Source organism: Lynx canadensis, chromosome B1 (genome assembly GCF_007474595.2).
Source record: "Lynx canadensis isolate LIC74 chromosome B1, mLynCan4.pri.v2, whole genome shotgun sequence".
NCBI classification, from domain to species: domain Eukaryota; kingdom Metazoa; phylum Chordata; class Mammalia; order Carnivora; family Felidae; genus Lynx; species Lynx canadensis.
This window is the reverse complement of record NC_044306.2, coordinates 100485180-100557268: the sequence shown is the minus strand read 5'-3', so window position 1 is coordinate 100557268 and position 72089 is coordinate 100485180. Positions and strand designations below refer to the sequence as shown.

Below are 72089 nucleotides of genomic sequence, written 5' to 3'. Positions count from 1 at the left end.
CAAGTTTTCATGAACTTGTGGCTTAACAACAACAAGAATTTTTGGCGCCTGCGTGGCTAAGTCAGTTAAGGGTCTGCCTCTTGGTGTTGGCTTAGGTCATGATCTCACAGTTTGTGAGTTCAAGACCTGCATTAAGCTTTATGCTGATAGCACAGAGCCTGTTTGGGATTCTATCTCATCCTCTCTCTGCCCCTCCCCTGCTAACTGTCACACACACACTCTCTCTCTCAAAATAAATAAGTAAACTTAAAAATAAATAAATAAATAAATAAATAAATAAATAAATAAATAAAGACATAAATAAATGAATAAATAAATAAATAGCAGGAATTTATTTTTTTCACAATTCTACAGGCCAGAAGTCTGAAATCAAGGTGCTGGCAGGGGCACACTCCCTCTGAAGTCTCAGAGAAAATCCTTCCTTGCTTCTTCTAGCTTCTGGTAGCTCCAAGCATTGTTTACTCATGGTTGCATAATTCCAGTCTCTGCTTCCATCTTTGCATGGCCTTTTTCTCTTCTCTGTATGTTTCTGTGTTTCTCTTATAAAGATTTTTGTCATTGGATTTAGGGACTACCTGGATAATCCAAGATTATGTCATCTCAAGATCCTTAATTACATTTGCAAAGAATCTTTTTTCCTAAATAATGTTACATTCATGGGTTCTGGGATGTAGTCATATCTCTTGCAGGACCTACCGTTCAACACACCATAGGACATATAATAGGCAGTTCAACCTGACCACAATGTGTAGTTGTCCTATCTGGGTGGTAAGTAATGACAGAGGCCACCAGACTATTGCAAAGTGGTAGGCAGTGATGCTCTGAAATAATTCTGTGACATAAAACAAGATGAAGAAAAGAGACTGACCTCAAGACACATTTATTAAGTAAAAAGCAGCATAATTTGAGGATCCATCCACTTCACAGGTTTTATTTCCTTTGGAATTTTTTTTTTATTTTATAATTGGCACCCACTAATCCTTCACCCTGCTATGAATGGCAGCAATGAGAGCAAACCTGGACAACTGGACGGAATGTAAAAAGTTGAGAAAAGAGTATCAGACAACCAGCACCACCAAAACCAGTCCATATGTTTAGTCATAGAAAAAATGTTTAAGATTGATGTTTCTTCTCTAGTCTACCTTCAGGCTACACGTCCATTAGTATATATTCCTTGCATAAACCCATTGTTTCATTTGTTTTTACATAGCATCACTTTTTGCTGTTATGAAAGCCCCTCGTTTATATTGAAGAAAATTTCATGAATACCAAAAGGTTAAAAAGAAATAGAAGCATTAATATTACAGTCCCCAGAATGAACCAATATTTTTATTTATAAAAGTTAAAAGGAGGGGTATTTGAGTGGCTCAGTTGGTTAAGTGTCTGACTCTTGATTTTGGTTCAGGTCATGACCTAATGGTTCATGAATTTGAACCCCACCTCGGACTCTGCACTGTCAGTTCAGCTTGAAATTCTCTCTTTCCCTTTCTCTCTGTCCCTCCCTGCTCACACTTTCTCTCTTTCTTTCAAAATAAATAAATAAACTTAAAAAAAAAAGTAAGAAGGTAGTCATTCTCTGTTATCTCTATTATCACACCATGGAAAAATGGCTGTAGAAATGGCACCAAACTTTAACTATTAGGGCATGTGTGAAATATATTGTGAGCCCCTCATGGCTAGGCCTCACCCTTCAGAGGCAAAAATTCATATATAATGAGGATGCTACACATTGTCAACCAAGAGAGACACCATTCAGAAGCCATAGAGAGGGGCGCCTGGGTGGCTCAGTTGGTTAAGTGGCCGACTTCAGCCGAGGTCATGATCTCATGGTCCGTGAGTTCGAGCCCTGCATCGGGCTCTGTGCTGATAGCTCAGAGCCTGGAGCCTGCTTCAGATTCCGTGTCTCCCTCTCTCTCTGCCCTTCCCTCACTCACGTTCTGTCTCTATCAAAAAATGAATAAACGTTAAAAAAATTAAAAAAAGAAGCCATAGAGAAAATAAATATTTTATTTTTTTTTAATTTTATTGTAGAGAAAGAATGAGCAGAGAAGGAGGAAAAGAGAGAGAGAGAGAGAGAGAGAATCTTAAGTAGGCTTCACTCTCAGCACAGACCCCAGTGTGGAGCTCAATCCACGGCCCAGGATCATTACCTGAACCAAAATCAAGAGTCCGACAATCAACTGACTGAGCCACACAATCACCCCAAGAAAATAGATGTTTTTAAAACATTGCTTTAAAATATATTCTGCATTTAATTCACCTGCCTTTGAATATGGGCTGGACTTAGTTGCTAATTTCTAATGAATAGAGTGCAGAAAAGGAAAAATAATAACTTTATAGTAGAGAAACCTGAATGCATCACCTTAACCATTGCCAGTAGTAAGTCATGTTGACTCCATATACTCTTTGATATCATGTAGTGAGCAGGGCACTTCTCCTCTGTAGAAGTCTTGCAACAAACAACAAACCTCAAAAACAAACGAAACAAAAAAGTAAATACCCTCAGTCTAATTATAAGGAAATACCACACAAACCTAAATTTAGAAACATTACAAAATGCCAGGACAGTGTTCTTCAAAAGTGTCAAGGTCATGAAAACCAGGAAAACATAGTACTGTCAAGACCGGAGTAGACAGAAGAAATACATTTAAAAAAAAAAATTGCAACTAAGTGCAATATGGTATCCTGGACCAGAAAAAGGACATGGGGGGGGGGGGCGGGGACCTAATGAAATCCAAATAAAATATGTAGTTTATTTAAATAGTGTTTTACCAATAATTTCTTCCTTTTGATAAGCATGCCATCATTACATAAGATGTCCATATTAGGGGGATCTAGGTGTAGGGTATATAAGAATTATTTGTATCTCATCTAAAATTATATCAAAATAAAAAGTTTAAAAAATTACATGTTTTCCACTTCCGTGTACAAAAATAGGACCTCAGACTTGTGAGTGTACATTTTCAGTTGAGCTGTTTTTTTCTAATTGACTACTTAATGAAGTTTATGCCAGGGTGACAAACTGTAGGAATTTTTAAATTTAAAATGTTTCTTGATTCTGTAAGGCAATTCTGGACAGAATAACTTTTTTTAATGTTTTACTTACTTTTGAGAGAGAGAGAGAGTGCACAAATGGCGTGGGGGCCAGAGAGAGAGGGAGACACAGAATCCCAAGCAAGCTCCAGGCTCTGAGCTGTCAGCACAGAGCCTGACACAGGGCTTGAATACATGAACCACAGGATCATGACCTGAGCCAAAGTAAGATGCCTCAGATACCTAACTGACTGGGCCAGCCAGACGCCCGCAGAATATTTATTTTGGATGTATCTCCTTTCATATCTATATTTATGTCTATCGATTTTTATCTTTCCATTGAGCATACTGAAAGTGTTTTCCATGTCATTAAATGTTCATACCATCTTGAGAGCAGAAGAACATTCCACTGTTCATTAGATTATGATTATTTAATTCTGTTAACTTTGATGTATATTCATATTATTTCAGTTTGTGCTTGTCCTGGGAATTAGATGAAGTTTGTTTTTCTTTGTTGTGATTTATTGGGAAGCAACAATTTACAGAGGGGAGTGATGTTGCTGTCTTGGATGTAGAATCTTCAAGGGTTTATCAGCACTCAGACTCTGTAAAAGGAAATAACCAACTAAGTCACACGGGAATAGACATGACATTGTCACAGTTGTTACCATTTACACATTATAGAGCAGAGACGTGATAATTTAGAAAAATAGGTCACAAGGGACTGGTGTATCTGCAGAGCGTCTTTGGCGAAACAGTAAAGGAAAGAATTCACTAATAATGAACCATAGTTTGAAACTCCATAATCTGCAAAGCATCCCTATACCTAATTTTAAAAACAACTATCATTCATATAGCTCTTTAGAATGTCTTCACATATCATTCATTTATTTTAAGTCAATATATATTCTTTAAAGAGAATCTTTAGGTTGAGAGAAAAATTGAATAGAAAGAATAGAAAGGTCCCAAATACCCCCTTCCTCCATTACAAAGTATTACTGACATCCTGTTCAACTAATGTAGTACATTTGTTACAATTTGCGAACCAATGTTGATACATTGTTATTAACTGACATCCATAGTTTACATTAGAATTCACTCTGTGTTGTATAGTTCTATGGGTTTTGAGGAATGTATTGTTCATTATTTGCCCCATAAAATAGAATAGAATAGAATAGAATAGAATAGAATAGAAGTCAAATGTGCTATCCACAAAGATAAAGATGCAGGAGTACAAGACTGAAAAACTCCTTGAGCAGTTATGCAGTAGGATACAAGATAGAATTCTCTTAATTACAGAGCTAAAGAAGATTGAGAATCACAATATTACAGACTTTACCTCTAAAGCAGTATTACTATGGCATCCAGGAAGTCTATGGACTTCATTCTTTATGGAATGACTCCAAAATGTAGATAATCTAGACAAATAATAAAGTAGGAATAACAGCAATTTTTAATTGATGAATCTATGAATTTAATATTACTAAAGAATAACCTTCCAATTCAGTGATTTAAGAACATGATTCCATAAATACTGGTCCAGTTGGTTCCATGTTAGTGTAAACAAAATCTTGGTAAAATGTTAATTTAAAAAAAAAATCAGTTTATTTTGCTACCTCATTCTATACAACCAAATAACTTCTGAATTGGTTAGAGAAGTTAATTATTAGAAGGTAGTTCAATTATAAAATAAGCTAACCAATTCTTTACAAACTCTTCCAAAAATAGAGGAATAGGGAACAGTTAGTTCCCAACTAATTGCATTAGTTGGTCAGTATTACCTTGATACCAAAGCCACATAATGCCATCACAAGAAAATTGAAGACCACTATCTCTTACAAATATTGATATCAAAATCCTCAACAAAATCCAGAAATATTAATACAGGTAGATAGTATAGTACACCATGACCAAATGAGTTTTTCTCTGATAGATTGGTTTAACATCTTGAACATCAATTAATGTGATACACCACATCAATAGAATAAAAGACAAAAATCACATGACAATATCAGGAAACACAAAAAAACACTTGAAAAATTAAGCATCCTTCATGAAAAAAATAAACAGGCTATTATGCCATAAGGGAACTTTCTCACCTGATAAACTGAATTCACAAAGACCCACAGGAGTTAATTTCAAACGAAATGATGAAAGACTGACTGTTTTTTCTCTAAGTGTCTCTCACAACATCTATACCTCAATGTATTAGTAGTTCTAGTCAGGGCAGTTCAGCATAAAAATGAAATAAAAGGCATCCAGATTAGAAAAAAAAACTTTCCTTACTTGCAAGTAATATGATCTTGCATTTTAAAAGTCCAAAGGAATATATTTAAAATTATTAGATATAATGAGGTTAGAAAGGTCACTAGAATATATAGTCAACAAAAACAGGAAAGAATTGCTATCCAGAAGGAACCCACACACTTAATAGTCTGTTGATTTCTATAGGAGTATCCAGACAAATAAATGGAAAAAGAATGCTTTTTCAACAAATGGTATTGGAAAGTAGATATCCACTATTGAAGGAATGATGCTTGAACCTCTACCTCACACCATCTACAAAACAAAACAACAAAAATAGCTTCAAAATGGATCAAAAGCCTAAATGTATAAAACCCTTAGTAGAAAATGTAGGCATAAATTTCCGTAGTTCTAGATTAGACAGTTTCTTAGATAAGACAATAAAAGAACAAGCAACACAAGAAACAATAAAAAGATATCATCAAAATAATTTTTTAATTTTATTTTTAATATTTTATTTATTTATTTATTTATTTATTTGTTTATTTATTTTTAAATATGAAATTTATTGTCAAGTTGGTTTCCATACAACACCCAGTGCTCATCCCAACAGGTGCCCTCCTCAGTACCCATCACCCATCCTCCCTTCCCTCCCCCCCCATCAAACCCTCAGTTTGTTCTCAGTTTTTAGGAGTCTCTTATGTTTTGGCTCCCTCCCTCTCTAACCTTTTTTTTTTTCCTTCCCCTCCCCCATGGTCTTCTGTTAAGTTTCTCAGGATCCACAGAAGAGTGAAAACATATGGTATCTGTCTTTCTCTGTATGACTTATTTCACTTAGCATAACACTCTCTAGTTCCATCCACATTGCTACAAAAGGCCATATTTCATTCTTTCTCATTGCCAAGTAGTATTCCATTGTGTATATAAACCACAATGTCTTTATCCATTCATCAGTTGATGGACATTTAGACTCTTTCCATAATTTGGCTATTGTTGAGAGTGCTGCTATAAAACATTGGGATACAAGTGCCCCTATGCATCAGCACTCCTGTATCCCTTGGGTAAATTCCTATCAGTGCTATTGCTGGGTCATAGGGTAGGTCTTTTTTTAATTTTCTGAGGAACCTCCATGCTGTTTTCCAGAGTGGCTGCACCAATTTGCATTCCCACCAACAGTGCAAGAGGGTTCCCGTTTCTCCACATCCTCGCCAGCATCTATAGTCTCCTGATTTGTTCATTTTGGCCACTCTGACTGGCGTGAGATGGTATCTGAGTGTGGTTTTGATTTGTATTTCCCTGATGAAGAGCGACGTTGAGCATCTTTTCATGTGCCTGTTGGCCATCTGGATGTCTTCTTTAGAGAAGTGTCTAGAGGAGAAAGTAAGAAAAAACCTCTCTGACCTCAGCTGCAGTAATTTCTTACTTGACACATCCCCAAAGGCAAGGGAATTAAAAGCAAAAATGAGCTATTGGGACCTCATGAAGATAAAAAGCTTCTGCACTGCAAAGGAAATAATCAACAAAACTAAAAGGCAACCAACGGAATGGGAAAAGATATTTGCAAATGAAATATTGGACAAAGGGCTAGTATCCAAAATCTATAAAGAGCTCACCAAACTCCACACCCAAAAAACAAATAATCCAGTGAAGAAATGGGCAGAAATCATCAAGATAATTTTTAAAAGGCTTTGTTCTTCAGAAGACAACATCAAGAAAGTGAAAAGACAATGCCCAGAATGGAAGAAAATTTTTGGAAAGTGTCTATCTGATAAGGGACTTGTATCTATAAATAAAGCACTTTCACAAGCCAGTAATAAAGGTAATTAATCTAATAAGAAAGATAAATAAAAAAGGAGCAAGAAGGCATACTATGATTAAAATGTTCATAAAATGAAGTTCAATATCATTAGCTGTAAAGAATGCAAATCAGAATATCACTATGATATACTTTCAGATCCATTAAGGTGGCTATAGTAAAAAATACAGAGAATAAGAAGTGTTGGCAAGAATGTGAAAAAATTGGACCCTTTGCTCACTGATAGTGGGACTATAAAATGGTGCAGGTGCCTTGGAAAAATAGTCTGGATATTGCTTAAATGATTAAACATACAGTTACCATATGACTTAGTAATTCCACTCTGAGGTATGTATCAAAGAGAACTGAAACAAGCCATGTATATTTATAGAACTATAATTGTGCATGGATGTTTATAGAACCGTTATTCATAACAGCTCAAAAAAGAAAACAATTCAGATACTCATCAACTGATGAACGGATAAGTAAAATGTGTGTTATTTATACGCATTGTGAAAAATGCTCTAAGATTTTAAGCATTGAGGTGGGTAGGAGGCTGGTTCATTTAGAACTAACTTTCCAGTATTTTAAATGAAATGGACTTAATGCAGGGAGTTAGGTGCTATATAATGGTTACGAGGACTAGGGAAGCCAAGTGTGAGGCACCTATTACTGGCTTTCAGTCACAGATGCAACTGTGATCCAGAAAATAGTGAAGTTACTGCCACTAGAGGTCAGGAAAATGCAAAAAAATGACTATTAGTGTCTTAACTGCCCCCACATCCCCAAAGTGGGTGATTGAAATGGATTCAGACCGCCCTTGTAAGAACTCCTATCTGTCAGAGCCTTTGTGGCTTTCACCTCTGGCAAAGAAAAATTGGGCTCTATGTTTTATCTTTCAGGTTACATACAAGACCATATTATCGGTAGAATCTAAACCATATCCAGAAACAAGGAAACATGCTATATCCATTAAATAAACACTAGATAGATAGATAGATAGATAGACAGATAGACAGATAGACAGTTAGAGTAAATGAAATAAGGCACTTGTCTAAAGGCCAGGATAGCACAGATGCCAGCAGCACTGTATATGGTAATTTAATTCCAAATTGAACTAAGACTATATTCATTTGAGTTATTCACAGCCTTGTCAGAGGATTACAAGCTAATTTTTCTGGGGCACAAAAGCCCTAGCTGCAATCTGGGAATGTCTTACTCCTGTTTTAGAAGAATGGATTTAAATGTCATTAATTTCCCCTGATGACTCAGAGTTGATTTTATTTAGGTCTCAGTTAGTGCTAAACAAACATCCACACTTTCCTGGAATCTGTTAGTCATGATTTGCATTGCTTTAAGTGGTGTTATCACCTGCAGTAAACTATTCTTTTTACTTCCTTGTGATGCCTGGGGGTGTTGGTGTCCCAGCTGCCATCTGGCAGCCATTGCTAAGCCGGTGGCCCCTTTTACTTTTCTTAGATTAGTCATCATAGGAAAGTGCAGTGTTCATATGAATGTCTGTTCTATAAATGAATGAAGAGGAGCCAGCTATGCTCAAAGTCAAAGATTTGAAAATAAATGAGATTATTTTCAGAAGAATTGAATAGGATTTGAATTGAAGAAGTTCTAGACTTACACATAACTTTCCAAGTTTTACGTAGTCACCAGATTCCATGTGTGCTGTTTTATTTTCATTGCCTTTAGGTAATTCACTGGCTCTGAGTCACTTGATTTCTATTTACTTATTTCCTTTAATCACTTACCCCTCCACCCTCTGACCTCCCTTTTTTTATGTATCTCCTTCCTACTTGGGCACGTTTGGCTTGCCTATGTGGCTCTAATCTTCAGTAAGTGGATGATTTTCTCAATAGGATGCTTTTTAGTATTTCCCTGGCATTGTTTAGCATCCTATCCAGAGTGTCAGCTTGCATCCTCATAGCTCTAATACACAATAGAATATACTCTTGGGCGAAGTGGAAAGGAAACTCTTGTCTGGTAGGCAGAGACATAAATACCAGGGCAGACTTAAGGGTGGTTATGGAAGATAAGTAACTGGTGCGGCTTTTGATCCTACCTGTTTATGTCAGGAGGATCTTAAGACAAAAGAATGAGCAGAAGGAAAGTCAGAGTGAACTTTGTTTGTGAAGAGGTGTTAATTAATGGTTTCCTGAGTAGAGAAGAGGCACGCAAAACTTTTGATCTTGGCAGATCCTAAGAGTGGCACTGTGAATTAAAGTTTCAGTTGTAAGCATCTGAACAACAAGAGCTACATCTGTGCAACTGGCTTTGTACAGCCTTAGTAATGCAGTAAAGGGCTTCTGGTAGACTCTAAGACTGCATCCAATGAGACCAATATCTGTGATGATTAGACAATGTGCTAGGTTTCTCTCTTTCAACCTGGGAGCAGGTGATGCTGTTTATATTTATGTAAAAATTTACTTATAACCTTCAATATACTTAAATAATAATAAAAAATAAATTTAAAAAATTTTATTTATGAGATAACATTAAGAAGATGATTCAAGCTGTTGCCCACATCCCAGTGACTAAAAATATTAATGGTAGTAAAGAAAACCAAGAGGGGTGCCTGGGTGGTTCAGTCGGTTAAGTGTCTGACTTCAGCTCAGGTCATGATCTCACGGTTTGTGGGTTCGAGCCCCACATCAGGCTCTGAGCTGACAGCTCAGAGCCTGCAGCCTGCTTCAGATTCTGTGTCTCCCTCTCTGTCTGCCCCTCCCCCACTTGTGCTCTGTCTCCCTCTGTCTCAAAAATAAATAAACATTAAAAAAAAAAAAAAAAGAAAACCAAGAAATTATTTGGGGATGGAAGTGGACCAAAATATTATGAGAAAAAGATTTTCCACTTGCTTATCCTATTCTTCCAACCCTGATTTATTTGTTCCGTGCCACATACTATTTCTGTTATGTACTTGCCAATCTCCCCTGCAAAACTGGAAACAACTCTACGTTGGAGGAAACTAGATCCAAATGCTATCATAATGACTAGGGCATTTTGACTAGAGTAGACTATTTTAAACATAACCTATGCCTAATACTAGTCGTGGGTCCACAGCAGGGAGCAGAACAGTGACAGGAATTTTGGATAGGACACATAGTTCATGCAGGGATTGGTAAAGAGAAATCCACAGGAAACAGTCCCCTGTCTCTTTATCTTCATTTTTCTTCTGATTCTTACTTGCTTCAACATTATTTCCAACATGCTGAACTCTTGAAGATAGGTCGTGAACAGTAGATAGGATTTTAACAGGCAGAAACAAAGCTGGAATGTTTTTGAGGGAACAGCCTGAATAAAATGAGGATTATGATTGGTGAAGTGGACTCAGTGAAGGAAAATATGCCTCTGACACAAAAATCATTTTGAGCTGAAGACAATAAGAAGGAAAAAAGGCAGGGAAAGCTCTCTCTACCCTCCCCTTCCTGCCTAAAAGCAGAATATAGTTTTTCTTTTTACTGGAGACAAACTCTTAGCAGCACAGAGGTACCAGAGGAATATGCAAACAAACTTTACTCCATTACTACCCTCCCACAATTTGCTCCTCTTGGAAGCATGAAACTTTCTTTTCTGCTTTCTTTTCTTCTTTTCTGCTGTCATTTTCTACAAGTATTTTTTTTTTTAAGATGCTGTATAAGCTGGAGTTCTGACCACCACGCTGAGTTACTTTTGTCAAGATTTCTCCTGTGATTTGCATAGCATATATTAATAAACTGTTTTTCTCTTGTCAATCTTACTTTTTGTTAAAGAGCCCAGCTAAAACCCTAAGATGGGTAAAGTTTTCCCTCCCTTAGAATGGTTGGAGTACAGAATATGTAAGCAAGAAGGGAAAGAGGTATAACCTTGGTAAAAGGTTGTGGCTATGTTATGGGTAGGAAGTAAGTGATAGATTAAATTCTCAGTTGAAGAGTTTAAGCTTAATTCAGTATGCAGTGAGAAATCATTAAAGGTTTTAATTGTAGGGAAGTGACTAGAAAAGAGTTGTGCTTTAAGAAGTTTACTCTGGGGGCACCTGGGTGACTCAATTGGAGTCTTGATTTCAGCTCAGGTCATGATCTCACCATTTGTGGGATCAAGCCCCACATCGGGCTCTGTACTGACAGTGCAGAGCCTGCTTGGGATTCTCTCTTCCTCTCTCTTTGCTCTTCACCCACTCATTCTCTCTCTCTCTCTCTCTCTCTCTCTCTCAAAATAAATAAACTTAATTTTTTTTAAAGTGTACTGTGGTATTGGTGTTCACTCACATATATTTACTAGCCAATTATTTTCATAATAATGAAATATACATTAAATGCCATGAGAAATAAAAAGGATAGCATGATAACCTTCTACTTCAACAAGCATACAATTTAGAGAACCATTAAAATGTACATTGGAGCTGTGCTACCTAACACCAGTAATAAATATCTTAAATGTATGGAAGAAATTGAGAGGAGGGACAAACTGCTTTTGGCCATTGGAAAGATCAATAAGGAGGCTAAAACAAGAGGCCAAGCAAGAGGAATTTAAAATTTTAAACCACCAAATAAACTGCAGTCAGAATAGAGAGTGCATAGAGAAGGAATGCTGTAAAAGTACTCAAGAGACTTGGCCACCATTTTGATTAGTGAGGTAGTGGGAAGAAGAGTTAAAAATGACTGAATTTCTCAAGCTTAGATAAGCAGGATTCATCCATTCATTTTCTCATTCATTAATTTGGCACATATTTATATACCAAGGACCATGTGCCAGCATTTTTTAGTTGTTCGGAGAGAGGGATGAACAAACTAGTCCTCATGGAACTTACTGTTTAGTAGGGGGATGATAACATGAACAGAGAAACAGTGTTGAATGATCAAAACTGGAAACTAGAAGGAGAGGTTGATTTGGAAGGAAATCTCATTTATAATATTTTGAGTTTGAAGAGCTGATGAGGTATGAGTTTAGAAAAAGGGGAGGGCTGGAGAGATAGATGGTTATTGATTTGTTCAGTGGAAATAGTTCACACCTTAAGATAAAAGGACTCATCAAAGCAAATCACAGAAAGCAAAAATAGTGTTTAGCGTAGAACTTGGGAAATACCAATACTTAGGACACTGAACACTTGAATAAGAGTCAATTAAAGAGACAAAAAGAGGGATGGAAATTTTGGCAGCGGCAGCACATGCCACAAATATCAAAGAAGAAATGAATAAACAAACAAAAACAAGGAGCTCACACTGTTCAGTTGAACAGGGAGTGTGAGAATATAGACTGTCTAACATGGCAATTACAATATAGTAGTCAGGGCAGAGGCCAGATGGTAAGTCAGTCTTCTGTGTGAAAGGAAGCAGAGACTGGATAAGAACTTAAGAGAGGAGTAAATTATGAGAAAGTGTTTTATGACTATTGGTCATGCATGGTCACAAATAAAGAATAGGAATTTTTAGAGCCAGAAAGAAGGAGAAAGCAACATGAGGAAACAGGTACCAGTGAAGAAGGAAGTGTGAGAAAGTGAGATTGAGTACGCACACAGGGCCTTGGCAAGGAAGACGGGAACCTCTTCCTTAGAAGTGTGTCAGGCATGCAGAGATGGTAAGTCTAAAGTACGGGTGCACTGAGAGGGGAACTCTGAGGAAACTGCTGTCAAATAGTCCTGATATTCTTTTTTTTTTTTAATTTTTTTTTCAACGTTTATTATTTTTTGGGGGGACAGAGAGAGACAGAGCATGAACGGGGGAGGGGCAGAGAGAGAGGGAGACACAGAATCGGAAACAGGCTCCAGGCTCTGAGCCATCAGCCCAGAGCCCGACGCGGGGCTCGAACTCACGGACCGCGAGATCGTGACCTGGTTTAAGTCGGACGCTTAACCGACTGCGCCACCCAGGCGCCCCTAGTCCTGATATTCTTGATAGCTTCGAGAGAGAGAGTGATTTGGAGGGTGTTGGATTAAGCATCTAAACATGAAAAATAGAGACAGTTTGAAATAACTACAGTAGCAAATGAAATTATGACTCAATGAATGATGGATCAAAGGATTACTCCCTAGCCAAGAGGATCAGTTGAAATTAGAGAGTGTTTGTGTGGAATGGACCAATGTATATGATTTTATGATTTCTTTCAGTAAGCATTGGCTGCCTGGTGGCAGAAAAAAAGGTCTGGGTGATCCTAATTCCCCTTTCTCATATTCTACCAATCTTGCTACTGGCAGGGACTAGGGTGATCCATCTGGTGTCAGATGAGATACAAAGGGTTTTTCTCTTCATGTTCTCCATGGTTTGTTTTACTTCTTTGATGAAAAGACGCTGTATGCCAAAGTGAAGAAAGCAAAGTCACCAAAACATAAGCCCACTCATCTATCACTGACAGTGTTTCAGACTTATTTAGCCCAGTTGTCGTGCTGATGAGTTGGGATAGAATTGCCAGAAACCTGAGGAGAAAAGTTCTCAGAAAGTTAAACCAAGTGGGAGTAATTCATTTTCTCAAACATGGAGGGAAATGTCTCTCCAGTAGCAGTAGGAGATCACACTCCACCTTCAGAAACTCTCTGTATTGCATAGCAGGAACCCCAAGTACTTTCTGTGGCATTTCTAACTCCTCCTGTGGGAGCCTGGAAGACTTGTTGCCAGTCAATGTAGCTGATCCTTATGGACATTTCCACCTCCAGCATTCTGAAAATTTATATAATATAAAGATGTTGAGCTTTAATATGCATAATTGTGACTCACATCTTAAGCTCAACCTCAGAATCCAACTGGGAACAGGGTAAATATAGTTTCTGATCATCACAAGTGAATGAGTCAAAAATATGTAATGCACATAATAATAAAGACAGTAAAATAGCCCGGAAATAGTTTTTTTTTTTTTTTTAACTTTAAAGGAGACCATTTGATAATATAAGCCTGAAGGGAGGCACATATTCATTGTAATCCATCCACTGAAAATTAGGAGAAATCTCTCACCAGAGAATTTTTAAACTACTGTAGTCTCTCTCTTTCACAATTAATTTTGCTAATGGTCAAGTTCTTAAGTGAGGCAATATCATCCAAGTTCAGCTCTATTCTTTCCCAAGCAAAGGGTCTGTTGAAGGATGCCGTAATAGAGCAAAGATAGGGCTTCTTTGTGCCTTTTGATGGAAGTGAGACAGAATGGCATCAGATTGGGGATAACTTTTAAGCACTATCACTGCTACACGAGGAGATAAAACAGAAAGCAGTCAGTGTCTCTGAGTGTTTTGAAGCAGAAGCCCTGTACTTGAGCAAGGGATAGTTGTAACTAGAACCGGCTGTAGTCTGAACTAAGAACTGCTGTTGGCTGTGAGTAATGAATTCTGTGCCTGAGGTCTGTGTTATTACTTCTGTTATCCAATATCTTGCTTCCAAGGTATATGCTATTGGACTTGGGCACATTTATAAAAGAACAGCATAGTATAAATTTCTAGAACTGATGGAGACAAGGAAAAGGAAGGACTGCAGTATAAAGCACTCTCAGCAACTTCCTCGGAAGGGAGGAAAGGAAGCAATCTAATATGTATTAATGTCTTTTTATGTGGCTGGCTCTTTTTAATATATTATATCACCATCACTCAGCAACTTAAGTATATTAAGCTCATTTTTAAAATGACACTAAGGCTAAGTATTTAAGAACCTTGCTCAGTCACACAGCTGAACAGACCAGACCCAGTGATTAGACTTGTCAAATTTATCATTGCTTAGTGTGTCTCAAAGTATGGACTTTGGACCAGCAACATTAGCATCACCTGGAAACTTATTGGAAATGAAAATTCTCAGGCCCCCCCCAAAAACCCAAAAAACAAAAGAAATAAAATAAAATTCTCAGGCCTTATGCCAGACCTACTGAATCAGAAACCCTGAGAGTGGGGCTCAGCAACCTGTGGTTTAACAAGCTCTCTAAGTGATCGGATAAATACTGAAGTTTGGAGCCACTGAACTAGTCAAAAGTCAGAGTTCCCTCCCAGTTTGCCACTCTATCCCCACTATATGAGAATTTTAAAAATTGGGATATTAAACCGGTATGTGTCCATACTATGTGTCCATAGCTCCGTCATCCACTTGGATGCATTTACTTAGGCACTCATTCATTCATTCCTTCCTTCAACAAGTACTATATAAAGTATTCAATACTGATAACAGATAAAGAAGTTAAGACAAATTATGTGGTGTTAGAGAAATATGGCGGGCACACATGAAACAGTTATGTAACAACAAGAGGTAATATCCAGTAGCTGACAGAATGCAGAATTCAGAGAATTCCTCAAGATTTGGGATGAGAAGGATGTGATGGAACTGTCACAAAGGACCTCATGGAGAATATAGGACTGCGGGATGATCTTGGGAGAATGAGAATATTAAAAGATAGTGGTGATGCTAGGGTGGTAGTGGGATATTTCATTGCTTAGAAAAATAATCTCTTTTCCTAGAAAAATATTTTCATAATTCCCAGAGCAATATCCTGTTTTCCTAGATAAGGATAATTGCCACACTGTTTAAAGCATTCACAAGAGGAAGCTGAGGTATAAAGAGTCTTGGAACCTGAATGAAGAGACCTGGGTTCTATCCTCTCACAGCCAATGGCATTTGACAAACCTTCCATTTCCTTATGTGTAAAACAGGAGTTTCTGCACAGCACTTGTTGACAGAATTGTTGTAAAGAGTAGAGGAGATAATACTCATCAGGGTTCCCAGTGTGGGCTTTTATGTATGTACTAGGAAAAAAGTTCAATTTTCAAGTAAGTAATTTTGGAGAACAAGGAGTTAAATTATAAGTTCAAGAGATAATGACTCTCCTAGGGGAGAAATCGGTATGTGCTACACCCCAAACTAATTGTTCTATAGAATTCCTTTATTTGAGGAGAACCTTTTAGCATCTTCTAGGTCAAATATTTCAGAGAGTATAGTCTGAAAAATGGTCACCCTTATGATAGTATCTGGGCACAGAGTGGTGATCCCTGAATGTTAATTTAACTAGATTTTATGCAGACCAGTTATAGTCCATCTTTGATCTCATCGTACAGTAACGGAAATGACGCAGGGATATGAACACATGGCCAGCTGTTCTAAAGTCCCGTGACTATAGGTCAGCATAGACTCTCTGTATCTTAAGACTTTTGCTGACTTAAATTTTACACAGAATATATCGGTATCTGAAAGTGTTCAGCCTTTTAATATTTTGAAGCCTGAAAGATGCGATGACATTGCCAAAAAGTACTTTTCATGGTTGATATAATTTATAAATGTAACCTGAAGGTTTTATATGTAATAAGTATTTACATAGAAAAATTATATGCATATGCAATTATACATATATATGTATACACACATAATATGTTTTATATGGGCAACTATATCCAAGTAAGTGTTGTGATTGGTGTACATAAATAGGACAGAAGTTATATATTGTATTTTATAGTCATCACATATTTTCCATTCCCACTCGGTATGTCAAACAGTGGGCAGGTAAGTTTGAAAAGCATGAAAGAACATTTCCCACAAGATATTCGTGAACTGGTGGATATTCGTGAACACAGCAATGCCCATGTGTACTGTAGTGCTAAGAGAGGGGCAACCATCCGATGGAAGTCAGAAGAGAAAACAATGAATTCTGTTGGGAAGGAGCAACAATGGGAAGTTTCATCAAGAAGGCAATTCTTGACCTGGGCCTCAAAGAATTATTTTAATATGTTCAGGACAGAAAAGGGGGTAGGTTCCAGGGAGAAAAAAAAATGGTAATAATTTGGAGAAAGTACAAGAGTATCAAAGTGCAAGTCCCATTCAGAAATAATAAATAAATTGGTATAATGAGATAATAACATGAGAGTCGGCAGCAGGAGGCTTTGGCTGGGCATCCAGGTCAAAGCAAAATTGTGAGGATTGATAGCGACAAGTTCAGGAATTAAGATTTATTCTGAGAACACAAGGTGGTATCAGAAAGATTTGTAACAAGAAAAATCTTTACTTTTAAAAGATAAGTCAGTTAATTGAGCATCTGACTCTTGATTTCAGCTCAGGTCCTGATCCCAGGGTTGTGGGGTAGAGCCCTGCATCAGCAGCCCAGCCCTGAACGTGGAACCTGCTCAAGATTCTCTCTGTCCTTCACCCCTCTCCCTCACTCGTGTTCTCTCTCTTTCTCTCTCTCCCTATCTCTCTCTCTCTCTCAATAAAAATAAACAAATTAAAAAATAAAAGGTGTTTCTGACTTCTCAGGGAAATATTCTAGGTGAATCCAATATTTAAATGTAAGGGATAATAATAGTAAAATACCTATCTAGAGAGCACTCGTAATATGCTGGGCATATCACATTACTCCATGCCAAGTATTTCATAAATTTCTTTGCTTTAATACTCTCATAACAAAAGGTAGAAATTCTCTTCCTCATTTTAGACATAAAGTAATGTGCTTAAATTCACATGGTTTAAAATTAAAGAGCAGAACTGAAATCCAAATTTGTGCAAATCAGTGTCCTTAACAACTCTTCTATGTCTCGTTAAAAAAATAATAAAATAAGTAGAAGGAAATAGAGTGAAAGTTTTTTTTAACTTCTTGAGTGTAAAAAAAGACTTTCTAAACTTATAACAAAGTCATAAAGATAAGTGATTAAGAAAAAAAATAAGAGATGTGATTATATAAACATTGATTCCTTTTACATAGAATAATTATAAAAAGGTAGAAACATAAGCAACAAACTAGGAAAATGCTTGCAACTTTTATGACAGAAAAATAATTTTATAATATATAAATATCAAGTATTTCTAAAACATAAGTAAGAAAAATATGGGCTCCCCTTACAGAAAAACAGGCAAGGACAAAAACATAAAAAAAGGAATACTATTGGGAATATTTAGAGATAGAATGTGCGGAAATAAGCACATTCATGCAAAATTGATTGGGGTATAACTTTTTCCTCTTTTTGGAATAAGGTTTGACAATGTGCATCATAATGTAAAATGCATATTCTTTGACCTGATAATTTCATTTCAAGATATTTTTCTTAAATAAAGAAGAAGATACAGTTAGATAAATAGAGACAAAATAAACTACTTAGGAGAAAAGAGACTTTGCAGGATTAAATAAAAATCTTATGAATGTGACATAGCAATCCTGTTCCAATTATGTTTTTTTTCTTTTAAATGTACTGAACGGACTCTGTGGACCTCGTTTTTCTTCTGAAATGGAACAAACTTCCAAGGAGAGGTGATGGGTACTATAGAGAACAATGGGCTAATGAGGGACCTTTGTAAAATTTGGCTTGGAGACGGAATTCAAAGTCATGGCCCCCTTTTCATATGGGATATATTCTGCAACCCTCGACTACTCAAAATGTTGAAGACTGCTTGGGACTGTAAAACTGCATGCATTTTTAAAATACCATCCTCGCCTACATTCAATGTTATTAACCCAAGGTCAGAACTTTGAAATTCAGATTTTTGGATGCATTTGTTTTCATTTCACAATTTAAGGTCACAAGCATTAAAACTTTCAGTATGAAACTATTCAATAGCAAATACCAGATACTCGGTACCTGGTTTCCTGAATTTCAGCAACCAACTTGCTACATGAGTAGATATCCATCTAGCCATGTCACCTAGCCATCACTGTGAAATTTCAAAACTCTCTGGTCTTTTCTCAAAGACACAACTAAACAAAAAGTGAAGTCAAGAGATCCAAAGTATTTGAACTTGAAAGGAGTTAGAGTTTACAACCCCTATGGTGAAGGAGGTTGAGGGGCAAAGACATTTAAATAACTGGAAATGTTTCATTCTCTTAAAACGCTATCTCAGTTGTTAAAAAATAAACACAACAAACACTTCTCCATAATTTAACATCCTTTTACTGTATCTCTTAGCATAATGTTCCCACTCTTTTGAATTTCTGCCAGTCACTGTCTTTGGCTCCTTATCTTTTCTATTGAACTGAGAGAAACTTGTAATCTTCACTTTTCTCCAAGAAATACGAATATTGCACGATGGTTGTGTTTCCTCTGTATGGAGGATAGGGAACAAGGAGTCAGCAGTAAATACTTCTAATTAAAGCTTTACTCTGACATATAGGAAGCAGCCCTTTCCTGACTGTGTATCCAGAGTCATTTTTATCCAGACAAGGTTGTAACCAAAATCTCATCAAGAATCTAATACAGATGTCTACTCCCTACCTGAATAAGAGATGGTATTTTGGGTTTGGACATTTTAGATCTGGGCACTGTTGGACTGTGTTTGGAAGGCAAAAACTAAAATGATAAAATATTAATAATATGAATGTACAACATTCCTTTTTGTTTCAGTTTTGTGTTTTTAGTTCTAGAATGTCTCTTTCAAACAAAACAGATTAGTCAGGAATTACTTCATGGAAACATAATTTAACTACTTCTTACTACCGGGAACTAACACAGGACACCAACCCAATTCAGAATCTTAACAGTTAATTCTGAGAAGTGTCAGGGGTGGCTCCTATATTCTCACCGACACGTCTGGTCAGCTGCCATATGGCTTCTACTGTTTCTTTCCTCTTTCTTTTGTCCAGATCACTTTTCCCTGGGAGAAGTTGTCACCACCGAAATGTTGCTACTTTTGCCATCTCTACTGGGCATCATTATTTTTTCGAACAAGATCTGCCATCCAATATTTATTTTCTTTTACTGTATATCAGCTTGTCTTTGAATCTTTACATCTTCTCTTTGAGCTTTTATTTCAAAGAGGAAACAGTTCCTCTCATTTCACAGAGAATGTACAGTCAAAAATTTAATCTATTTCATGAAGAATTTCCTCTTGTTTTCTCCTATTTCCTATGTCTCTCATCGTTGTTGTTTTTCTTTGCTTCTTGTTATATATGGTTTTTTTTTTTGACATGTTTGCTTGTAAGTCCCATTATCAATGTTTCTAGTATTCTGACTGTGACATTTAGGGATTTTATTACAGGAACACCTATTGACTGGCAAAGAGCTAGTCCAGTAGAAAGCTTGGATATAGAGCTTTTGTCTCAGAATACTTCCTCATTAACTTTACTTGGCAATGTGGAGTAAAGATTTCTCAATGTAAGCAGATAGATGGATGCATGGCATATAGTAAAGCCAAGAATGCTACAAGTCCTTCTTGGAGAGATTTAGTGTTTACTTCCTTTTAGAAACTTTGGAAATTGTTCTCATGTACAATCACTCCTTTATCCTGCCTCACTAATAGTCTGCTTGTTGCAAAATGCTTCTCTGAATGAATAAATGAACAATGGTCCCTTGAGGATGGCAGTTTGATATATTCTTCACAGATACGGTTCTCTATTGTATTTCTCCTAATCTTTCAGTATTTATCTTGTCATTTTCTAACCTAAAGAGGCACCATGTTTGGACCCCACCCAGTGTGGAAACTTTTAAACCTCATGTATTGCAAATTTAAAACAAAACATAAAAAGAACATGGAGCCACAGCAGCTTAAAGTAAAGGGGAAATGTTATTTGCCAAGATTTTTACCATTTTGACCATCTTCTATGGTTTAGGTTTTTCCATTAGCTACATGAGACGTTGCTAGGTCCTGTGTTCACATAGTCCATCAATAAGCATATTGAGTAACCTGAAACAAAACCTGAAACTTTGAATTCTAATTCAAATAAGAATCGCTAACATGTACAGAGTTTACTGCATGCCAGGCACCCAGCAAGTGCTTTAGGGGAGTTATCTTAATTTAATTCCCACAACAATTTTACAAATGGATATAATATGGAAAACTAAAGTAAATGTCTAAGCCAGTAAGTGGTGAAGAACATGATTCCAGCTCAAGCAGTTTGATTACAGAGAAGTACCACATGGACCATTATAATATGGTACCTTAAGATGTTAAAAATAAGGACATTGGCCTCGTGCTAAGTAACACATTTTCTAACAATACCTTGCATAGACTTGCAAGTTTTCCATACCTATAGTCAACTTTTCCTGGTTTATTTAGAGGCCTTTGTTTATGCTTACATTCCTTTATTAAATCATTTGTAAAGCATTATTTTAGACACACGTCAGCTAGCTTAATACCTATATTCAGGAGTAAATGTAACCATTAGATAATCTTTACCCAGTGCACATATTTTTACATCAAGAAAGTATAGGCAGATAATACCAAAAAAAAAAAAAAAAGTCCTTTCTGTGTCTAACATTTCAGTTTTGCCTCGTTAATGTAGCCAGGGAATCACATACCTGAGTACATTTGGGCTCAGAATACTGTTTTAGTTAAATACCAGCAGTGTCCAACATTCACTTAAGACTAACTATGTGGAAAACGATGTATGAGGTATTATGAGAGAAGGAACTGTACTATGACTTGCCTTGTCATGCTCATATTCAGTCAAGAAAGACAGGCACATAGACAGACACAATACTACCTCATGTGATGTAGCCCTGTGACTCTTAAGTGTACTCCATGCCAGGAAGGTTCAGTCATGAAGGAAAGGATTTGTGCTATCTGGGCGTTGGTTCAGGGAAAGATTTTTAGGGGGGGGGGGGTGAATTTTGAGTTAGGCTAGGAGGAAGAATAGGAGTTTTAAAGGCACAGGGGTGCCTGGGTGGCTCAGTCGGTTAAGCATCTGACTTGGGCTCAGGTCATGATCTTGTGGTTCATGAGTTCAAGACCCACATCAGCTCTGTGCTGATGTTTTGGAGCCTGGAGCTTGCTTTGGATTCTGTGTCTCCCTTTCTCTCTGCCCCTCCCCTGATAGCGCATTCTCTCTCTCTCTCTCTCTTTTTCCCTCTCTCTCTCTCTCTCTCACACACACACACACACACACACACACAAATAAATAAAAACATTTAAAAAAAACACAAAAGGAAAGTATTCTGAGTCCCCTTATGAAACACGTTATTATATGAATTAGAATCACCTATTAGAAAATATGCCTTTAAACATAGCTATGTTGAGAAAAAGTTAGGTAAAACACAATTAAAAATTGATTTATTAATTTTATAAAACCTCTGTATTATTGTACCTGGTTGAACATTACTAGGTTTTCTTTTATTTTGATAAAACAATTGTTAAGTAGGAACCAATGTATAACTGTTCAGAGCACTATTCTAGAATCAGAGGGAGATGGCTTTACTTAAATCTTGGCTCTGTTACTTAAGTAGTAGTTGGGTGAGGCTATATAAATTGATTAATTTCTTTGAGTCTCTGTTTCTTCCATCATAAAAATTGGAGAATAATACTTGTCCTAGTGCATTGCTTTGTACATGCTTTGACATGATTTTGGTTCTCAAAATATATAAATTAATTATATTATTAATTGTTGATATATTAATTGGGTTATAGTTATATATAGTTATATTATATATTATATATAATATGTGAATATATATTTAATTAGCTTACTAACTACCTAGCAGATTTTTAGAATCCTCAAAATAGGGAAATATCTCACATCTTTCTAACCTCACTATACATAACAAAATTGTCAAAAAGTATTTGGTGTAAGAATAAACGAGTGCATAAATGAATAGAAGGCATGAAGGAGGGAGTGAATTTGGCAGTGCTTGAATTCTTCCAGTTATCTCCTTCAAAAAAGGAAAGCTGCCCTTCGAGTATTTCTGTATAGTAAAATCAAAAATTTATTTTGGGGGCATTACATTTTTCTGTGCTGTAGCGGTGTGATATTATTCTGATACTATGAAAACATTTGGCCAAATGATCAGAACTACACAGATCCTGCCCTGCCCTGTCTGTTCTCTTTTGGATCTCCCTGAAATTTTACTATACTTGACTTGAATATACATAGAAATTAGAAGAATATTTTTCTTTAAAACTTTATATGGATTTAAAATGAGAAGGCAGTGAATGAAAATGAAAGGTGACATTTTGGGACAAAATTAGGCAACATTCTAAAGTGGCATATATTGGGGTGCCTGGGTGGCTCAGTCGAGCATCTGGCTCTTGATTTTGGCTCAGAGCATAATCCCAGGGTTGTGGGATCGAGCCCTGCATTAGGGTCATGTTGAGCACAGAGCCTGCTTGAGATTCTCTCTCTCTCTTTCTTCTTCTGCTCCTCTCCCCCACTAGCAGTGTTCTTTCTGTAAAATAAAAAAAAATAAAAATATATAAATAAATAAAGTGGCATATATATAAAAAAAAAAACATAATCTGTATTAGGACATTGAATCTGACAAAAGTCCCCCCACACACACACTCAAGGAAAAAGTGGAAAATTGCTTGTAGGGAACATAGCTGATACCTGGAAAGGCTCTTCTATAAATAGTCCTAAAACATAATTTTACAGTGTTTCCCAAGAAGCATTGAAATATTTGGATTAAGGTGTATAACTTTAGTGGAGAGCTTACGTTTATATTGTGTGTTTTGCTGTTATATATTATCTCTTTTTTAACCTTAGTGGTTCCCCCAACTCCAGGCACAAGCACGCGTGCGTGTGCGCCCGCGTGCGCACGCACACACACACGCACACGCACGCGCACACACACACACATATCCCTTTCTCATTCCTATTGAAAGGAATGTAAGATAAGACTGATTCTATAAGCACCAGCGAGGAAGATAATGGGGAGAATATTGGCAGGAATGATAGGGCATAAGATTGATACTGAATATAAAGCTGCTTTCAAGAGGAAGATTAGAGCAGCTGTGGATTCCTTTAAGAAGAAAGTAACTAAAAGAATTAAAGATGTAAGAAAGTTAACGAAGTTAAAAGAGTGCAGAAATTGGTTAAAGAGACTATTCACAGAGGGGGTACTGAGTTTAGAATTGAAGGAAATAAGTGCAGATTTAGGTGACTGTGGAAAAGTATTATGTTATAATGGGGGTAAATGTGGAGCCCTGGAAGAAAGGGCCAAGACTTGGAATTTATCTATAAATCAGGCCCGAAAACAAACTTGCCAAAATGAGAGCAGAAAAACAGACCATTAGCATTAAGCTTTGCCTGTGGAATTCAGTGAGTAAACCAGGCCTATAAAATTAACTTATTTGTATGAAGCATACACTGTAAAATTAAAAGTGCTTTAGCTGAATATACTTTGCCACCTAAAGAGTACATGATATGCTGATGACACTTCCAAACCTGGATAACGTGTAAGAGTATGTGACTGTGCTGCCTTTGAAGCAATAGTGAATGAGTTCTTACCAAGGGTCAGTATCCTTCTACATGCTTTATATGTATTCTTGCATTTTCTCCCGGTTACAAACCCATGTCTCAGGCGCTATTATTTCCCCATTTTGCAGATAAAAATGGAATAACCAAGTTAAACATCCTAGCTATTTAGCTAAAGAGCTGATCTGATTCCAGGCTTCAGTTACCACCAGCACAATGACTTTAAAGGGCTACCTCTCGAAGACAGCACAGCTCTCCTTTCATTTTTGTGGAATAAGAGACTGATCTTTGTACATTAATAAGGGTATCTACTTGTGCATGTGCGCAAATGAATGTGAACTCAAGACTTTTCTCTATTTTTTTTTAATCTAAAAGGAAGGCCATGACCCAATTACCCAGTGCCCAAAGCCAGAGAAGTAGCAGTCTTTGTAGATACCCTCCCTCTCAAATTTTTACATTCGATACATTACCAAATCTGATCAACATCACTTTAGATCTGAATCCACCCACTTCTGTTTCCACAGCCTCAAGAGACTTTTTTCTCACTAAGACTTCTGCAATAGCTTTTCTGTTTGTCTTTATTTTTTTTTTCACCTAATTCTTTCTCACTCAGCCCAATATATTCTCCACTTTGCACACAAAAATCTTTTCAAAATGTTGATTTGATCATATATCTCTCCATGTAAAAATCTTTAAATAACTTCCCATTACTTGTGATATCAGAACCAAATTCCCTAACGTTGGTTAGGTTAAGCAATCTTAGCAAAGATCCCTCCAACTTTCAATGACTTAAAGCTGAAGTTTGTCCTTCTTCAATGTGACAATTGAGGATAGGGGCTCCGGGTTGGTAAAGGATCTTCCGCAAGCAATCATTTAGGGTCCTAGACCAAGAGTAGTACAACGGCCTCTATCACAGAGCTTCCAAAGTCACCCTGCTGTTACCATTGGAGCCCAGAGGATGGGAGGTGAGCATGTGGAGGAAGTGCACCCATTGACTTAAAATCCTGTCTGAGATATAGGGACATCACTTCTACTTGCATGCCATCAGAGAGAGATGTATCTTGTGGCTACAGTTAATGGAAAGGATAATGACAAGTGCAGTTTCTGGTTGGGCAGCTCCATGCTCTTAGTCTGGGAAGGAGAACAGATTGCGGTACCCTCTGGCCCACCTTTCCCCCAGTTTCATTCTCTACCATCATCCACGTTGCACTCTCTACTCCAGACACAACTTCATATTTGCACATGAGCACATTATCTGTCCCTAATTTTCTCCTGCTCATCCTGCAGGTGTCAGTCAGGTCATATATTACTTTCTCAGAGAAATCATTTCTCAACTGGAGATTAGGTTACGTTCCCCCCATACATCACATGACTCATGATCCTTCCTCTACCAGCACTTATCACCATCTTAAGTTTTTTTCATCTTATATGTGGTTGCTTATTTAATGTATTTATATGGCACATGGATAGTAAGAGTATGGTAAGAAACAGAAAAATGTGGTCCTTGATCTGAAAGGTTTTATTTTGTAGTTTGGGAAAAACACAAAAAGTCTTTGAATATAAGACACTTGAAGAAAAAAAAAATGTTGCAGACTAGCATACGATTAAATGCTGAATGAGAATTATTGACAAAGTGTTATATAATCTCAGGTCAGCTGAGTGAGGGCTGCTGTATGGGTGGAAAATTTCCTGGAGGAAGTAAGGAATGGAGCTAGACCTTCACCTGTCATGCAAGAACAGTGCCCAGACATTTTGAATAAATGCGAGTCTTTGAAGATACTAGTTGGAGATACTCTGTGGAGCCTGAGCTAGTCTGCTATTTTCCAGTAAGGTCTTAGGGGTCAGTAGAGTCCTTAGGGAACATCCTTTACCCTCCTGTGACCTCTGCTAGGAAGCAGCTCAAAGTTTGGACTAGAGACAGGAAACACCAATTGTTCTGGCCTGTGCCCAAGTAATTGGATGCAGGATGGTTGGCATTCTGTGCTGTGTAGCTCAGAGGCCCACCCTCTTGGCCTTCGTGAGATATAAAATCTCCACAGTTTAGTGGATTTGTTATAACTTGGCCAAAGTCTGCAGCTCAAAGGAGCTTACATCAACATAAAAATGTCTGAAGTTTTTCAGACTCTGGAGGAAGATTTGTGGCAAGTAAAATTGCTGGAGAGTGAGAAAAAATGCAACACACAGATGGTGAAAACACAGATGTGCTCATATGAGTAAGTATACACCCAAAGAATAAAAAAATAAATAAATAAAGCTCTCACTCCATCAAACCAAGATTTAGAAAATAGATCACTAATTTTCCTTTCTCATAAAGGCTAATTGTGATGGAACTTGGTTGCTCACAATAGACCTATCCCCATGACTCCCCTCCATCTCTCCTGGCAGAACCCAACTCCCAGTTTAGAGGCTGAAAAATGTCAGGCACAGACCCCGGGGAAAGCTTACAGGAATGATATGCCATGTGACCAATGCTGACCACACAATTAGCCTTTATGAGAAAGGAAAATTAGTTATCTATTTTCTAAATCTTGGCTTGATGGAGTGAGATCTTTATTTCTTAGTAACAAAAACAGAGACCCTGGAAGGGATCATCTCTTTGTCCTTCACTAGAGAGGTCATGTGCCTCATGGAACTATCAACGCTATATTGAAATCATGATGGGGGATGATGCAAACATGCTGACAATGGCAGGGAATTCAGATGAAAAAATGATAATGGCATCAGTGTGCCAGACCTACATCACTATGCTGGCCAGCCCTATCTGGAACTCTGTTAATGTGAGCTCACAAATGCTTATTATGATACGTATCATTTTCACTTGGGGGTCCTCGTACCGGTAGCCCAAAGCATCATATTTGGTTATCTAGTGCATAAAATTTAGTTAGATAAAGATAAAAGGTAGCATAATAACAAAAGTAAAGCTTATAAACTTGATTTACAGAAACATCTATTTCACATTGTGTTTGCTTGTACACTAAGTTAAATCTATCCAATATCCAACCATCAGAGGCTGACAGATTGCAATTATGGTTTTCTTCAACAATCTGAGCAACTGAAGTAAATATTCAAAAACTGTGTTGAATTTCAGTTTGCAGCATTTCAAGATTGATTGACCAGTTTTCCTTATGAAATGCATTAAAATATCCTTTTCAGTTTTCTAGACATTTAGTTGATATGTCATATGCACTCTTCACATTGAATGTAGAAATTTGGCCTCCGTAGAGCTGGCAAGAAAGTGTTCCACCTACAAAATCTATCAGTAATGCTGCAGTGACCCAAGTAGTCATCTGCCATCTTTATTAAAAAATTATCATTCATATTCTTTATGCAATTTGAAAAGGAATCAAAATTACAAATGCCAAATCAGGTACAGGGTCTTGTAAGGGCCAAAGTGAGGCAAACTAAAGTTTCAGCTGTTAATATTAACTTCAGGGTATGTCTAACTCGGATAAGTTTTGAATGAAAAAAAAAATCAAAACTGTCAATCTAGTTCTTTAGATATTGATATCAAAATTCACATATTAGATTCCAGTCCCCCCCAAACAGAATAAACATCATTAACCTCAAAACCTGATCTGCAGGAAAAGGCTATTAGGTGAAACAGACTCAAGGCAATCTTTCTTCTTTTTCTAAAACTCTGTGCCCCATAATTTTTCTTTCTACAATGTCTTCTGTCTGAAGTAGACTCATAAAATCTGCTCCCAACAGAGGAGAAAAATGAGGACATAATGGTATGATCTGTGCTTCCTGCCAAGGTCGCCACTTCTGCGATGGAGGCGCTTTGTACCCTGTTGGTTATTGGATTACAGCCTCTGTTCCTGTCCGCATCCACCAGGGAACCCAGTGCCCTGCCTTTATTTCGTGACCTTTCTGTTTACACTATTTCCCCCTCCGTGCTATGTTTTCCTCTGAGCTATCAAATACTTCTAATTCCTATCCGCAGCCTCTGTGCTTCCTGCCAACTCCCAGAGGTAGCCAGGACACTCCTCACTTCTTTGGCTCTGAACGCCGTACTTCCTGCTCAGCATTTAACTGTTTATATGTGTGCATAGGGAGAGAGATAGAGATCTCTATATCTCTATATCTTTCTCTCTGTATATTATATGCAATTTCTGTGTAACTACATAGGCTGTCTCTTCTAACATTGAGAAGCTTTGAAACCATGAAACGATTATCCTTTCTCTTAATTACAGAAGCCACCTCATTCTTCTCTCTCTCTCTCTCTCTTTTTTTTTTTTTTTAATGCAACATCTTTTAATTCATCTAGAGCTAGCCTTGGTATCTGTATTCCTCCAACATGATTCATTTCAGAGTGGAAAGTTTTCAGGAAGCCCAGGTTTTACCTTCATATAGATTTAAACCTTACATTTTATTCATTTGGAATGGACTTTTACAAAATGAGGAGTTACTAATCTATTAGGCTGAAAGTGGTTCAAACAACTATGTTTTTTTCTGTTTGGTCCCCTAGAATCCCATGTATTTGTCACACTGTGTGTGAATTGCCGTTTTCTCACCTGTCATCCCACTAGAGTAGGTTCTTAGGACAGGACCAGGATCTGTGTACCTTACTTAGTACATGCTTAGTGCCTGGCCCAGGGGCTATAACATAGTCAATTCTTGATAATTCCTTGTGTTAGGAATAAAAAAAATTACCTAGTTAAAATTTTTTTCTTAATTTTTAGAGCAATTCATATTATAGAGAAACTCTAAAAATATAGAAAATTTAAATCTGTATAATCAAAACTGTTATTTCTTCCATATATGATATCTGAAGCCATAAATATATTTTTAAACATGAGTTTAAATATTTTCTTTCATTTACTATCTAAAATGTGGGAAATGGCGATGGCTCACTTTTACTAAGTTTTATTATCTTGGCTACTTTGTAAGTAAAATGCCAATTTATTTATTATGTCAGAGAGGTGGCAATTAATTTATGATTTAAATTTTCTTCTTTACATTTCTTTCTACACTTCCCCAATGCCTCTGCTCTTTCCTTTTTCTCCCTTTAATTTTTATTACTAATATCACAGCATTGAAATAAAAGATAGGCATTTCTTCTTTCCAGCAAGTATCACTTGATGCATATTTAATTATTAAATTCAGTTCTAAGTAAAAAAGAGAATAGAGGCAAATAATGAATCTTTACTGTTTTTACATACACATCCATCATGAGTGTCATTAAGGTAACTGATAAGCAGAGTAAGATAGTACGTTCCACACATGCCTTCTAAGACAGAGAGGAAGTGGGAAGTTTAAACACACTTGGCTTCAAATCCAGCTCTGACATTTTTTAGCTGGATGATGTGATGTTCAGCAGTTACTGCTTTGAACTTTAGTTTCCCCATTAGGAAAACGGACTATGTGAAGACCTCAGTTGGTGGCTGAGAGGGCTAATGGTATTAAAATATATAAAGTGCCTAAGACATAGTCGATGGTATTTTGTTATTAATTCCCTACTCTTCATTGCATGGAGTTTCGTTGTTTCTTTTTAAGTCAGACAGACAACTGACTGTAAATACTAGAACTTGATTTTAACATCAAAAAGGAAGCTATATTTAAATAATCTGTTTCAAATGGTTTGTTTGCCTATGACTAACATAGGATACTAAGACTGTTCACAACTTCGTGTTTTTGTGGAAAAGTTTGGTATTTTACAGATAAAAAGTGAAACATACATGTTCTTTTGTGCATTAAGGTATTATTTCTATTTACAAAGGAAGTTGTAAAACTGAGGAAAAGACTTAGGGAAAGCCAAAGGGAGAAATGCACTTCTACTCGCATTGGGTAGATGGTACGGGAATAGCCAAATCTAAGCGTAATCAGAACAGGCAGCGTCCGATACAGTATCTTTGAAGTTCTAGACAACTCGGATATTTTAGGAGAATTTTTGCTCACACTATTGTTTTAAATTTGAGCACGGATAATTGCGTTTTTACTTATGATATTTCAGTTCCATGAGTGTGGCAGGAACTATGGCCTGACTGTTCCAAAGCCATTTGAAACCTCTTTCTTACGTTCTGTTACTATGGAAGCTCCAAAGCTAGAGTTCAAATAGTCCTGTTCCCACACTCACTTCCAGTTAGGAATGACTGTGTGAACCAGTTCTACACAAAAAGATGAGTTTGAGGGGCGCCTGGGTGGCTCAGCCGGTTAAACATCTGACTTAGGCTTAGTTCATGATCTCACAGTTCCCAAGTTTAAGCCTCGCATTGGGCTCTGTGCTGACAGCTCAGAGCCTGGAGCCTGCTTCAGATTCTGTGTCTCCCTCTCTCTCTTTCCCTCCCCCATTCTCTCTCTCTCTCTTCAAAAAATAAATAAATATTAAAAAAAAAAATTAAGTTAAAAAAAAAAAAAGGTTAGTTTGAAGTCACTGTGCTTACCTGCCAAGAAACTTTTAAAAAGGGACATTTATAAACTGAGCTATCGTTTGGCTTTTCCTTACCCGTATTTCTTCCTGCTTCCACCTGGAAAGCAGATGCGAGCTTGCTGAGGCAGCTGTCACAACTTAGAGACAACATCTGTAAGCACCTACCTGTACATGCTGAGAATAACTGAAGGAAAAAAAAGGTGAAAGTTCCTTGGAGCACTGAACTACTAAGCCCTGACTTCGGGCTGTCTGAAATAAGTAACCCTTATTTGTCTAAGTCCCTGAATAGACTTTTGGTTGCTTAAATCTGAATTCATTCCTAAATAATACAAGCTTCTACTTGAACACAGAAGACAAAAAGTGATTTAAAGACTATTTTTCTCAGTTTTCTCAAGGAAGGTGCATAACTAGCACATTCTAGAGACATTGAAGTGAATACATAATGGATAATTAGGTCATTAGGACATAAATGGATGATTAAGGCATTAGGACAGACTTCTCCTCCAGATCTAGTTGAGAAAGACTGCACAGAACACTTCTTACATGAGATATCATCTGCAGACCAACAGCATAAGCATCATCTGATAACTTATTTGAAATATAGGGTCTCAGAATTCTTCCTCTCCACCAATTCGGAATCTCCATTTTAATCATGATCCCCATGTAACTCATATGTATGTTCAAGTTTTAAAACTGTTGTATAAATTGTGACCTCTTTGGAATGAAAAGACCACTCTTTAAAAAAAAATTATTTTTATCTTTTATATCTCTAATTCCTAGTATAGTATCTAAATAGAATATAATAAGGTCAGCCAAATATTTGATGAATGACACATAATACTGGCTCAGTGTCAATCGTTAAATTTTATTATAGATTTGGTTATCAGAAATCTAACCATTTTTTGCAAAGCAGAACTTATGGCTATGAGGAAATGAGTAATGGGACAAACATGATGTAAAACAGGAAAACTGGTTGAAAATTTACAAAGCTTAAGATGAAAAAAAAAAAACAATAGGCTCTAGTTTTGCACTGAAATTAAAAGTTTTAAAGAATATAGGCACCTCTAAGAGAAAAAGTTAAAGGTAGAATATTGAGGAGCAAGCCATGGAGAGATGTCCTTGCCAACATTCATTATTTTTCCTTGAACCATCTTGATTTAGCTAATCTAGTCAGTGGTTCTCCTATTTGGAAGGATGATGAATCACTTCACTCTGAGGAAAGCTAGGAATTCTGTCCCAGGAAAATACATTTATGCGCACACACAGACACACACACACAAACACGCTTCATACAGTTTTAAGAAGTGCACAGAATATTCTGAAGTCTATCCATCAAAGGTACAGTGGACTTTAGATACACAGCCCTTCATGGAGTTTGAATTTTCTACATAACCAATTAGGTAGAATGATCTATTAAATCTAGAAAAGGCTTAGAAAAATAGCTTGAGACTACCTCCTCACATATCCTAAATTTTAAATTAGTTCTCAGTTTAACTTTTGACTAAATGGAAGCATGATCCTTCTACTAGATTCTGCCAGCTTTTTTCTGCAGGCCTATTGTCACTAAATGAATAAGCCAAGATTGTGTAATAAATGCTTGTAGATAACACTTACTTGTTGGACCAAGGAACACTTAGACTCTGGCACAAATGAAGTGTAATCATCTTAAAAACTTATACAAGGATATGTTAGGGACTTACTTTTATTATTATAAGGATTTTAATGTTTGTGAGTATTATGGGTTGAATTGTGTCCCTCTCAAAATATATTAAAGTCACAAACCCTAGTTAGTACCCAGAAGGTGACCTTATCTGGAAATAGAAATAGGGTTGATGTAGATGTAGGTGCACTTGAGTGGAGTGGACCCTTAATCTTGTATGACTGGTGTCCTTATAAGAATTACAGAAGCTATAAGAGGGGAGAACATAACATGACTACAGGGCCGGAGATTTCAATCAGCTGCAAATAGCTGCAAGCTAAGGAATGCCTGGGGCTACCAGAATTTGGAAGATAAGGAAGGATCCTCTTCCCGAGGTTTAGGAGGGAGCTTGGCCCTGGTAATACCTTAGTTTCTGACTTTCAGCCTCCAGAACTAGGAGAGAGTAAATTTGTTGTTTCAAGCCATTCAAGTTTTGAAAATTTCTTATAGAAGCGCTAGGATACTATTAGAGTGGGAAAACCAAATGCTAAGTTATAAAAATCTATTTCAAAATGTCTGTCATGGTTATTAAGGAAAGAATGTATGCAGCAAGTATCCATTGATCTTCACTATGTGTAAGACACTTTGCCATTTAGGATATCAAAATAAATAAGCAATAGACTCTATGCTTTTTTTTTTTTAAATCAATCATAAGCATACTGGCTGTTCCTTTAAAAATCCTTGAAAGTATATTTCTTTCTGGAGTTTAAATAAGGTCAAAACTACTCTTTCATATATGCACATGTGAGTGCATACTTACCTTCATTGTAGTAAACTTAGATAAATATAGTCTATTTTTATTTAAAAGTTACTTAGCCAATGTGGGTCTCAGTTATTTCATCAATAGAATGGACATTAAATATTAAATGTCAAAATTTTCTCTGAGTTTTTTTTTTTTTAAGTTTACCTATTTATTTTGAGAGAGAGTAAGAGAATCCCAAGCAGGGATTCAAACACATGAACCACGAGATCATGACCTGAGCCAAAGTCGAAGGCTTAACCCACTGAGCCACCCAGGCACCCCTCTCTGAGTTTTAAATTTCTGTCAGGTTACAGATCATAAATGATTGGTACTTTATTTACTAGGGAATCATCTAAAGTGGATTGTAGTATTTAACCTAAAGAAGAGAAAACTCAGGGGGAAAATAGCTCTTTTTAAATACCTGAAAAGCAATAAATTGCAAGTCATTGCTGTGTGTGGCTTCTTATAATAAATGGGGACCGGTAGAGATGGAGTTGGATTTCAATATATGAAAGAACTTGTTAACAGTTTTAGCTTAAATACTATATTCTGATCCTTAAATTAATAAATTCTTTGCCATAGAATCGTTCACCTTAAAATTATACAGTGCTGTGTGTCAATTATATCTCAATGAAACTGGAAAAAAAAATTAAGACCATATTTAAAAAAAAATAAATCATTTGCCAAGACAGCTTTAGGCCATTTCAAGCATTGCAAATTTGTGGGCGGTTTCCTGGATCATTTTCCCCTGATACCAGAGGATCCAGAAGGGTGTATTTGAAAGATCATTTACTCTGGAGGTGGAATGGAATTCAAACTCTGTGTCTCTCCCTTAGTAACTGTGTAAACTTAGTTTTTGAATCTCATCTTCCCTGCCTATAAAATACAGATTATGAATACCCATACTAATGAAATAATTCTGAATTGCAAGTAAAATAATGCATATAAAGTATCTATCTAGTCACTAGTTAGCATTTAGTCCACACTGGTCTTTCCTTTGCTCTGTAACTCATTTGCTACTGTTTACTATTTTAGGATACAAAATAAACTCTTAAATAAAATGAGACCAACATTAAAAATATGTTTTTACAAATTATTAAAAAAAACAAATCTTATACACACACACATGCACACATACAATGGAATATTACTCAGCCATCAAAAAGAATGAAATTATGCCATTTGCAACAACATGGATGGAGCTAGAGTGTATTATGCTAAGCAAAATAAGCCAGTTACAGGAAGACAGATACCATATGATTTCACTTTTATGTGGAATTTAAGAAATAAAACAGATGAACATATGGGAGGGAAAAAAAAAGGGAGAAAAACCATGAGAAACTCTTAAATATAGAGAACAAACTGAAGGCTGATGGAAGGAGGTGGGTGGGGCATGGGCCAGGTGAGTGATAGGCATTAACGAGGGCACTTGTTATGATGAGCCTTGGGTGTTGTAAGTGATGAATCACTGAATTCTACTCCTAAAACCAATATTGCATTGTATGATAGCCAACTAGAATTGAAATAAAGATTTGAAAAGAAAAAATAAGAAAGACAAGTAATAAAGTATAGTCTGCCACATGTTAATGTATCTAGTTGTAGAAATATAGAAGTTTGCCACCAGTCATTCAAATTTGCCCTACATTTCATCCTTAAAAGGAACTACAGGATTTACCAAAGCATTTATAATGATAAATCCCAACTAATCATTTGGGAGACAGGGAAAAAGAGCAAAGGTGAAAAAATATTGTGAAGTTCTGCTCCCGTGAGGTACTAAGAAGTTCAGAACAACTTAAGAGTAAAAATAGCCTCTGATTATTCTATCTTTCAAGGAAGTTACTTCTTCATGAAAATTATTCAAATATTAAATTTAAATAAACATTGTCTTCCTAGTGAGAATATCTGGAATGGTATATTGAACCTCTTCAGGTTAACTACTATATGGTATAATTCCATAGCTATTTCATTTTCAGCTATCATGTTCCTGACACGGGTGTTTCTTTAAAATATTTTGCATTTCTTTGTTAGAGTTAGAATGCTTGTCTACACATTCCTGAAAGCAAAGTGAAAAAAAATAAATGAAATTCCAATGAGGCTTCTTTGCAATATTTGCATATTTTCCCATCACTTTCCCTATGTAAAATAATGCCAATAGTAAAATCGTTTAAAAATCATTTTGACTCTTCTGAGAGTTTGTTTTATTTTGGTATAGTTACTAGACCCTTCTAATTAAACATATTTTCAGTATTGATTTAAGAAGCTTTAATTTTCCTGTTACTATAACATTGACTTGAAAATAAGTTATTCCATAGTGAGTTTGTGAAAAGTGAAAGGAACATTGATTCAAAATCTTAAGATATGTGTTGAAACTTTAGCTCTCTAATGTACTAGTAGTGTGACTCCAGACAAATTACATTAATTCTCTGAACTTTTGTTTTCTTTTTTATTAAAAGGAAATTATATGTACTTTCTGCAAATCTGAGAGTGGCGAAATTCAAATTAAGCAAAAGACATTATTATTTACTGTGTTATTATATCTTGATTACCAACTACCATATTTGTATTTTTCTCCTATGCCTGTCTTTTCCATTTCTTACCTAGCACCTCTTACAGTATTAGACTTGGTCTATTTTATATTTGGCTCGTTGCCATTTTGATAGCCTAAAGAAAATAAAGACCCCTTTTCCCCAAAAGAGAGCATCTACTTCATATTCAACAAATGCATTCATGCAACAAATAGCCATTAACTCCTAACTATGTTGCAAGAACTTTTCTACACCTTGGGTCCACAACAGTAGAAAATACAGACCAAATTTTTGCGCTAATTTACCTTATGTTCTACTGGAAGAGATATAAAATAAACAATACAAATAAGTAAAACATTGTATGTGAGATGATGATAAAAGTTAAGGTGTAAAAGTAGAGCCTGAGTCTGTGCTTATGGATCTTATGCAGTCTTACATAAGATGACCAGGAAGGTCTCTCCAGCAAGGTCATAGTTGAGTAAAGATCTGACTGATGTGTAGACAACCTGCACAGTTACCTGGAGCAGCAGGGTTACAGGCAGAAGGAACGGTGAGTACAGAAGCTCCAGACAGGAATAAATTTTCACATTAGAAGAAGAGAGGTGGCAAGTGTAGCTGAATAGAGCGAGTGAGAGAACAACAGGAGATGAGTTTGGAGAGGCAAATGGGGGAGGCAGATGATCCATCGGATGTGAGCCATCATAAGAATTTTGACTTCCTTGTGAGATGTGAGGTCATTGCGTGCTTTGGTGTAAAGGAAAAATATGATCTGACCTTTGTTTTAACATAATCCCATTTGGCCATTGTGTTGGGAACAGATTAAAGAAGATCAAGGTGAGACAAAGATAAAGGGTAGGAGCCCATTCCAATAATTATTGGCTTGGATGAAGTATAAGATATGGAAGTAGTAAATTGGTCAGATTCTGAATATGTTTTCAAGGTTTGCTGATAGACTAGGCATGCAGTGCAATATAGAGAATCAAGAATAGATTTAAGAATCCTGACCTGAACAATCACAAGAATGGGGTTGCCATATTCTAAGAGATAACATGGGAGAAGACTGTTTTACAGAAAGATCAGTCTTTGTTTTGGAATTAAAACTGATTATTAGACATCAATATCCACTCACCTCCTCCTGAGTTTTCATTATGAACCTAGAAATAAACATTCTGGTGAATTCTAATGAGAAGCCTTGGGTCAACCAGTAGGAGAATTCTCAAAGCAATCCCAAATATTTTGCTGTAAGCCCAGGCTTTCACCTTTCACCATATGAATAATAATGTCAAAAATGATAGTTATTCCCTTCTCAAGCCTTCAACATACATTCTCTGACAACAGGAAGGATATTGCCAAAACCAACTATTCACATCCTTTGAGCCCAATACTTAATACCTCTAAGTCACTGATTTGAGGTAATCTTAGAAAAGTCACAAGATTCTCTGATCTCCTACTGTAAAGTAGAAACAATAACACTTACTGTGATCACCTGCCTTTCTTACAGAAATATTGCAAGGACAAACTCAGGTAAAGTATGCAATATAATATATGTGCAAAGTAACTATGCCTCTGTTTAATAACAAAGCCATAAAATAAGAAACCATCTTGTTGCAAGTGGATTCTTTTCAACTATAGATGATAGAATTGGAAGAATGTAAGGTGTTTTGTAACATCAGACAATGAACAACTCCAAATAAGTTATTTTTACATAGTAAAGCCAAAGACAACTAGTAACCTTTTCCCACTGCATAGAAAACATTAATAAGATGAACATCGCTGGACAGCAGAACAATATGGTATTCAAGGATGTCTGCAGTGCATACATCTAGGCAAGTAGCAAATGGAAATCAAACAGCAAGAGCAAGAAAAACGTTTGCATGATATCTGTCCACCTGAACTTGGAGGACATGTGAAGGGGTTGAACTAACTGCAAGAGATATCAACCACAAAACAAGGAATAATATAGTCTCCTGTGGAGACTCCTCCTCCTCCCATTGTGTATCAGGGATATGTGAAAGTGTAGATTCATTGGACACATAGAAACTTACGGAAGTGGTGGGAGAGACACAAGGTTGAGGTGAGGAAGGAAGAGCTTTTGGCCTTGGGGACTTATCCACAAGGGACTCATGTATTATATCAGCTTCCAAATAAAAAGGAATTTGTGGTAAATGTTAGACACATAGGCAGAGGTATGTGTGGGTCATGTGTGTGTGTGTATATGCATATACTGTATAGCACTGGTTCTTAGCCCCATCTAATATTGCTAGACACATCATTCCTACAAGTGCCAGGTATTCAACATGTCCCCAGAAATGTTTACTGGAATATAAATACATCATTCAGCTGATTCATAGCACCAGACATTCTTCCCTGCTCTCCAGATATGGCCGTGTCACACTGTATCTTCTGGGAGCTGCTTCCACCTGTGCTGGTGTCCCCAGTAATCGTGCCTTGTGTTTCTACCTCTGTCATGCAGAATAGCCCCTCTTTGTGGATATTACCATGTCCACAGTTTAGCCTCCCCAACCTGCCACTGCCGTTCCTGTTGGGAGGGCTTGAAATAAGCAAGGTAGCAATTTTTCCACTGCATCTAAAGTGTTGTTTTCAAGATGGCAAGACAAGACTTTTCCAGAATCTCCATGTGATGAAATTGTATCACATTCTATGTAAAATTTGCAGAGATGCCTCTAGGTCTGTCTTCTCATTCAAAGAACAAAATACTACAATTCACAAAACAGCGTTTGATGCAGTTCGCTTCAACTTCAATGATTTGTGCATGTCATAAAGTAAATCAAGGAAGAGATAGCAAATAAATTAATCAAGCTCAAACTGGATGTTGAATTTTTTTTTTAATGCTAGGAATTACCAAGCAATATAATATTACTATCTCCCATATTTATTTCTAACATCATAAAACATGAAAATAAAGTTTATAGTCAAGTCACAAGCTTTTAAAAAATTCAGACTACATTTCAGAGTGCCACTGTGAGCGGGCTGCACCAGCTGTTTTACAGCTGCAATGAATTTGACATGCTCTGGAATCACCATGGAATGCTCCAAATCCTTTGGAGATAACCGAGTAAAGCCGAAGGAATAAAAATTGTAGTCTGCCGTGGTGGACAAAATAAAGGAAGACATATTTTAGAGAGTATGTGTGTATAATTATTTTAGAGAATTCCAAATATGAGTAGCCATAGTATCTAGAAGATATAATTTCATGCATATGTATATATATCATACATGCTAATGATACCATTTTACAATGACTTATTACAACATTTTTCAAGTAGAGAAAAATTGAAATAATTTTACAGTGAGTACCTGTATATTTATCACCTACTACTGACATCTTACTATACTTGCTTTATCACATCTTTCTATCAGTGCATCAATTTATCTTATTTTCTACATACTTTTGATACTTTTACACAATATGGAAGCATATGATTTTAGAGTCCAGTGTATATCCCAGAATATAACTGTTAGTTCCCAATCTGAGTTACGGATATTTAATACTGGAAGAGACCTTTAAAACCCCTTTATTGTAAGCACCTTATTTTTCAGCTATAGAAATTCAGGCATACTGATTTGAAAGAGTTTGAGTAAGAACATCCATCTAATCACCTAATTAGTAACTAAACCAAGCTAGAATCCTTACTTTGTATTTTACATAAGCATGTACTTGGATAGTAAGAGAAAGCTGTTAAGTGTTAGTAAGATGAGGAGGATCATTGAAGCGTGCTCTTTGTTAGAAAATTGAAGCGATTTTAAATTAATAGACCAATGCCCAGTTGAATTAGCAGGGAGATTTCAGGAGGAAGTAGAGTTAAGAGCTGAACATCTATGAAAATCCTCCCATTGTGTAAAAAAAAAAAAAAAAAAAAAAAAAAAAAAACCCTGCTAAAACAGCTGTATTCTAGCATCAATCTTATGTGTGTGCCCAGTTCTCAAAGTGATGGAATGTCATGGGGATGAAGGATTAAAGGCTAACTGAGTGTTGGAAGCACAGAATTTGAGTGGGAGACAGGATCTGCTGCTTCAGTCCAGTTTGGCAAACTCACAGACTGTCACAACAGGAACAGTTTAGAGAGCAAGGAGGAACATGAACTGTAGCTTACACACCCTCTTGAATCCATTGCTGGAAGAGTGTTCAAAATTAACTTCCATATTACCCACAATCAATCTGCATTTTGTTCAGGCACATGCTGGCCTGAGTTGCAACTCTGTTTAGAGAATGAACGGGTGGCAGATTAACCTCTTTGTTGCTTTTATGTTTCTGTGTTTTGACATACATTTTTTATTTTTTATTTTTATTTATTTTTAACATTTATTTATTATTGAGAGACAGAGAGACACAGAGCATGAGCAGGGGAGGGATGGAGGGAGGGAGAGACACAGAATCTGAAGTAGGCTCCAGGCTCTGAGTTGTCAGCACAGAGCCTGACGCGGGGCTCGAACTCACAAACTGCAAGATCATGACCTGAGCCGAAGTCGGTCAGTTAACCAACTGAGCCACCCAGGCGCCCCATGAAATAAATTTTTTAAAGGAAATTTGAGATCAGTGGGTGAACAAATGTTAGAAAATTGTTAACATTTAGAAAAGGTAAAATTCTTTGCATTTCAATTCATACTTCAATGTTAGTAGAGCATCAAATGCCTCTCTCTCTTTCTCCCCCCTTCTTCCTTTTTCATCCTTTCAAACGTTTCTTCTCCAGGACTATTTCCTCAGATTTCGGCTAAGTGACTAACACATTTTCCCCAAGACCACAGTTTTAGTGATTTAGAATGCTTAAGAATTTATTGGGAAACACATAAAATTTAGCTTGAGCTCTATCCTAAAAGATACTAGTGTTCTGTACTTTTTAAAGTTTATTTATTTTGAGAGAGAGAGAGAGAAAGAACAAGCAGGAGCAGGGGAAGGGCAGAGAGAGAGGGAGAGAGAGAATCTCAAGCAGGCTCCACACTGTCCACACAGAGTCCTGTGTGGGGCTCAAACCCACAAACTGTGAGATCATGACCTGAGCTGAAACCAAGAGTCAGATGCTTAACTGACTGAGCTACCCAGGTGTCCCTCCAACCTTCTATATTTTTAACAAACTTTCTGGTTAATTCCTTAGGTGATCAACAATTAAAAACTACCAGTATGAAGAATTCTGTATTAGAAGTTAAGAGGTCTGACTTCTAGTTCTGGTGCCATAATAATTATTGATTTATTGAGTGGTCTTATGTAAATCACTTACATCTAGAATTTTTTCCCTGGGAAAATATTCCCTGGGAATATAAAACAAAATTGATGGAACTCTTCTTTAGCACTACAAATAATACAATAATGATCTTGTAGGACACTGGAAACATTTAAATCAAGTCATGTATTTAGAAACCTAATATACTATCTAATGCTTAGCAGTGCTTAATAAATGATAGTTACTATCATAATTATAAGAATTCTTTTTCAAGTATTTACTTAACTTCCAGTTAGTTAATATACAGTATAATATTAGCTTCAGGTATAGAATGTAGTAAGAATTTTTTATATTACTAAGAAACAGGCATTAAACTCATCTGCTATTCAAGACTGGCCACCTAAAGTGCTGAATTGATTAAAATATGTATGAAGAGCAGGGTCATCCTCTCTCTAAATGTTCCATTGATCATAGTTTTAGACACAGTTTTGGGTATCATAAAGGAAGGGCATGTGGTCTACATAAGGAAAAAAAAAAGGTAGCAAAGAAAATGTTTGGGTTATAGGCACAGGAAAAAGACCACAGGAAATGAATACAGTTAGTCTTAAAAAGACAAAGTGAAGAGTATGTCAATCTCTGACTATCAGTTTACTCATCTTGAAAGTTTGACTAATGATTCCTGTTCTCAAGTTCATGAATCAAAAACAATTTCTGCCACATACTAGTTGTATAAATTTGGTCCAACAAATTTACCTCTCTGAACCTAAATACCTTAATCTGTAAAATATAAATAAGGCTGGGAAATAACTCATAGACTGTGAGACTTCTTGGTGTATAGTACATGTTTAGCACTGGGTGAATGTTAGCTAGTGCCATGGACTCCTTCCTCTGTTTGTTCTCTGAGGGCTGCCGTAGCAAAGTACCACCATCTGGGTGACTTAAACCAAGAGGAATTTATTGTCTCAGAGTCCTGGAGACTAGAAGTCTGAAATCAAGGTGTGAAGAAGACCATTGTCCATCTGAAACCTGTAAGGGAATCCTTCCTTGCCTCTTCCTAGCTTCTAGTGGTTTGCCAGCATCTTCATCATTCCTTGGCTTGCAGCTACACACCTCTGTCACATGGCATTGTCCCTGTGTGTCTCTGTCTTCACATGTCCATCTTCTTACAAGAACACCAATCATGCTGGATTCAATGCCCATTCTACTTCAGTATTCCTTACTTCAACTGATTATATCTGCAACAACCCTCATTCCAAATAAGATCATTTTCTTGAACACGTAGGAAGTTAGGGCTTCAGTATATCTTTTTTTTGAGGGGGACACAATTCAACCCATAACAGTACATCGTTGTCTACTTTACCAGGGTCACAATGGGCATTATGTGAGATGACAAAGATGAGAGAACTCCATCTACAAAACATAAATGTTATATATAGTTTTTTCTATAAAAGCCTTCGGATAGATGGGGCACCTGGGTGGCTCAGTCGGTTGAGCATCCGACTTCGGCTCAGGTCATGATCTTGTGGTCGTGAGTTCGAGCCCCGCATCGGGCTCTGTGCTGAGAGCCTGGAGCATGCTTCAGATTCTGTGTCCCCCTCTTTCTCCGCCCCACCCCTGCTTGTGCTCTGTCTCTCTCTTTCAAAAATGAATAAACATAAAAAAAAGTTTAAGTCCTTCAGATAGATAAAGAGGAATTTTTGGACTGAGAAGGAGCACCAAATGTAAACATATTTAAACCTAACCCAAAAGAATTTAAATGACACTAGAAAGACATGACAGCAATAATTTTTTTGAAATGACAGGATGAGCTGTTTAGTGGTTGTCTCTTTTGGAAATACATAATAAGATGATGAAGATGAGTTTGAGAGATAATGTTGGTCTAGAAATATTAATGAGACTGTAATGTTTTAAATTGTAAGGTTTGTATCTTATCCTACTACCTACATGTAACAAATAATAAATAAATATTTTATAGGTATACAGCTTATTCTTGAACCATACGAGTTTGAACTGCATGGGTCCACTTATATGCAATTTTTTTTTATCAGTACAGTACTATAAATGTTATTTTCTCTTTCTTACGGTTTTCTTACTAAATTTCTTTCTTCTAGCTTACTTTACTTTAAGAATACAGAATATAATACGTATAACATACAAAGTATGTTTTAATTGACTCTGTGTTTATCAGTAAGGCTTCCAGTCAATAGTAGGCTATTAGTAGTTAAGTTGGAGAGTCAAAAGTTATACTTGGATTTTTTACTGGATGGGGTGGAGGGAATCAGCAGCCCTAACCCTCTCATTGTTCAAGGATTAACAGTACACCAATTGTTTTCCTTGTTAATGATACTAAAAAAATCCCTTTATGCCATAAAGAGTAACTATTAGTACCCCATCTTTCTCTTTTCTATAAGAATGGGAAAAAGGATATGACATATCTTACCCACAAATCTATGGTTAGCAAATAAAAAGGCTGGCATTCAAGCCCATCATTTTGAAAGAAAATCTTGTCTGTTTTGTTTTTGTTTTTGTTTGCTCATATATGTATATTTTTATTTTTGTTGTTGCTGGTTTGTTCTTTTCATAATACTGGTGTACTAGATGTGAAGTTCCATAATAGCAACAACAGAGGATGTAACCAAGACCTTCACTGTAATTGCCCTTTGAGCAGAACTCCCCATAAGAATATAAGACCACACACACTTTCCTCTCTGAAAACGTTTCCTGTCATTTTTTTGTTCTTTAGTACATTTTCTAAATTATATCCAATTACCTTATAAGAAATAGAAATGATTCTGTGATAACAATTTGTTCCATTGAAATGATTTTATATGACACACACACACACACACACACACACACACACAGGCGCTAACCATTTCATTTTTATGCAGTGACCAATTATCTATGACTTTGGATTTACTTGAATCCAAATGTAAACTCAATGAGATATGAGCTAAAATCAATAAATGTCAAGTGCAGGTAGAAGAAACAACATGTCAACTAAATTCTGCTTGTTTTATTGCTTCCCTAGAAAACACTCAACCAGATTTATGCCATAATTTTACTGTAGTGGGTTGGCTTACAAAAGATCTTTTCTATACCAAAACGCAAAAATTATGTTCGTTTTGGGAAAACATAAAGATCTATCTCCAGAAGCTGTTTCCAGCTGGCTTTCCCTAACCAAATTTCAATGTTTAGACCAAAGATGCATGCTTTATGTGAAGATCCAGCAGAATCCAAACTTTCAAAGTAACATCTGCAGAGAAGTTGCAAGCCAACATAAAAACATGTTCATTGTTATTGAAATTTTGAAGCTTGCATTCTTTTGAATTTTTCTGCTTCAATGGGTATTCTTTATTCATAACCTCTCCGAGGCATTTTCTTTGGAACACAAAAGGATGGCTCCTATTCTGTTGTTTTTTTTTTTTTTTTTTTTTTTTTTTTCATAAATTATTTGTTAGTTGCCAAAGTCTCAAGTTCTAAAATGATACTTTATTTCCCTTTACACCTACTCACCTAAATCTCCAGTTCCAAAAGGAATCAACTGGAAAATTTATACACCACACATTTTCTATGTTCTAAAGAATTAACAAAACACTGAATTTCTTAAGGGCCCTGTGATATATATGACTGTATTTATGTGATTAAGGTAAATATATTTGGCTAAAATGTCAGAGATTAAGGAATGTGACCCAGGGTGTCTTAATTTAGAAGAAACTTCCAGTTCCATAGAACTAGTTGATTGTCCTGTCTTCAGATGAGTTTCACCAAAGTTATTCCATTTGACCCACGTTTATTCATTCAACTGGTGTGGACTTTGTGCTTACTGTATACCAGGAGTTATGGGGAGTGTAAAGGAAATAGAAGTGAAGGTCAATTTAGGAAACTTAAAATCTCTACAATGGATACTTTTTTTTTTCAACAGTTAAAACATGGGAAACATCTTGAAACAAACAAACGAATAAAAAACAATTCATACCCTCACGAATAGCAAACCCCATGATGAAATGCCAAAATACATGGTACAGAAAATAAATATAAAAGGAAGGTTTATGTTCTTTAGTTCTAATCAAAAACTGTAGTGGTTTAAGTCCATTGTTTATGTTCTAAAACAATAAGTAAAACATGGTCTATATAATTCATTAGTTATCTTTACTAAAAAATGCTTCCTTAGCTAAATATTTAATTAGAAACTTCTTTGGGGAAAATTTTTCAGTGTTGAGTAATTAGACAAAAGACATTTTATCCGACCATTGAGAAACAAAAAGGACTTTTTTCTCTACTTCATAAATGTGTGCAATTTACAAGAGTGAAGGGGGAGAACATAGGCGGGATTAAATTAACTCATCTTGAATCTGTGATATTTATAGTTTTAAGACTTTCGCCAGGTTTTCATTTTCACAAGAGGACAAGTCTGAAATATAAATCATCTGTTTTTCCTAACCACATCTTAGCATGCCCATAATTTAGTCTCCTGATTTTTGATATTAGGGAATGGCTGAGAGATTGATCTGAGAGGTAGTAGGTAAGCAAATTGGTCTCTGGCTGTGTTTCTCAATAAGTCTTACATTTCCTTTTAAAAATATCCGTAAACTTTAAACATCTGTTTAGTTTTGCCACCTCCAATGTTCTGCTTTATTCATTCTCACTCAAGTCCAAAGTCAGTCTCTTTTATTGTGCTTGGCTTTTGTCAGGTAAGAATGACAAGTAAGGGAGGATTATCTCTAGACTTCAAATCTCCTTTGCCATAAATGCACACATGTACACATCCCTCATATACCAAGACATGATTTTAGAAATTAATTTTTCAATTTCTCTTCTATACTACTCCTGAAACTTCCTTAAGGAAAAGAGATGACACATCACTGAAAAATCCAAATTCCTTTACTATTCAATCATTAGATTTGAATTATGCTACTTTAGAACAGAGATCCTGTCCATTTTACTCACTGCTATATCTTCAGTACCTGGGGCAATGACTAGCATTTAATATATGCTCAATACATGTTTGTTGAATGAATACATGCATGCAAGATAAAGTCTTTAGTCAAACTGAGCAACTGCAGGCATCAGGGAAATTTCCTTTTGTTGTCCCTGAAATACTTCTTTCAAGGCTGCTTCTAATTTTATGTAAGACCACACATGTCATGAGTGTCCTTCTTTGCCAGCTGCTCGTCCCACTTCTCCATCCTCATATTAAAGAGTGTAAATCTTCACCTCTATCCTGAATCTAAACACAGACATGATAAGCCTTTCTGGGAATATTGGACATGCAGTATTTCAGGTGAGTCTTGGCAAAGAATGAATTGCTAATCCTCTGAGCTCCACAACCCCACCAAACCTTACAACTGCTGAAGATTAGGTCCTTCAGCAGCACAGAATAGATTTGTGTGGGGGTGCATTAGATTGATAAAGGAGAAGGGGCACTGTGTTTCTCCTAGGATCACCTATATAGGGTCTTCTAAGTATTAAAATAGCTATATGCAAAGGGGCAACTCTGAGGCAGAAAATGTGGGATATAAGTGATTTAAATGTTTGTTTTTTTGTCATTGGCTCTTTACTTCTGAGTTGGAGAAGCCAATGAGAAGAAAGTATTAAGCAATCTCACAGATTGTATCCTCCCATATCGTAAGAACTTTCTACTCTTGCTGCATAAATAGTAGGAAATAGTCACAGGACTGGCCGGTACTCACAAAATAGTCCTTTACTTCCATACTGACTGTTGGGACTGGGTCCACCCTTCTGCACCACTGTGAAGCCTGCCAGAAACAAAGATGCTAACATTAAAGTTCAGTATTGCCTGGCTCAGATTACAGCCACGTAAGCCAAATTTTCATAACAAATTCTAATCTTGAATATGTCTACTCCTCATACATATATGTGTATGTATATGTATATGAGGCCAAAGAATTAAGCCTCCTGTGCAACCTAGCTTTTAGTCAGTCACTGACACTCCCTCTCTGTCCTCTGCATTGTCTGAGAAGTGACAGCAGCAGCTCTTAAATGAAACCATTTCACACACACAATGCAAATCCTTGAAGTCCCTGTGTGTCTGTGTCTGCCTTTGTCAAGGGGAACACAGCATGTATGTAAACATGTGGCATGGAAAGAAGGCCCAGGCAATGACAGCAAGCTTATGGCCCACCAATTTCCTGTTTGTCTCTGAAATTATGTTACCCCTGGCAACTAATGGGGGAAATAATCTCCAAGAGAACAGCACTTCTTTTCCTTATTATAAGTTCAGAGTTTGGCAAGTAAAATAAATTAAAACCTTCTAACCATCTTCTTAATTGCCAAATGCTTTTATGTCCCTGTTCCTTTCTTCATTAACTTTCCTCCTTCCTTCTCTCTCGAAACAGGAGAAAAAACAATAGAAATATATTCCAAGATACAGATAGAGAGATGGAGGGACAGAAAGAGGGGATGTGGAGAGGGAGTTCTAGTTCAGTATTTTAATCTGCTGAAAACTATGATGCATTGAGTTTGTGCGGGTGAAATATTTTGTTTAGTTTTTTATTTATTATTTATTTTTAAAAAAGACAGAGTGTGAGCAGGGGAGGTGCAGAGAGAGAGGAAGAATCTCAGACAGGCTCCATGCTGTCAGTGCAGAGGCTGATGTGGAGCTCGAACTCACAAAACCATGAGATCATAACCTGAGCTGAAATCAAAAGTTGGACACTTAACTGAGTTAACCATCCAGGCGCCCTGAGAAACATCCAATAAAGTTCATACAGTATCTGCAGAGTTGCAATGAATAAACTTTGTTGTCATATCATAAACAGTGACACAGCTGGGGAGATCAATGTATCTTGGGTGACTTTTTCTATCATATAGACAGGCAAAACCAAGTCACATAAATCCATTCATTCATTTAGTTGGTGCTTGCTGCATAGAAAGCACTATGTGGGACGTGTCCATTCTTCCTTTATCCTCTTGTAAGTAGAGTTGAACCCACCAGAAAATGGAACACTGAAAAGGTGAGATAACTTGCCTTTGGTCACATTATGGTGGATTCAGGGCCTGTTCTATTTGATTCAAAGTTGGCATGGTCCCCGCACTATGCATTCTCTCCATACTGTGATGCTTGGTGTGTTAGGTAGTGCAGAGATAAGATAGAGAATTTGAGAGGAACAAGCCAAAATAAGGAAATTATCAGTAAGAAAACTGAGCAACTAAGTACTTAACTATCTTGTTCACTGTTCTTTTAATGAGCAATGGGAGAAGGAAGGAAGGAAGGAAGGAAGAAAGAAAGGAAGGAAGGAAGGAAAAGAAAAAGAAAGAAAGAAAGAAAGAAAGAAAGAAAGAAAGAAAGAAAAGAAAGAGAAAGAAAGAAAAGAAAGAAAGAAAAAGAAAAGATGAAAGAAAGAAAAGAAAGAAAGAAAGAAAGAAAGAAAGAAAGAAAGAAAGAAAGAAAGAAAAGGAAGGGTGGAAGGAAGAAAACTTAGAGACTGATGACTAAAAATTATCTTTCAGAATCTAGCACATAGATTAATGAAAAATGGAAAGAATATTTAGTAAAAATAATTATCCGATCCATTTTTATGTTTATATTCATGTCACACAAAACAAGGAGCAAAATCTTATTTTGGAGTAGTGATTTTCAGGCAACTGTATCATTACAAACTGCATTTTTCACCTCATGAAGTATTTCTTAATAAATGGTAGCCCAAAAGATTTCACCTACATATCAATTTCATCTTAGGATAGGTCATCCCACTGACAGAAGTCCCCAGACAATATTCCCTTAGATATTCAGACTTTTGATAACTATTTGTACTTTTTTTTTTTTTTTACCATCACGGGAATACCATCATATTCCGAAAAGTGCTCAGATTTCTCATTATACTAGTCAAACACTTAAGCATTGTATTAGTTAATCAGCCATTTGTTCCACAACCTCAACTGTAGGTAATGCCTTTTAAATCTTTTACATTATTGAAAATTCGATTTGGCAGACCTAGTCTTAAGATTAGAATCTACTGAACATCATAAAAGTGTTTTCTCAGTGTTAAGATTGCCATTCATCCTTCATATTGTTGTGGTACATATGTTACTAAAACAAACTCATTAATTGTTAATTATTTATGACATGGAAAAAGGATGCCTATCAAGAGATACCTTAATTTCTAAATTTTACATAAATTTTAGTACTCTAAATTTTATATAAATCTTTAGTTTCTTTAATTTGTTAAATTTAGCAGAGACAAATTTACTATGATTTAGCCCCTTACTTATACAGGCTCCTTGACAGAAGGACCCTAGCAATGTTTACAGGGTCACAATAATTTTTGTGAAATTTATCATTATAAGACACTTTAACTGAAGTTGATTAAGACCACTGTCTTTCCGAGTGCCATAGTGGCTCAGTTGGTTGAACATCCTACTCTTGACTTCAGTGCAGGTCATAATCTCATGGTTTTTTGTGAGATGGAACCTGAGTCAGGCTCTGTGCTGAATCAGTTGGGATTCTCTCTCCCTCTCTCTCTGCCTCTCCCCTGCTCGTGTGCATGCAGATGCACTCTCTCTCTCTCAAAATAAATAAGTAAATATTTTTTAAAAATTCTGCTATCTTTCCATCCCCACTTCCCCCAATGTCAAGCCATATTGGAGTGGCCACAAACATGTGTGGGAATCTGGATAAAGGTAGTTACTTATCCTGAGGATACTTTGAGTTTGGGTTTAGTGGGATACATTTATGTAGTTCACAATAACTTTCCTATACACGTAGAGTAATTGCCCACTGTCTGAATGCAGAGATGGCTATTCCAGGAATCTTAATCCTGACTCAAAAGTCCTTTGTCATCAATTCAAAGACCATGTGATTACATTGCATAACAAAACTTAAAATACCCTAAAATCATAAGGTTCTCTGTGAAAGGCATTTGATAAAGATGTTCTCCTATTTAGTAGTCCCCCTTATTTGCAGGGGATATGTTCCAAGCTCTGGTGGATGCCTGAAACTGTGGATAGTAGTGGACTCCACATATACAGTTGGCTCTTAACAAGAGTTTACACTGCACAGGCCCACTTATACAGTACTATACTATAAAAAAAAAAAAAAATTCATGAAAGTGTATTTTCTCTTCCTTATAATTTTCTTCACATTTTTTTTCTCTAGCTCACTTCATTATAAGATGATAGTATATAACACATATGCAGAATATGTGTTATCGACTATTTGTGTTATCCGCAAGGTTTCTGTTCAACAGTAGGCTATTAGTAGTTAAGCTTTTGGGGAGTCAAAAGTTAAACTCAGTGGGGGTTTGGCACCCCTAATCCCTGCATTATTCAAGGACCAACTGTACTATTTTTTTTTCCTGAAGTTAAGATACCTACCTATCCTAAAGTTTAGTTTATAACTTAGGCATAGTAAGAGATTGATGATAATAAGTAATAATAAAATAGGGCACAAAGCAATATACTTTAATGCAAGTTATGTGAATGTGGTCTTTCTCTCTCTCTCTCAAAATACTTAATGTATTATATTCACCCTTCTTCTTAGAATGAATGATATGAGATGATAAAATGCCCACGTGATGAGATGAAGTGAGGTGAATGGTATAGGCATTATGATGTAGTGTTAGGCTACTGCTGACCTTCTGATGACATGTACAAGGAGGATCATCTGCTTCCAGGCCACAGTTGTCCATGGGTAACTGAAGCCACAGAAAGAAAACCACAGATAAAGGAGAGACTAATGTGTTTGACAGCTGTATAATGTTAATGGTCCTGTATAACATTATTGATGATGATGGGTAGAGGTAAGGGAGACTTTCTAAACTATTGGGGGAAAAAGTTGTGTTCACCAATACTAAAACAAAGACTAAATTCTCTTCCTATTATTCTCTCAACAGAAAAGAGTACAAAATTATTATAATATAAAAGCGTACACAAAAAAATTAGGAAGACAATAAATTAATAAAACTATTATGATTTTTCTGATATTTTGATGCTTACTATATTTATAACCTCAGAAAAATTTGGAATTTATTGCAATTCTTTTCTTGTTTTATATATATATATATATATATATATATATATATATATATATTTGTTATGAATTTTTAAGGGGTCCCCAATTATATAAACTTCTAAACTGACAAAACCTGGATTCAACCCTGTAGGCCAGGAAACCAAAATAATTCACCTTATTTTTATAAGAGGATTAAGTGTTTATTTCATGTTAAATACAGTTATTTTTTTAAAAAATAAAGATTTGTTTAAATTTCTCCCTCTTTGTTTTCACTAGATTCTACAAAGGTGAAGGACATATTTAGATAGTTTTTCTTCATATGGCAATTCTGTTACATTGCTCTGTGGCCTGACAAATTAAATCAAAGAAAGTGGTTTAGAAATTTGCAAGGATTCAGTTTTGCCATCTATTAAGTGACACTATGAATTAGATTGCCCACTTTCCCTTTCCTCTGGTCACTTCAGTTGTACATTTTGCTAAGTGAGAAAAAAAAGAGACAGATATTCATCACAAATAGTACACAATAATTATATAGTGTGTATTTTAACTTAGGACAGACTTCCAACTTCTCTGTGGTTTAATTTCAGAAATAACGTGGTACCATTGATACATGCCTCACAGGGAAACTCAGAGGGTTGGTAATATAATACCAATAAAAGGTCCTGGAAGAAAAAATGGCCCTTATGAGTGAGGTGGTATTATACATGATGTGTGCTGAGCAAATGGGATTATTCCAGAATGGCTGCAGTCCCTTGGTTTCGTGAATAATCCTTTAAAAGCAAAGAGATAAACCCCTGAGGTTAAGTTACAGCCTGATGAAATACTTGAAATGACCAAAGTTGGAATTCAGACATTGTTGTACTTCAGAGATACGGAACTACTACCATTTCTTACACTTGTCCAGAATAATGTCGTATTATTCTGCCCTCTCTCCATAAACTGGAGCTTATTAGGCTAAGCAACTTTCTGTCTAAGTTCTACAGGCATAACACGGTGCCTGCCACCAGATAAAAGGGGTGCTGAATATGTTTTCATGCACCACTGGCCACAGCCTTAATTTTTCATCACTTCTATTTCTTTCCTACCTACCCAGTACCTTTTTTTAAAATAACAAAACACAGATGTTAACATTTAAACATTTCCTCGTATTACTTATATATCATAAAATGACAATACTGAGAACAAATGTTGAAGAAGTCAGAAATTTTAATACACTTGAATTCTTACTAGCCATTGCAAATTCAAATCTTATTCTAACTCATTCAAGGCATTTTCCTAAATGCAAAGTCATTGGAAGACACACTATGGACTCCCAGTACTTTGGTGTTTTGGAACAACCTTGATAAAAATAGCCCTCACAGAAAGTTGACTCTGAACTTACTTGAGAGGTTTTTAAGCACTGCTCACAGCTGATCAGAGACAAGACATTAAGTTGCCTCCTTAGGACTTCTGATTAGCTATTAGCTCACCTGGCTGGGTCCAGATTTTTACAGCTTTTTGCTCCATGTGGCCTGAGGTAGAAAAGAAATATCCACCTCAGTATATAAATATTTTCAGGAGGCATCAGTGCCCAGATTCACCCAAACCTCTCAGAGACTTTCTTCCTGGTAAAGTGTTTATTTCCTGTTTCTTCTAATTTCTCTACTTTTCTAAGAGATTCTGTCCTTTAAAATGACCAACTAGCATAAAAAGCTAATGTACACTAAATTTTTTTTATAAGCTATTCAAGCCTTTTCTTTTTATAAGTATTTATTCCTAGAAGCTTCTAGCACCAACTTACTTCTTAAAGAGAACTTAGATTTTTATCATAGCTTTTATTTTAAAAAATGAACAGCATACTCAAGTTTTGAATAGTTTATAGAAGTTCCCTCTCTTAACTAAAGAGCCCGTTGTCTAAACAAAAACTCAAATATCAAGATTTTCTTGATAACCAGAAAAACCATATTGCTGCAAACTGTTTAAGTTCTACTGATAATGGAACTCATTCAAGCAAAATAAAATGAATATTCTTACAGATATCTGTTATGAAAATAGGTTTTCTTTTGTATTTCCTGGTAAGCATGTATTGTTTTGAACGTTAGTGGTAAGAAAAACTAAGCTACATATATGGATATAATTTTCTTTGATGTAAATTTCTCTTCTGTTACTTTCCTCACCTCCCATTTGCAATTATGTGTTGCTTTATGAAGCACCTGTGACACTGTTAACTTTATGTCTTCAAATAAATATGGTCATTTACTCTAGTTCTGCTCCAATAGCTTGAAAAGTTCCCATTAAACATCCAGGTATCTTCCTAATTAAAGCAAATGCTAAACTCGTAAAGACCCATTGGAAAATTCCTCTGATGTTTGACACAGTCGGCAAATCAGCAACGAAGGCTTCTGTTTAAGCTTCCTTAAACTACAAAGGCATTTCTTCAACTGTGAGCCAGCTATCTAGCCGGTGTAACTTTTCCAAAGAATTTCAGAAGTAACCCTTAGCTTCTTGGGTTGGAAAAATATCTCTTATTTATACAAAGAATCAAAAGCTTTAAATGAAACCTTATCTTAGGAAACTATCCCTGGAAGCTTACTGCACAACGTTTTGTTATACAAAAACCCAGTTTCAAAGCAAATGCATCCATAGTTGAAAAAAAAAAAAAAATCTTAGTGTGGATAGTGAAAATGGTCTAGCCTGAACTCTTAAAAGGGCGGCATCTCAACTGGTTATTTTTTAATTGACTCCAATAGCTATGACTGGGGTGCCTGGGTGGCTCCGTCGGTTAAGCGTCTGACTTCGGCTCAGGTCATGATCTTGAGGTCTGTGAGTTTAAGCCCTGCATGGGGCTCTGTGCTGACAGCATGGAGCCTGGAGCCTGCTTGAGATTCTGTGTCTCCCTCTCTCTCTGCCCCTCCTCTGCTCATGCTCTGTCTCTCTCTGTCTCTTAAAAATAAATAAAAGTCAAAAAAAAAAATTAAAAAAAAAATAGCTATGACCTTGGCATAATTCCGGTTAACGGAGCCAGGCAATTGCTTTTGAATTACCTCGCCACTTAAGGTAATCACGAATAATGCCAGACATGTGTTTCTTTTCAGGATGTTAACAAAGATTCCAGATTCAAAAATATGTGAAAAGAGGCATGGGATGTATCTGCTTTGGAGCTGTCTTTGCAGGCCAGCCCACAGTTTAATATTTCTGCTCCCTCCCTGTCTCACCGTCCTAAGTGTCTTCTCATGCCAATCCAGCCTCTATACACCCATAGAAGTATCTTCTGAACATGTAAACATGGGTAGAAGATCTTCAAATTTTCTCAAATTTTTTTTTATAGAAAAAAGTTCAAAATCCCTAGTACAATGTCCAAATCCTGATCTGGTTTGGCTTTTTCTTGACTAGGTCTCTTCTCCGAACGTGCTGTCCTTCTCTTGGTGCCCCAGCACCCCACCCAGCCTTAACACACCCTGAGCTCTCCAGACACTGCCTTGTAACTCAAGCTGATCTCATTGTCTAAATGGCCTTTCAATCCATAGATACCCTTCAGGTATCTGTTCTTATAACACCTTCCCCAAAGACACCTTCTCAAATATTCCTACACGCAAAATATCTTTCCTTCTTCTACTTCATATAGCATGTATAAATGTCATGTGCACTTACAAAATCTATCACATGATGCCTTATGTTGTTTAAGTATGTTTCTATCTTCTCCACTACATCATAATCTGGAGCACAGAGAGCTCTCTGTATCTTAGCCATATCTATAGAATCTTTTATGACTTCTTCCCGTTGCTTCCCCATCCAATGACTAGAAAGGGGGTTTGCATATAGACTTTTTAAAATATTTGCTATTTAGTTGAAGTATTGCATAGCTGCTTGTGATGGTAGTTTTCTATTTATAAATAAAAAATTAGTTTACTTGAATACGTGAGGCATGTTTTGACTCCTATAAAAGAATGAAAAATATGCTTAACAAACTTTTCTACTTTCATTTGATTCCCTATAGAGAAGTTTCTTTTCTTTCTTTCTTTCTTTTTTTTTTTTTTTTTTTGGAAGTTTCTATCCAAATATAGAAGAACTGATTGTTGGGAATGCAACTGTGGCAATGTACTTAAATGCTATTTCTCTTCAATTTCTATTTATTTCAAAATAACAAAGTAATTGTAACAAAAATATGTACACACACAATACCAAAATACAAATATATAAAAAGGAGTTTCTTCATCAGTTCGGGCTTCTACAACAAAGTACTATAGACTGAGTGACATTTATTCCTTACGTATTTAGAGTTTGGAACTCTCAGATGAGGGTGCCAGCATGGTCCAATTCTGGTGAGAGCCTTCTCAAGGTTGCAGACTGCTGACTTTTCTTTGTATCCTCACATGGCAGAGAGCAGAAGGGAGAAGCAAGTTTTCTCATGACTCTTGTAAAGGGCACTAACCCCATTCATGAGGGTTTTATTGTGACCTCATCTCATCCTAATTACCTCCCAAAGGTCCCACAATAGGGTATAGCATTCCACCATGTGAATTTTGGGGGGATACAAACATTCCATCCATAACAGAGGAAAAAGTGAAAATTATGTCTTCTCCCACTTTTGTCCACCATTTCTCCTTCCTAGAGGCGACCTTACCAGTTTCTTATATAGATTCCCTCCCCCCACCCCACCCTGTCTGTCTCTATAGATCATGGTGTTTTGTTTCAAGGTTAGAATGTTTGCTTGATTTGGAAGAAGTGCCGGTTTCCATTAGTTCATGTAACTACCAGTAAATTCCTAAAATCCTTCAAATACTATCTGCAAAACAAGTTCTCAGAGTGATTCTCTACATCTTAGTCTTCGCCATCTATGCTTGCACATGTAAAGTTACAGGATATTTGTGCTTTTGCACAAAAATTATCTTTCGAATATCTACAATTTATCCAACACAGCACTATATCAGGCAATCTCATTTGTTATATCCATTAATCCTCACAACAAAGATATAAATTTTTGCCTCTCATCCACAGGCACAGATGCAGATTGAGGTTTAAGATTCTAGGGGCTGGCCGGTAACCAGAATGCAATTCAGCACAGGTTTATCAGACTCCAAATTCAAGTAGAATCTCCAATCGTGGGACTGTATGACTCCATTATTTGGCTGTATCGCTTTATAATTACTTTCTTTCTTCCTTCCTTTAGCAGTCAGTATCAAGTTATGTCATTTATATGTGTTTCATGTTGCTACAAGATTATTATAAAAATAACTCTTTTAAATAATAAAATTATAAAATGATCCAAGGAGTGGTTCTAAGTAGTTTGGGGGGGGGAACCCTAAAAGTCATTTTTAATACCCTTCTCCTTAATTTCAAAGTTTCTAGAGAGAAATTAAAAAGTCTACTGGAAATTGATCTGCTGCAAATTCATCCTAAGAATTTCAGGGTTGTAGGCTTGTCACAAGAGTAGCATGATAGCCGATTCCTTGTGAATAACAAAACTTGATGAAGTTAATGAACATGCTCTGAAAATAAAGACTATAGTGCAATGCAGTCAAGCTTTTTATTTGCCTGAGTAATTGTCCTACGGTCCTTTTGAGCTTGTCTCCATCCCTTCCATTTTTTCTGTTATTATATTGAGATATACTTCACATTTTGTTTCCCTGATTTGAAACATAACAGCCATTAACTGAAGTACACACTTAATATTGATGTCTTTCTTTTGTCTCTCTTTTTAAATATGAGGCTATAATTAAACAATTAAATGTTGATTTGACAAATTATTCAAGAGACTAAAAACAAGATAGTATACTAGAAAACATACTAAGTTCAGTCTCATTTTGAGACATGGATTAAGGCTTTCTTTTTTTCTTTCTTTAATCTGCTTATTTGTTCGTTGAATAGACTAAATCTACTTAGAATGACAACAGAATAAGTCACTATTGTGTATTATTATTACTGTCATTATTATTTTGCACCTTGGTCTCTTTGTAGAGAGCATTAAGCCAGCTGAGAAATCTCCAAGGTCATTTCAAGGACTGATACTCCACTCTGTTGCTTTCCTTGAGAACTTGTGACTTTCGACGCTGTACAGCCTGAGACTGCTGGAAAGAGAGGGTTTTGTGACAGGAGCACCTGGAGCTCCCTAGAGGGTAATCTTTTTGGCTTTACTGCTTCCTTGACTTCTTAAATTGTGGTGGTGACTGAGTCCTCCGCGCTGCCTGGGCTTTAATTAAAATAAGACCTTTGATACCAGAGGAAATGAAGTACTGAGAGTTCTGGCATGGAAAGCATTTCACATTTCCTTTGGACATTTGGGAGTTGGAGTGCCATGTTGCTTCTAGGGATTTGATGACACCATCCATTTAAATTTTTTTTAATATCTGTTTAATTTATTTTTGAGAGAGAGAGAGAGTGTGTGTGTGCACAAGTGAGGGAGGGGCAGAGAGAGAGGAAGACACAGAATCCGAAGAGGCTCCAGGCCCTGAACTGTCAGCACAGAACCCGACTAGGGGCTCAAACTCACAGACTGCGAGATCATGACCTGAGCCAAAGTTGAACACTTAACCGACTGAGCTATCCATCGGTGCCCCGATGATACCATCCATTTTAAACCGTATCCTTCTCCCTACTTCATAGCACAGGGTACAGTTTATGATCTTATTGTCTTACATGCAAGATAACAATGAATACCAATATTAGCTCTGCTTTTTTATAGCACTTATATAAAGTGTTTTAAATATTTAAATTCAGATACAATGGAGGGATTCCTATAATCACCGTATCTGGTTAATAATCAACTCAAAAACGCTGATGGCAAAATATATAAAACGAACTACTATTAGTTTATTCTTCTGCATAGTTTGCACAAAAGCTGTTAATTAGGAGAGGAAACAAGACATGAATTTAAAAAACTAAAAAGATATTTGATCTTCATGGTTCTTTAAGCTGGCAAAACAGGTCATCCAGGTATATGCTTATTCAGGAAGAGTTAGAATGTCCATGGGAGAAATCACTTCCTTGAGAATAAGGTTGATTTGCAACACCTTAAATTCTAACCCTGCAACTTTGCTACAGGTATGGGATCATTCTTCATGTATTTTATACGATCTTTTATCCATAGTCTGAATGTTCTGCCAAGCATTGATTCATTATCATTAAACTGATAAATGGTCTTCAAGGTTCCCCACAATCATTCTGTAAACCCTGCTGAAATAGCCCTTTCCAGAATGGACGGCTATGAAAGGGATTGGAATGCCAGTCAAATTTTAAGATTTAATCAAAAGGGAGTTACATACATTTATGGCTGTTTAATTCTGTTTGCCAAAGACAATTTATTTTTACCTTTTCCTTTGGATTTCGTAGTTGTTTTTGCTGAAAGATACGTATATTAAAGCAGTACAAACATAATGGAAATATGCTTTAAATTTAATAATTTACTGTTCTTCATGGAGTTACCAGGACATACATAAGTTAGAAAGCTGTGTTTGTTTTTTTTTTTCTGTTATGTTTCACTGTGTTTTCTCCAGTGCAGTTTGATTTTTATCAGTAGAGTGTTGACATCATTTCCTTTATAAGTGGCCATTGTTTAACACTGGTCAAGAAGGACAGGAAAGGGGCAATATATTTATTTATATAAAAGGCTCTAATCAGGAAAATGTTTTCTTGGGTACTTCATTTCCTCATTGTCAAAAGTGAGATTCTTATAAAAAAAATAGTGATGGTATTTTATATCTAACACAAAAGCATGGTAGTTTTGTTCATGAAGCTTTTACTTACCTCTACATCACTTTTGATAGACAGTTTTTATTTTAGATATTACTTTTTATCCTCTCATAAATTCCAGAAAGAGATTTTGACATTAGGATCCCCTGAAATTAAAAAAAAAAAAAGAAAAGAAAAGCAAAAATCAAATACATTAATGCTTAGCAAAGATTGAGTTGTCTTCTATAATTTAACAGTCTCTTCTTAGTGCAAATCCAGCTAAAATGGAAAGGATTAAACTCTGAGTTGATCAAAAGGTTGGAGGAGGCTTGGGGTTTCAGTTCAACTTAGAGGCTGAATTAGAAAGCAGGGAGAATGGAATAATAATGAGAAAGTATATGATTCCCCGAAGTATGCTTTAATCCCCTTTTCTTCTTCTGGCCATAGTTTCTTTTTCAAAAGTAGAGTTCAGAAAATAAGGGCAAAATATGATCTTTTAGATCAAGCTAAAAATATTTCTTCTCCATATCTTTAATGATAGTGCACTATGAGACACTTCTTTGCACATTAGTGAATCTACAGCTAATTTTTTCACTCAATAATATGTATTTATTGATACTTACTATGTCTTAAGTCACTTAACTGAATGCTTTGCATCAGTCATTTTTTCCTCACAGTTATCGACTATCACAGGGTAAGGAACACTGAGGCCTGCCTAAGATCATGGAGCTGGTAAATCACAGAGCAGGGATTTAAACCCAGTTAGCCTGACCAGAGCCTACACTCTTAAAACTGTTATGATGATTGCCTAAGGTGAGATGCTATTCACTACGCATATTGTTCTCAGTGGACATTGTTTTAAATATATTTAAAAGAAATTGATATATAAATATATGTATCCTCAAAATATTAGGGGTGCCTGGGTGGCTCAGTTGGTTGAGTGTCCAACTTCAGCTCAGGTCATGATCTCACGGTTCGTGAGTTTGAGCCCTGCGTCGGGTTCTGCGCTGACAGCTCAGATCCTAGAGCCTGCTTAGGATTCTATCTCCCTCTCCCTCTGCCCCTCCCCACTCACTCTCTCTCTCAAGAGTAAATAAACATTAAAAATTTTTTAAAAATAACAAAATATTTATCACCAGGATTTCAGGGCTAAGTCTTAGAGACACAGAGATGAATATCTAGAGATTTGTCTCTCGTCCATCTTAGAATCTGGTGATGGAGGAAACCACTTTATATACTTACTTAGTGGACAGTATAGTTATAAAAACAATAACTGTGGGCTCATTTAAGATAATAAATTGTAGTAAGTTTAAAAATAATTATTTAGGGTGCCTGGGTGGCTCAGTCAGTTGAGCATCTGACTTCGGCTCAGGTCATGATCTTGCGTTCCGTGAGTTCGAGCCCTGAGTCGGGCTCTGTGTTGACAGCTCGGAGCCCGGAGCCTGCTTCAGATTCTGTGTCTCCCTCTCTCTCTTCCCCTCCCCCCACTCATGCTCTGTCTCTCTCTCTCTGTCAAAAATAAATAAACAATTAAATTTTTTTAATAATTGTTAAATAACTTACATGTGGCTAATATAAAAATCTTATTTTTTATTCAATAACATATATATCTATATGATTGCATAACAATAGACTGTTCATATTGTTCCATAAAGAAAGTGTGCCATTTCGTCAAGCAAACTATAATATCTGACTGACAGGTGCATAATAGTTTTAATCCCCATAGCATCCTAATGAATTTCCCTTTAGCTCATAGTCTCTATGATACTACAGGTGGGACAAGGTATCTTTATTATGTGAAAAGCATTGTAATGGAATGGGAAAAAACAAAAACACAAACAAACAAACAAATAAACATAAGATTGAGGGTCAGCAGGTAGTCTTCCTATACCACATCTGACTTTATTTTTCATTTTTTTTTGTTATTGTTGTTTTGTTTGTGTATTTATTTTTTATTTTTTAAAATTTACATCCAAATTAGTTAGCATACAATGAAACAATGATTTCGGGAGTAGATTCCTCAGTGCCCCTTATCCATTTAGCCCATCCCCTCTCCCACAACCCCTCCAGTAACCCTCAGTTTGTTCTCCACATTTATGAGTCTCTTCTGTTTTGTCCCTCTCTCTGTTTTTATATTATTTTTGTTTCCCTTCCCTTATGTTCATCTGTTTTGTCTCTTGAAGTCCTCATATGGGTGAAGTCATATGATTTTTGTTTTTCTCTGACTGACTAATTTCACTTAGCATAATACCCTCCAGTTCCATCCACGTAGTTGCAAATGGCAAGATTTCATTCTTTCTGATTGCCAAGTAATACTCCATTGTATAGATATACCACATCTTCTTTATCCATGCACTACTAGGCATTTATCCACAGGATACAGGTGTGCTGTTTCGAAGGGACACATGCACCCCCATGTTTATAGCAGCACTATCAACAATAGCCGGAGTATGGAAAGAACCCACATCTGACTTTATAAGCACTGGGACTTTAGGCTGTGTCCTCATCTGTCAAAATATAGATACATGTCTCCTATCTCATGGATTGGGTAGTTTTAAGGATTAAATGAAATGTAGGTAAAGCATCTTACAGTTTAAATAGCTAAAACGATGTCTATCATAACATGGGCTCTTAATGAACACGAGTCTCTGTTGCTAAACCTCAGATCTTTCCGTTTCATGACAACATGAAGAGTACAGTTGTTACTGTCATGGTGGAAATGTATCTGGTGGGGAATACAGAGTCAGAGTAAAGCAGACTAGGCTCAAGTCTTTCTCTGGTTTGTGTTCTTTCCATGTGCCTGGAGGAGAGGCTGTCCTCCACCCTCCTGCCTGTCCTGTCTTCCTACTGGAATTTCATGATGGACAAATGGCTATTCGGTGGGCCCTTCCTAGCTTCCAGGGCACATGGGCACAGATTCTATTTGGGCATTTCCTGTGCTGATATGGTGCTTATAGGGAGAGCATTTCAGAAGATTAAAATTACACACACACACACACACACACACCAGAGAAGCCCTGAGCTGTGTTCCCCAGCAATCATTCTTTCTCCTTATCTATGACAACTGAAATGTTCTTTAGAGGTTTTAAAGTCCTACTTCTCAAGAGAATACAAACCCAGAATGAGAAAATGGCTTGCTTAGAATTTGGTATGTGACTCACATGTCCACTTCCAAACCATTATTCTTCCCAGGCAATAGAATATCGTAAGTGTCTGTGTAACCAACTGCATAGAGCTAAGCAGACCTGTGGCCTAATATCTGTACTGATTTACCTTCGGGAAATGTCAGTCCAATGAGTTTGAACAATCATATATATCTTTACTGTGGGTTTTTCTTTGGGAGAAATATGAAGGATTTAGAGGGCACTTAATTCAGCCTGACTTCTTGAAATTCATCTGGGGACATTTCTTCCATCTCCAAAGTTTAATTTCTTACCAGCCAAGATTGTACCCAACCTCTGTGCACAATTTCCATGCACACTGTCTTCCATGCCTTTCCATCTACTCCTCACACACAACTGTCCCATCTTGTCTAATGGGAAAGGTCATCCTTCTCTGCCTCTGATTCTTCTTTAGCAAGGCATATCTCCGCTAAAATTAGGGGAGTGATGTCCTCCATCATCTTGTTATGTTGATTTATATTTATGATTATGACACATGTCACCTTTATTTTACAATCTTCTAAATATTAAAATGAAAGATCAAACTTGTCAGATAACTATTTTCTCAGGCAATGGTCAGGAAAATGTATGCTGTTCCAAGGAAACTGCCTAATAACCTGGAGCCACTAACACCTCCCTCTGAATCATTGTTGACAAAGAAATCAAACATAGGGGGACTGTATAGTGAGGGCTTCTAGGGAACATGGGGTTGGGAGTCAGTGTGGCTTATTGCATTTTCTCTATTTTTTTATTGTGTTTTTGTATGTGTGTTTTCTTTACTAGATTGGGGGCCAGATTGTTTTGTTCCCCAGGGCTAGTATTTTACCTCTAAAAGACTGGCCACTCAATAAGTGTTCAGGAAAGAATGGATGAACAAATGAAAATATCTATGAAAACTATTTTTTGCTTTTTGGTAGGAACTGAGTACAGGGGGGAGCAAAGGGAGAAAGAATTGCCCAAATCCACAGCTTCTAGCCCAAGATGGTGGCAGAAGTCTGACTTGAGCTGTATTAAAGATATCCCTCCCTCCTGCTTTAAACATCCATGCAAGGCCTGCAGCCCCAGAAGCCATCTTGGTTGCTGTCTGGGAACACAGAGGCGGCTTCCCGTGTGGTCTGTTGCTGGAGTCCATGGGGGCTAACAGACCCCATCTGCCTGGAGCAGTGCTCTAATCCCTTCGCTGGGCGCTCCACTGTGAGGACACCACTCCACAGCGCCAGGTTGAGAGCCTTCACGCTCTCTGTTCTCAGCTGCTCCTTTCCTGCAGAACCTGCCAGGTTCCCATCGTCTCTCCTCTGAATAGATAGCTAGTCTACCAGGCCAGCGAAATTTTTAGATTTTGCACTTTTAGGTTTTGACCGTTAGAGTCAAGAATAGCATAAATCTGAGTCCCCTACAGCTGACCTCCCCCCTCCTCCACCTCCACTTCCACCATCACCTGACACAGGGCCTTTCTTTACATTGAGAGCCTCCAGTTGTCCAAAGGGAGATAAATTAGCAGCTCTCCCAGACAGCAGTTCAATAAGGTGAGAGCATATTGATGACATGGGCTGTGGCTGCAGCACCGAGCTTAGAAAGCCAGTTTTGAAATTGCGAAGGTGCTTTAATAGCATAAATAAACACTACAAACATTTTAAAAATTCCATCTCCCGTATCTGATTGAGACTGATCCAGGTTATCTCAGCAGCTAAATGGAAGTGCATTTTAAATGAAACAGGAGGCAAACCTAAATACTTTAAGCACAAGAACAGAATTGGGGGGGGGGACCTCTAGTGCCTTATCTCATTTACATAGTCCCTATAAAAAATGGTGTTATTCTTAAAGAAAAATTTTCACTGACAGAGTGGCCTGTTGATAGTTCTATGGATTTTAATAATTCACGTACCAAATGTTAGCTTTAAAAATTCCATGAGATAAATTTGATTTTAAAGTTAAGTATTATTTGAGTCAAGATAAATTGATAAAAAATTGCAAAATGACTCATTGCTCTCAAAATTGCTTTTCACTGATATAAAAATAAAAGTGAGATTGAACATGGATGAACTAATTTGAATTTATAACATTTTACTCCCAAAGGGGCATTCTCCTTTTTTAGATAAAGGGCTGACAGCTGCACATTTACATTGTGATATGCACTCATGTGATTTCAAACATTTCTCACCTAGATGTTTAGCAGACATACCTGACCAATGGGAATTCCCAAGAAACAGATTTTCCGTTTCTTATTTTTTTCTTAGTCCAAAGTTAACAATGCTGCATTTTATACAAAGGCAGTGGCTCAATGAATTAGCAATTACCTACATCCAAAGAAAACTGCCATTGAATAATTATATGCATCACACAGTCATTATTGAAGAGATAGAATCCAAAAGCCAAAAATTATTTTAAACATTTTAGTACAGATCTTTATTTTTTTAAGTTATTTATTTATTTGTGTGTCTGTGAGAGAAAGCATAAGCAGGGGAACGGCAGAGAGAGAGAGGGAGGGAGACATAGAATTCAAAGCACGCTTCAGGCTCCAAGCTGTCCGCACAGAGCCAATGCAAGGTTTGAACTCCGAACCATGAGATCAGGACCTAAGCCGAAGCCAGAGGTTCGACTGACTGAGCCAGCCAGGTGCCCCTAAAAGCCAATAATTTTTAACACTAGCATATTCGTGCCCTAATATGGACTGGCTTATAATCACCTGCTATGATTCATAATCATTTAGATAGCATCTCGCATTCCTAATAAATCATCAAATGTACAGCATAAGGAATAAGGTAAAAGCCAATTAAAAATAGAATTAATAAAAACCAAAAGTATTTTTAAATGTTAGTTCAAAGAAATTGTGATCATTTTATGTTTTTCTGACCCTTACTGGTCATTTATAGGAGCAACTTGGTGCCATACTCAGTGAACATGAATAAAAAGAAAGACACTTGATGTGCATGCAGTGTTGATCACTGCATAATTTTAGAGAACTGCTAGTCTCTGAAATATAAGTATAATAGGATAATGAGTGTTACAGTCTTGAATAAAATTCACAGAAGTGGTGTCAGGGTATTAAATTGTCTACAGATTCTTGCATTGTGGAAAGCACTCCAAAATGCTAAATGACATCCAAGAAATGTGTATATAACTGGAGTTATCCACCCACAAGTCTAAAATTCTTTTAATCAATGTCATAATTCTTTTATTTGATGAGAGATCTCTTTTCACATTCACTCTTATCTCTTCACATCTTTTCATCTCTATATGTTATGATTTCTTGTAAGACAGTTTTTTCAACCCGTATCCCTGTTGTATTGTGCTAAATCCAATAACTCTATACCATCCTGCTGTGTGACATTGAATGATGTAGTTCCTATCTGGACTAATGTTTCTTTAGGCCACTGCCACCCCCCAAATCATCAACTAGCAGTTCTCTGGCTTTTCAGTAATATTATTATTCATAGCAATATTCTCACAAATGTTTTCATTCCTTCTCCATTAAACATTTGCCAATTGTCCAATATGTAAAGGCATAATATTGGTATTATCATAGAAGGAGTAAGTTATTTTTAAATTAGTGATTAAATACATCTTATATTACGACTTATAGAAAAATGAAGCCGAAAACATGGGAATGCATCTTGAATCCTGATATTAATCAGATACGTGCAAATTTAAAAGATAAGTTACCGCTGTTTAAATATTCCTAGTGATTAAAAAAAATGTTGTGTTGAGGTGCATCTGGGATTATTATAATTGGCCCAACTTTCTTAGTGGACCACTTGGTCTTATGTTTTAAAAGCACTAAAATGTGTGCTATCCTAATGAACAAACCCCATCTCTAGGAATATTTTCTTTTTTTTTTTTCCTTTTTTTTTCTAGGGATATTTTCTAAAGCAGTATTAACAGGCATGCAAATATTTATTTATAAGATTTTCATTACAGTTTTATTAAAAATGCACAAAAATGGCTGTATATGTAAATTGTTTCATTCAAGTAATAAAGTGATATGATGCGTTTAGAATAACAATCTGAAAATGTATCTATTACTGGTAAGGAAGGGTGTTTATGTTTTATTTTGATTTAAGCTACTGGTCAGTTATAAACAACTTGTATAACAATTGTTATATGTATTTGGGGGAGGAGTCTAAAACATATACACCAAAAATAGTTTACAATGGTTTTCGCTAAACAATGAATTATAGAAGATCCCATTTTTTCATTTCCGTTTAACAGTATTTTCTGATTATCTATAGTAACTATGGATGACACAATTTTTCAAAACTTCCTAAGATAAAAATTCGCTTACAAAGTGAGAATTTATTATCGGAATATTTATTCTACTATGTACTCATCAAAGATAATAAGCAAAAATACATACCCTAGCTAAGCTTGAAATAAACTCTGTAAATATACAGGATGTTGTATAACAACCACATCACCTCACTTCTAACAATCATCCTTAAATTCCCCTCTTCCAGGTAGTCTGTGTGAAACTATTTATAGGGATTTCCATTTATAATCAGACAAGGAGGCAACAAAGTAGATCAAGTCCAAGGAATTATGACTGATTAGAAGGGGTCAGCACAGGAAAGAGAACACATATTTTGGGGGGGGGGGCCTGAAGAAACCTTTCAAGTCTGCCATCAGTGCTACAGTGACTCTCTGACACAATTCAGTAGGAGAAGAGTTATCGTCACTATGGGATGTGATGAAGAAAAACAGTCCAATCATCTTAGAAATAAGAGTCTTTGGTTGATTAGTCCAAATCCATCATCTTCATTAGTAAAATGAAAGTACTCATTCTGCATGTTGTCAGCAAGACAAGTGCTTTATTCTTTAATTATTGTTCCTACTGTTCCATATTCTGAGTGGAGACCCATGATGGACATTTTCTCATGATAAGACATGTTTTTTCCCAAACAGAATACATGGAAAACTGATATGTAAATTCTGAGTTTCTACGTCATGGTACTCCTTGTTCAAGGTCATGTCCTGTGGATTGTAATCTGTATACTTAGTTTATTCATCTGAAAATAAATAACTTCTACCAGAAGCAGAATGGTTTTATCTACCACTTTATACCTAGCATTAGCTTACAAAGAAGACATTCAGTTAATACTTATTGAATGAATGAATGACTCAAGAATGAAGAATGAATGAGCACATGATTTAAACAATTCTAATTGAATGTGAAGTGTTTATACGTGAATAGTCATGAAGAACTATTGAGTTATAAAGCCCCAAAGAGACTCAATTCTACATAAACATTTAATTCATGATGAATATGACATAAGAAAATGACAAAAAATGCTAAAATCATTTTCTAAAGGTTGTTGAGTTAACCCAAAAGCACTTAGATAAAGCAATTTGATCCACATTATACACCATGCAACAAAATTCCATATGATCTAAAGTGCCACAGAAAAAAAGACAATTAAGTATTCACCAACTGTCTGAAGGAAGGGCTAGTGAAAATGTAAGCTGATAAATACCTAAGTTTCCTAAGCAAAGAAACACTAGAAGAAATGCTAAAGTAAATAATCTTTAGCTATATAGAAATTTTAATCTATTATAAGATTTTTAAATAGTAAAAATATCTAGAAAAATATTTACAAAAAACATGAAAAAAGTTTGCATTTTTAAATATAAGTTTATTGTAAAATTGGAAAAAAGTACTCCAATGCCTAGGTAAAACAAACAAACAAACAAACAAACAAAAAACAAAACAACATGATTAGTCACTCCCCTCAGGAGAAAATGCATTTAGTAAACCAACATACTGAAAAGCCTGCACTTTCAATAATAAATAAATTGAAATAAATAAATTCTATTTATAAGCAATAAATAGAATTAGAAAAAAAGTGGCGTAGTACCATTTTTCACCTATTACATTGATCATTAATAGCTGTACTATCTAGGGGAGCCTGGGTAGCTCAGTTGGTTAAGCCTCTGACTGGCTCAGGTCATGATCTTGGGGTTTGTGAGTTTGAGCTCTGCACTGGGCTTTATGCTGACAGCTCAGAACCTGGAGCCTGCTTCGGATTCTGTGTCTCCCTCTCTCTCTCTGCCCTCCCCTGTTCATGCTCTGTTTCTCTCTCAAAAATAAATAAACATTAAAAAAAAAAAAAAACCTGTACCATCTAATGGTCTTCAATAGCATGATAACAATGATATAGTAAGTCATACTTAGCTGATAGCAAAGTAAATTAGCACTATCATTTTGACAAATAATTTGGCAATATGTTTTAAGTACGATACTATAATAATGCTTGCATTCTTTGTTCTAATATTCCGATTTTGTAAGATTCACCCATTTGAAAGTAACACGTAAGAAACAACTCTCGGGCGAAGACATTGCATTTTATTTGTAGAAGCAAAAACAGTCAAAAAATGTCCAAAAATAGGGAACAACTTGAATAATTGGGGACACCCATTCAAAAGAGTATGAAGGGGCAGTGGGAATGGATATGAAAAACATTACAGATAAAAAAGCATAGCATTACATGCATAATATGATTGCAACTATATAAAATATATGCGCCTGGGACAGGTGGCATGAAAATATTTTCATATGAGAAGAGGAGAAGCTATCTTACGTCTTGCTTCTTCTATCCTGTTGTCTGGAATATTTATGAGTTCCAGAGGCTTCCTGAAGGGAAGGGGAACACTTGAGGGACAGCCATGCCTAGAGCTTGAATGAGATCTGAGGTCCCAAAGACCTAATGGAGCTGCCACTCTCGCCATGTGCCGCTTACGTTGGACAACATATCTAGGCTTTTATTTATTTAGGTCTCAGCTGCCTGGGTTTTTCTGTTTCTGTTTGTTTGTTTTTCTGTAATCATCTGAACCCAATCCTAACCAATATGTAATAAAAAATAATCTAGGATTGGTTCTATATGTAGCATAAATAAGAATTTGAAGTTTTAATTTTTAAACTGTATAGTAATATCTTTATTTAGAACATAGTCCTATGTGCTACATCCTTGAATATCACACACAATTTTTAAAATGCTCTAAACATGTTATTTATCAAGATATTTACTAAAATAAAAGTAGTACACTACAATATTTTACCATTATTAATAATCATTCAATTCAAAAGTTTTGGGGGAAAGTGTTTTGAAAGTAGTTAAACTTGCCTGATTCATATTTTTTTCTTGTGTTTCCAGTTTATTTCCCACCCTCACAATGACAATTGTCCTCTATTTTCAGTTTTCTCCCTTTTGTTTCAGAACCATCATGTTCCTCTCACGGGAACTGGCTAACTCCGTTTAGTTTTGGCATTCACAAAATATGTTCCCAGGACAAATGGCCCATGTATACTCTGAAGTGTACAGAATTCCCAGCTCAGAATAATGCTACACGCTAACAAGCAGATGCATACAGCTGGCTTTTCAGAAGACTTGGCAAAGTTCACTCTTTGTTCAGCTTTCTTATGATTAATCCTTACAGGACTTTTTGGAATATTTTACACCGACCTTATTTGATACAAGAACATTTCAATTGAAAAAAAAATTAAATACATATACAAAAATTAAGTTTTGACTTGGCCCACCGAAACCGTAGTATCACTATTTGTAGAATTAAATATTGCACATTCTACATATAACAAATTAAGTATAATGAGTCATTAAAAATATCAAAAATGTTTATTAAAATAAGTGCTAAGTTGATGGCATAAAAAACAAAAAGTAGATTCTATTTTTGGCCAGCAAGCTAAAAAATATGAACATGAGGAAAAGCAAACTTTGCAAAGTGTCCATTTGACTATACACAAAAAGAATAGCATGTAGTTTTAATTATTACTTTGCACCAATTCTGGGCTACATAGTCAAAACAAACTAGCTTCTCCTTAAGGATTTGTGATCTAATTGGTCACGGCTCAAAGAGACAGAAAGAAGGAGAGAAGGAAAGAAGGGACAGAGGGAGGAAAAGAGAAAACAGACACAATGCTATGTTCAAGTTATGTTTTGGTTAATTTCTCTAGCAAACATATATAAATGTCCAGCAAATTCTAAAGACAAGAATATTATATATACATATACACACATACATATGTGTATACATATACATATGTTATGTACATATGTGTGTTATGTATATATAATTTTATAAGCTAAAAAAATCACCTTGAAAGAACCATAAATGTATCCCTCACCACTTTTACATTATTTATGAACAATTAAAAAATGAGTTTCAGTATTAAAAATCATCATGAAGTATTTATTTTTTATTGGGTGAATTTTATCAAAATTGTATTTAAGTGCGTGAGTCAATTGATTCTGAACAGATTTTTTGTGATACAATTCTCGGTGAGAAATTATTCACTAAAAAGATTGATTATTCCATAGTTATTATTTATATAAAGCTAGTAGTGTGGCAAATTTTTTTTTCAAAACTACGATGAGAAATACAGTTTAAAAAAAGTAATAAATATGATAGTAAATATGAGTTAAAGTTCATAGGTTCAGCTCAAATGGCATTTCCCCTAAAAAGCCTATCTTAATAGTCTGACCTGTTCCTCTGAACAAATATGGCAGTTGGTCTGTGCCTCTGCTGTCACCTGAATCTTCTAGCTCACCTTGTAATTATTTGTGTAATCTTACATAGGTTTTTGCCCCCATCTCTTAAACAGTCTCTTCCTCCAGTCTTGTTCTTCTTTAATCTAGTGGCTGTCAAACATGAGACGTGCAAGTTCAAGTTCAGGTGGAATTGCCTGAAAGGCTTGTGAAACCATGTATTGGTGAGTCCCCATCTCCACAGTTTTTGGTTCAGTAGCTTTGGGGTGGAGTCTGAAAATTTGCATTTTTAACAAGTTTCCAGGGGATACTCATTCCGCTCGTCCTGAGACTATTTGGAGAACCACTGGTCTTTTCTCAACAAGGAGATGGAGAAAGTTTTAAAAACAAACACCCAAGCATGTTTAAAAAACTCTAATATCTTAACCAGTCTGTACTACAAGGTGCTTCCATTCATTCATACCACACTTCTCTACTGAAGCCTATTTCTTACCAGTCCCCTTCTTCACACTGCTGAGACTGTCTTACTAAACTTCGTTGAGATTCTCAAATGCGATAAGCTTTCTTCTCTTCAGGACCTTTATATTTCTTCCTCCTAGAATACTCCTTTCTTCCTCTACCTGGCTAACTCATACTCATGTTTCAGGTACCAGATAATTCTTTCGAGAAGCCTGTCTCCCTAGAAGGTGGTGCTTGTATGTATTTGCTGAATACTCTTCCTGTTTCAGTCTAGCAATAATACGATAGCTCCTCACTCATTCAGGAAGTCTATGATGGACAAAGACAGCATTTATTTTGTTCTCTACTATCTCGCACAGGACTTATGTTCCAGCTGCTCATTAAAAAAATTGTGGAATGAGTGAAAAACGTAATAAATGAATGTCCTGACTAACCTATCATACTGTAAGTGTATGGGATAAAGAATCTGGTGACTGAATCTTTATCTTCTTCATAGCATCCACAATAGTGCCTTACACCTGGTAAGCACTAGAGAGTGATTATTTGACTAAAGGAAGAGATAAATGGATATAGGGATGGGTGGAAAAAAATGTTAGTGGGTGGAAGGAAAGGAGAAGCATGGGAACAAAACACACAGTCCAACACCAGAAAGTAGGTAGTATTTGAAAAAGCTGAGTAGAAACCCTCTTATATTTACTGAAACAAACAAAGCAAACCAACTCTCTGACATGGATTCACTGAGGCAAGCCTATAAAAGGAAAGTGATGGCAAATATCTGTCATAGAGAATTGAAAAATAATTTTTGTAATGTTTGTTTGTGTTGAGAGAGAGAGGCGCGGAGGGGCAGAGAGAGGGAGACAGAATTCCAAGCAGGCTCCACACTGTCAGTGCAGAGCGTGACATGGGGTTCTAACCCACGAATCATGAGATCATGACCTAAGCAGAAATCAAGGGTAGGACACTTAACCGATTGAGCCACCCAGGTGCCCCGAAAAGTAGATTTCTGAGGGAGTATTCCATCATCTGAAAGTTCAGGATTACAAAACGTTATATCTTACCAGAAAAGGATAAAGAGAGATGTTCCCAACAGAAACACATCCATATTAATAGAGGAAATGGCAATATCGCATTACATTTATGTAAGTCAAGAGCCATAACACAAGGATATTCAGACATTGACTTCAGCTGTGGCTGCCATCTGGTAGGTCACAGTGTGGGAAAAACAGAGCTGTGACACAGGGGAATAAATCATGAGCCTGGGAACTGGAAAATCAGAATTCTGTTCTTGATTTTAGCTGCTGAATTGCTATAAGAACTTGAACATGCTGAATGCTTTAGTTTCCTCATCTATGAAGTGGGGCTAATAAAATCTTCAGTAACACAATGCAGGGATGAACGAGTATCTGTGAATACTAAAAGCCCTCTGGACATTTTACTATTTTGAGGCAACCTCAGACACTGCTTTTTTCCCCCGGTCTCAGTTTTTCCTGTATTGAAGTACATCCAAATTTCCTGTAATTTTGCAGTTTTATGGAGCCTGTGTTTTATATAAGACTGCATTTCCCAAGCTGCTGAGTACAGTGATTATTCTTGCCTTCAGTAAGAAATTCTGCAGATAACAGAAATAATTGGAATTGAGCAGCTGCTAGCTTTCCCATTTTTTAAACAATTATGAATGGTTTCATTTTGTGTATTATTTGCTGCTCTTACATTCTCT

At 36.3% G+C, this 72089-nt stretch overlaps 1 long non-coding RNA gene across 1 annotated transcript; it reads right to left on the bottom strand.

The window, feature by feature from the left end:
• Positions 1-23055: 23055 nt before the first annotated feature.
• On the bottom strand, positions 23056-58419 carry LOC115512266. Its single transcript, XR_004343527.1, has 3 exons — positions 58333-58419; positions 46331-46396; positions 23056-23093 (listed from the first exon to the last, which is right to left on the bottom strand). It is a non-coding gene; the product is annotated as an uncharacterized LOC115512266 (long non-coding RNA).
• Between the last annotated feature and the right edge of the window lie 13670 nt (positions 58420-72089).